Raw genomic sequence first — 60,948 nt, 5'->3', positions numbered from 1 at the left:
TCACCCCGCACACCAGTGTTATCTTAACAGTAAACCTATGTGAACCCAGCAGGAACAGAAAAACTGTTGGTCAGCAAGGAGGAGGAAAAGAAAGGTCTTGGGAAGAAAGGGGGTTGTAAATTTTAACTGGGTTAAGACTGGAAATAAGGGTGAACTGTCTTAGATTGGTTTGGCTGAAGTCAATAATTAGTCATCAATAAATGACATCACACATTTGTTAAAGGGCACATTGCTAATACCTGCCTGACCAAATTAGAGCTGACCAATATGGTCTAAGCACTCCTGGTTTAGCCCGTTTGAAAGTATCTTGGCTCAGATGATTCTAAATGTTTTGTTACTGTTTGGATGTAGTAAATTTCTTATTAGTTAGGCTTTTTAGGCATGTTTAGAGCAATTGTATAAACACCAGTTGGCCTTTAGATTTAATAAAGGAATTTCTGATTAATTTAGCATCATAGTAATACTCTGCACACGCAATAATTCCAACATAAGCCTTTGAAATTTAGGTTACGTTAAAGGTACAAGGATTGCAGGTTTATTGGCAGTGCCCCACTTTATGTCAACTGCACCTGTATTTCCCCAATGTTCCAGCAAGGATGACTGTGCTCAGGCTTCCAGCTCCCCAGCTTTTGCCTTTCTGGTTAGAATTCTCACTGGGATATTCCTAGGCTGCACAGTTCGCAATCTTCATTGTGTCTGCCGAGGGTGACCTGCTTGCTTTCTCTTCAGAGACTAATAACAGTAATTGTTACTGACACACAATTCTTTCTAAGCATGCCTACTTCATTCTTAAGGTAAAAAGCCTCCTAGAGGAAATGTATTAAAAGCAATAAAAGAACTTGCATGCATCATCCCACCTAGAGGTGGTTTTTTTGTTGTTGTTTTGTGCTAACAAGTTCATCGCAGCTTTAGCTCAGAATAACCACTCTTATGGGGCCTCAGTAGGCCAGGTCCTTCCATTCCTTCCCTAAGGATTGGGGTCTTCTGTGAACAAGGGGCCTATCTATTTGACGGATCAGGCAGGAGTCAGTTTAAACCCCAGACTTTTATTGTCTGGTGGTCTCTGGAGAATCCACTTTGAACTAGCATATCTCTGGAGAAGGAGTGGCTTCAGAGGCCAATAATGAAAGAAAATCCTTAGCACCACCTTTCCCTATTAGGTATATTAGTTGACAGATGTGAGGAATCATCCCAGATTGAAATGGCAGTAGAGGAGGTTTGGAAACAAATAAATAAAACAAACAGTAATAAAAGTCACCAGGACCAAATCATATTCATCCAGGAGTTCTGAAGGAACTCCTATATGAAACTGCAGAACTGCAGTATGTAACCTATTACTTAAATCAGCTTTTGTACCAGATGACTGGAGAATAGCTATTGTGATGCCAATTTTTTTTAAAAAGGCTCCAGAGGCAAGCCTGGCAATTACAGGCCAGTAAGCCTAACTTCAGTTCCAGGCAAATTTCAACTACAGTAGAACCTCAGAGTTACGAACAGACCAGTCAACCACCACCTCATTTGGAATCAGTAGTACACAATCAGGCAGCAGCAGCAGAGACAGGGAAAAAAGCAAATACAGTACAGTACTGTGTTAAACATAAATAACTAAAAAAGGAAAAAGCATTTTTCTTCTGAAACTTTACTATGCAAAGCTGTATTACATCAATGTTCAGTTGTAAACTTTTGAAAGAAGTCAACATTTGTTCTGAATTACAAAACATTTCAGTTACAATTTTCCATTCCCAAGATGTTCATAAGTCTGAGGGTCTACTGTATAGTAAAGAAAATTACAGATACATATATCAACATGATTTGTTGGGAAAGAGTCAACATGGCTTCTGTAAAGGGAAATCATGACTCACCGATCGATTAGTATTCTTTGAGGGGGATCAACAAACGTGGACAATGGTGATCCACTAAGATATAGTGTACTTGGATTTTCAGAAAGCCTTGGACAAGGCTCCCTCCCTAAAGGCTTTTAAATAAAGTAAGGTGTCATGGGACATGATAGTAGGTCCTCACATGGGTCAGTAACTGGTTAAAAAAAAACAAAACAGGAAACTAAGGGTAGCAAAAAAATGGTCAGTTTTCAGAAGGGAGAGAGGTAAATAGGAGTGTTCCCCCAGGGATTCGTTCTGGAACCAGTGCTCTTCAACATATTCATAAATTATCTGGAAAAAGTGGTAAACAGTGAGGTGGCAAAGTTTGCAGACGATACAAAATTACCTAAGATAGTTGAGTCCAAAACAGACTGTGAAGAATTAAAAAGTGATTTCACACAACTGGCTGAACTGGGCAACAAAATGGCAGATGAAATTCATTGTTGATAAATGAAAAGTGCATTCTGGAAAACAATCCTAACTATACAGACAAAATGATGGCATCTAAATAAATTCTTACTACTCAAGGAGGATATATTGGAGTCACTGTGGACTGTTCTCAGAAAACACTCAATGTGCAATGGCAGTCAAAAAAAAAAGCTATCCATGTTAGGAATCATTAGGAAAGGGATAGATGCTAGAACAGTAAATATAATACCACTATATATATCCATAGTATACCCACATTTTGAATATTGTGTGCAGTTCTAGTCATCCCATCTCAATAAAAGATATATTGGAAAAGTAGGACAAGAAAAATGATTAAGGGTATGGAACAGCTTCCATATGAGGAAAGATTTAAAAGATTAGGACTGTTCACCTTGGAAAAGACACAATTAAGGAAGAAATGAGAGAGAGCTATAAAATCATGAATAGGCTGCATTTTAGTCACGGGTATTTTTAGTAAACAAATTCACAGCCCACGAATTGTACTATATCCCTGACTAAATACTAGGAGTGCTGGGGGGAGGGTGTAGCTCATGGGGTGCTGTGAATGCTGCGGGGGGCAGCAACCCAGGGGTGCCACAGGTGCATGGGGGATGCTGGGGCAGCTGCTTGGAACGAGTGCCCAGGGGGTGCTATAGATGCATATGGGAAGGGTGCAACTCCTGGAGGGGCTGTCTGGGGGGTGCTGTGAGTGCTCTGGGGGGGAAGTCCGGAGAGCACCATGAGTGCAGCCTGGGTCCCCAGCTGGTGCTGGGGGGAGGGAGTTTAGCAGATTCCTGGGAAATGGTGACATGTCCCTCCCTCAGCTCCTAGCTCCGCTCCTGCCAGTGGAGGCAGCACGTGGAGCTAGGAGCTGAGGGAGGGACACGTTGCAGCTTCTGGGGAGCCCCATAAGGTAAGCACTGCTCCTCCTGTGCCCCAACCCCTAGCTCTGAGCTACCCACCCAAGCAGCAGCGGGTGCCAATGGCCTGGGGCCATCTTAGCTGCTCAGGCAGCACCAGCCCCAGTAGAAATCACAGAGGTCACAGCAAGTCATGGAATCCATGACTTCAGTGACAAACTCACAGCCTGACAAACTCATGAACCATGTGCAGGAAAAGTATTTACCCTTTCACATAAAAATTAGGGGGCCATCCAATGAAATAAATAAGCAGCCAGTTTAAAACAAAAACAAAAACAAAAAAAAAAAAAAAGGAAGTACTTCTTCACATCAAGCACAGTCAACCTGTGGAATTCATTGCCAGGGGATGTTGTGAAGGCTAAAAGCATAACAGGGTTCAAAAAATTATTAGATATGTTCCTGGAGAATAGGTCCATTAATGGCTATTAGCCAATATGGTTAGGGATGCAACCCCATCCTCTGAGTGTCCCTAAGCCTTTGCCCAATGCTGGGACCAGACAACAGGGAACAGACCACTTGATAATGGCCCTGTTCTATTCATTCCCTTGGAAGTATCTGGCATAGGCCACTATTAGAAGAGAGGAGATATTGAGCTAGATAAACAATAGGTCTTACCCAAAATGGCCATTCTTATGTTATTTTCACATGTACATAATTGCATTTTTAATACAAGTACCTCAAAGATATTAACTCATGCAACAAGGTCTAACAATTCAATAAAGTTTAATTCTAATAAGGTTTGTTCAGAGTATTGTCAATTTGTCATAGGCAGATGAAGGCTGTAACCTGTTTCCCTCCCACCCCCTATACCGTTCCTGCTACTTCTAGTCACTAGGCTTTGCCCAACTCAGCAAGCTAGCAGCACCTTTTGGCAACAGGCATATGCCCAGCCTATAGCCAAGTGCTCTAGCCCAAATAAACTTTACCCCTCCCATCCTCTAAGATTTAGAAAATTAATTCCTTTACTTTCCAAGATCAGCTGATAAGTTACCTCAATAACTGCTTTAAGTCTAAGAAGATTTTAAAGAAAGCAATGTTTATTTAGAAACCAGGTAAGTCTTGCACTCCTATTCGTCAGTGTCTTGGTAACAGCCTCCCTGGGTAGGATAATCTTGTAATTACAGCACTCCAGCAAGTCTCTGCAAGTGAGCATTTGTATCTGTTCCATTCCACTTTCCTAGAATACATTGCTACAAAGACACCCCTTGAACCTTGTTTGATAAAGACACACTTTTCTTACATACCACTTGATTCTAACAAAGCCTACCTGTATGCAGCTAGATACCTATGGTGGGGGACTGGGGGCAGGAGGTCCTGTCCTGATGATTAGGCAACAAATAATTTAATTTAACTAAAGTTACTACTTACTCTAGGAAGAAAATATTGTATGTTATCTAGTATACTTCAGAGAAATTAGTATTTAGCAAGAGTGGGTGGAAGATCAAGGCTTTAATAAATGGAACAATTTTTGGTGAGAGGTTAGAAATATAATAAATGAAACTGCTGATGTATAAAGATGGCACATTAAGCAATAAATTGGGCTTTGAATTATTTAGAGGAAAAATAGGGGTTTCCTGGTTAAGAAAGCCATAGAAGACAGGATACATCGGTGATATTTATACATCATACTAGGTACAAGTTTAAATAGGGTACGGTTACTGAGATCTCTTCAGGCTATTAACCCTGAAAAAGCAAAGCAATCATTTAAAAAATTAACTAGATGGTTCTGTTATGCTAGTTTATACAGCATTCATTTGTCAAATGCCATGCAAATCTAGACAGGGCCCTTGCACCAAAAAGATTTTATAATCCAAGACAAGACTTGGGACAGTCAACATTGGGAATATAGTCTGATAGAGCCCTGTGTTAGAATCAAAGCTAGAGCACCCTGGAACATGAGAACTTCATGCTTCTAGACCAGTCTTGAGCTAATTTAATAAATTAAGTCTTCAACTTTAAAAAGTTTAAATCTTTAAAATTAAGAAAATTGATTCAACTTTGTTTATTCCTTAAACCTAAGAACTAAAAAAAAAAAAAAAAAAAAAAAAAAAAAATCCAAAAAACCCCAAAAAAACCATACCAAGTTTGACATCTTCATTAAGCTATTTGACTTATGCACGCACAGAATGTCTGACTGTAACATATGGGAAGAGTATATTTCATATAGGCTTAACTCAATGTAACCAGTTGTTTGGATGTTAAAAAAAAATGGAAAACCTGAAGTCTCAAAAATTGGAACCAGTACATCAGTTGTGAGAGCTTTCACATACTGCCCTGAAGTATGTCCAGAACCAGGCTGAGAAACTACTCTCGCCCCAAAGAGACCAATCATGCAGACGAAACCGTCACAATCCTTGGCTTCTCTGAAAAGACTGCCGTAAGTAAAACACACTATGAAGTGAACTAAGACTACTGGCTCATTTCATTAGTGACACTGAATTAAGTCTCAGGTGGGGGATGAATTGAGACTAGTAACTATAAGTTACTTAAGATTCTATATACTATACAAATGTCCTAAGTTATTAACCCAGGTTTTCCATCCTCAAAATACATTCATATCCATTGCAAATGGTATTTTCAGTACAATGTACATTCCAATTAAAGACAAACCACGTTTTAGTGAGAATACAGCTACTTTAATAACTCAAATAGAAGCTCAGTGTGTTTCCTGTTTATTATACATGGTTGCACAATCTGTTTTCAAAGTCTCTTGGAATAGTTTCCAGATTACAACATGCAAGTGATTATGAAAATATTTGGCATATCTTTAAAAAATTCTGAACAGGCACTTACATGAGGGAGTTAAATTTGCACTCAGATATCCACATTTAAGAGAAATACCCCAGTATATAGTACATAGAGTCTTTGTCTGCTTTATCAAAGTGCCATAGTAGTAAAACATTTTACAGAAGTGTAATTCAATTATTTTCCTTACTCATAAAGTAAGGTAAACCAATGATGCCTGCATTGAAGTTAAGAAAGTGTCTTGTTTATAGTCCAAGTGAAATACAAGCGCAAGTAGCCTTCCACAAGCACGGTTCATTTTGTGTCCAATCCACATACGTCTCATGACAGACTACGTGATTAATAATGAACAAATGGAGGCTAACTTGTTTAAGTAATTTGTTCAAAGACTCTAAACTCACAAAAGAGAGGAGTAAGACAAAAATATTCTGTTTTCCTAGACAAATTTCTCAACAGTTTTCAAACTCAACCAGTTTAAAAAAAAATAAGGAGGTTGTCTCCCACCCAATTATAGGCCTAGATGGATGAGAACAAGTATGTTCTTCTGAGAGGCTGTCATTTTTCCTCCTCCCCCAGGATGGCAAGGGAGCAAGCTGTTAAGAGGGGAGTAGGTTTGTGAATCCAAGAGGTGATGGAGTAAATATTGTGCATGTAAAAGTTGATTTCAAGAACATAAACACTAGGTCTCAGTTTAATCATTAAGAGTTAGCTATGCTAAAACATTTCCATTTCCTCTCCCCCCCACCCCAATCATCTCAGTTAAAGTAAAAGAGCAATGAGTGGGAGACGTGCGAGTTCTACAGTTATTAGAAAAAAAGACTTAAGTAAAAACAAATATGGTTAAAGTAAATTGTAGAGAGCCACCACCCATCTAAAAGGATCATCTTAGGAACAAATTTGTTTGTGAACATTCTTGTGAAAAATACAAGATTCAAAGCCTCTGAGAACCACGGTATGGTCTTAGAAGACTCCAAACAGGTACAGCAAGTTTGTGGTATGTATATGCAAGTGTTAAACTATGCTTGAATGTCTAGAATGAGTCTTAAATATTCTTAAAACAAAAAGATCCACCATAAACCCTGATTTTTAGTGTAATTTAGACAAGTATTCTTATCTGTTGGTTTCAAAACCAGTGCAGATAAGCAGCACTGGAGGTATGCATGCAATAAATGATATGAAGGGGGAGAAATGCTTTAATCTACATATTATAGGTGATTAGCAAAAAAATAAATATACAAGCCCACATGCATGGAAATATATAACTAGATTTGTTTAAGTTTATGCATATCAAGTGCATAATATCAAATAAAAGTACAATGTGCAGTATAAAATAGTAGCTTAAGAAAGTTCCAGTGTTTGAGAAAGCACTTTATTTTAAATGTATATACACACTTGAATGTTACTTCACAAATGTTTTAGCAATATGGTAAATGCAACACTGTAAGACGAAGACAGACAGTTGTAATGTGAGTTTTTGCCTTCTCTTTTCCTACAGGCTGCTGCCATCTTTAACCTGCTGAAGTATCACAACAGTTTTTTCACCTCCTATACTAGTTCACATTTCAGGTTGCTCAGCAGATGCTTGTGGTTCTGGAGATTCAAACCGCTGGTGAAAATTTGTTCGTGGTTTCCTCAGTTTCTCAGGAGCTTTTCTCCAAAGAATTATTTCCTATTTAGGGGAAGCAAATGCTCATTTAGTATAGTGCTATGTCTGGTCAAATATTAACCCCATAACCTCAAAATTAATCATAAGTTGCTATTGATGCAAGGTTTCCAAAATACTTTGCATGACTATTTATTTCAGTTCTGTAATAAGCTATATTTCTATAAGTCAGGCACAGATAGATTTGAGAACATGAGCATTTCAGTTTATAAATATTAAAATTGTATATCCATGTGTTTTGTGTTCTCTCCTAGTCAGTCACTGCCTCTCTGGCTACTCCAATGCTCACTTCGCTCCCCTTCTGTGCTATCAAGCAAAAGAAAAATATTTCTTGCCCAAAATCTGAATCAGGCCACTCCCTTCTTCTAATCCTTCTGGCTTCCTCTTACTTTCTGCATTAAATTCAAGCTTCTTATTCATACCTTAAGGCCTTGTCTACCTGTCTTCAGTTTTGTTCCTATCTGTATTTCCTCTTATGGTCACAAAGTACCCACCCTGCCCTGTATATCCTTTACATGCCTTTACTTTTGTACTCTCTCATGCCAGGAATCAAATCAAATTCCTTCAGTTTCTTCACCCAGCATTAACCCACTCATAGAAACAAAATGATGTTGCACAGCAAGTAATTTTAAAAAAGTGATGTGGCACATCCAGTAAAAAAAAAAAATGCTCCAATAATTTCCTTTTTTAGACTCAAATTTCTATCAGTATTGTTTTGTCTGGCTATTTAGATTTTAAGTTCTGTGGGGCATCACTCACTCCTTTCTTGCAATTTATACCACACTAATACCTCATCTTTGCTAAAATATTGTTTGTCATCCCCTTCTTCCTCCTCACTTACAAATTAAGTTTTGTGTGCGTGCTATTCAGTACAGCAAATGAGAGAAAAGTCAGTCTTTCACATTTCTATTTGTAGAATAGAGTGTACTTGTTCTGTTTCCAAATATGGAAAAAAAACCCACTGTTCACAACAAAAGCCATCCTGCCACAAGATTCCAGCCTGTACAACACCATACCTGTTGTTTGAAGTACCGTCTGTCTTCTTCATCCACAAGCACTAGATTCAAAAAGTATCTCACTGAAAATTTTTTGTTCACATCCCTCATTGTAGGAGTTGGATCATAGCCTGCTAAGAAAAGTCTTATAGGAATTGATTCACCTTGAAGAGGAAAGAAAAGTTAGAGTTAGTTCTCTCAAATGAAACTATCGTTAAAACCCATTCCACAAAATGGATAAGACTGGGTGAAAAAGCGGTGGTCTTCTACCCAACCACCCTTCAGATTCTAATGGCACAGGCCCTCATCTGGGAAACCCAACACAGGTCCTGAAGTTTACAAGAGCCTTTAAGTCAATGGTGTGCCCAACGATGGCATAGGTGAGAGGCTATTTCACCTAACCAGGTTCCAGACCATTCAGGACTTTAAAGGACCAAGACCTTGAAGGCCCATTCTATAATTAAATAAGAAGCCAGTGTCAATTATGAACTGTCACCTAGTATAAAACTCTTTCTGGGACCTCTCATCACTAAATTACTAAAATAATCTAAATCTTGTTGTCAAACCTACTGTAGAAAATGCTAATACTAGCTCAAAGTCAATAAGAACACTATTTTCACTCAAAACCAGATCAGACAACTATTGATCAGTCACTATTCTTCAGCCATGCCAGGATCAGACTGATTTGGATCTGCAGGATCCAAAATCTAGTTTTGAGTTTTTGCAACAACCTTCAGATACCTCTGTCCCCAGAAAGGGTGATTTAATCTTGCTGTTCAGTCTTGTCTCAGGATCCTAAAATAGTTGCTCAAAGGAGTTCTGTCACCATTCAAGTGTGACTGGCAGCTTGCAAACCCATACCCCCTCCCCACCACAAACCAGAACCCTTTCTCCAACTGATTTTTCTTAAGGAGCTTTAAGCCCTGTGATCCTTCTTTTCCTCTACCTTTATTTACCACATCCCTCCCTAAACTCTCCTCTGGAAGCAAGTTTGAGAATCATTAGCAGCAAGCCTCTTCCTTCAGGACTTCTAATTGTTCCAGAATCTGCCCCAATGATTGGGCCAACCAAGTCTTGTAGCAAATATCTTGAAGGCACTCCAAAAGCTCAAAGGGGGAAAGGAAACTTTCTAGGGGCTTGACTACACAAGCAAGTTTGCACCAATTTAGTTAAATCCCTATGTGGACACACTAATACCCAGTTTTAAAACAGATATGTCAGCACAGCTTGCCCTTTAGGGACAACTAGTTTTCAACAGGAAAGTGTGTCCAAGTATGTTTTAACCTGACTTATTTTAGTTTGTCCAAAAAAGCTGCACCAACTTTTAAACTTATTTTAGTTAAACTACACAATTACCTAAACTGGTGTAACTTCATGTTTAGATCAGACCTAAAGAATATCTTTTCCACTCAGTGAGTTATTGTAATTTAGAGGCACCCAAATATTCATAACACAGTTGCTGTCCATGATCCCTTAGAACAGTGGTTCTCAACCTTTCCAGACCACTGTACCTCTGATTTGTCTTGCGTACCTTAAGTTTCACTTCAACTAAAAGACTACTTACAAAATCAGACATTAAAATACAAAATTGTCACAGCACAGTATTATTGAAAAATTGCTTACTTTCTCATTTTTACCATAATTATAAAAATCAATTGGAATATAAACATAGTACTTCCATTTCAGTGCATAGTATATAGAGCAATATAAGCAAGTCATTGTATGAAATTTGTTTGTACTGACTTCACTTCTGCTTATTATGTAGCCTGTTGTAAAACTAGACAAATATCTAGGTGAGCTGATGTACTCCCAGAAGACCTCTGTTTGTCCCTGGTTTAGAACCAGTGCCTTAGAGCAGCTGCATGTCCTGACAGTAGGCACCAGATGGCTTGTGCTCAGAAGCTTGCTAAAGAGTCTGCTTCCTAAGAAGCAAATATGGTGGAGATCAGAGATGGAAGTACTTAAAAACACTAGTAAAGGAGAGGAACACGTGGCAGCAAAAGGAGAGAAAAGGACTGTCCTCTCATTTTTTAGGAAGAATATTCTTCACTTCCTCCTATATAATGAGCTCTTAAATGTAGTAAAGATGGGCTTAAACTGGAATCCCAAATCAGATCACAGGTATTGGTGGAGGTGACTAGGGGAAGTTACCTCCACCAATTAGTAAAAAGGTTTCAACTTCAAACAAAATTTCATAATTAGAGCCCCCATCTCTAGGTTAAGTAATCACTACTGCCACTTGCAGCTTTGGGTGTTCTCTCTTACCATACCACTTTCACAACCCAAACAAAAGTTTAGTCAGGACAACCAATTCCTATCTATATAGAAGCAAACTCATCTTAAAACCCTGTTATTATTTTTACACTAGAAAGTTCTCCAAAGTTCAAGTGCAATTATTTACCTTTGACTGGCGCACCATCCATTATTTCATACTTAGCAATGGTTTCCGTCTCTGTTGTGGTACTGGGCCCTGGTTTTAAAAAAAGTGCAAGGTGTTGATGAGACACATTTTGGAACATTTACTTGATATGCTTTTTCAGTGAAACTACAGGACTCCAAACAATAGTCTTATGGCAATTCCTGCCCAAGAACAGTGTTTTCCACTTTAATTGACACAAATCCTTTGGTTTCCCTTTGTATGTCTTCTAAGAAAGATTGTGTATATTAAGAAAAAACTCAACTTACAATAGTGTTTATATTCATAAGTGAAAAAAAAAATACTAGGTAGAGCTACGTATGGTATGGATAAATGCTTTGGAAGCTTTACCTCCAATCATCCACCTACTCCTGATTCAAACCTCCTTTGAGTTAAAACTTAAATTGTACCAAATTGTATGCTGATTTTGTGAAATGGACATAGTACTATCAACAGTAATCTACTCATTTATTTGAAGGATCGAGCAGCTCTGTAACAAGTCCATGAGTCATGAGGTGTTTAGCAAAAATGTGGCGCTTAAAAGTGTAAAGATTGACTTGTAAAGGAAAATAAATTATTTGCACCCTATATGATGTATTAAAGCATCTTAAGAAACTTGTCTGCTTCTTTTCCATGTTACAAATTCATGTCTTGTCGACCCTGGAAAACTGTAAGGTGACTGAAGAGCTTGTAAAATTCTGGCATCACAAAAACTGTTTTTAGTTTGCTTTTAACAAACACCTATTTAATTCCAATGACTAATGGACACTCAAATACAGGATGTCTGTTAAAGATGCAGCATCACTATCTCTTTAGTTGAAGTATGAGCATTCAAACATCCCAGACCTCCAAATCATTATTCAGCAAAAACAGGAAAAGACCAAACCTAACACTAACATTTGTAAAGTTAGGTCTTTCTTTGTTTTTATATAAAGCTTTCTAGTTCTTTTAAGACGACAATGCTTTCCATTTCTTTTTTTTTCCTTTTTAAATACACACACACACACACACACACACACACACACCCCTACCTTTAATAAATGGGGAGGGCGGGAGAGAGATAATGTAGATGAAGGGTAACATTTTCAAAAATGCCTAAGTAATGTAAGCTTGTAAGTCCCGTTTTCAAGAGCTACTAATGAATCCTAATGAAAGTTCACGGGACTTAAGCATTTTTGAAATCTTTACTCTGTCTTCACAATTATCTGCTATTCAAAAGGACATAACCAGCCTCTTCAACTGTTTAAAAAAAAGTCCACTAATTTCAGATATTAGACTGAAGTGAATAACCAAACAATTCATGCTCATGCATATTTTTAGTTTGAGTATCAAACGTTCTGTAAATAGCCTGTAATTTTAAGTGATCTAGGATGAGCTCTCCAACCCAAAAGCAAGCTCTGAATCCTAAAGTATGAAGTAGATGTCTACTATAAGATCTAGCTACTTTTATACTAGATATAAATTTGATTCTGAACCCCAGATGAACAGAAACCCCATTAAAATGTCTGATGAACCAAAATACATCTTTGACTAACTTCTTACTATTAGCTTTGCATCAACTTTATGATAAAAACATGAGCTAGTAATTTGTGTATTCTCCTTTTTTGCTCATCTTACCAATTCCAGTGATCTCCTTTTTGATCAGCTGCAACTCCATGTGCTGAATTTTTATTCTTACTAAGAGGAAATAAATTTTTCCAACAATCACATCCTTTAAGTGATACCTTTAGAAGAACAAGCACAGCTTTCAGTTAAAGGCTTATCTAATACACATGATTTTAGCTAGAGTTTAAGAAAAAAAATATACAGGTGCATCATTTTTATTGCTGAAACTGAACCGAACAGTGCCCTTCTGCTAAGGTGGGTTTCCCAGCCACTCAAGTGAGGCTAGAACATCCCTACCACTACAGATTCCAACTGAGAATGCACTACAGTCATCCAAATAGCATGATTTCAGGAGCTAAATCAAAGTCACTAGCAAGTTTGCAGGAGACTGAACGTTAAAAGCACTGAAAATGGCACTTGGCAACTACTCTGAAAATTAAATCTTTGCCTTTATGATCAATCATTGTGTTTCCAAGCCTCTATGATCTTTAAAAAAGCTCATAATCAAAAATCATTACGATAAGTCATATATATTACATTAAAGGTTTCTCTCTTCTTGATCAGCTTGAGTACTTCTATTTGTGTACGTTTTGAGTCATACTTACTTTGACTTGTTATATTCAAATTCTATATGCAGGCAGTCTTCAATGCCTACTTCCATTTTAATAGAGTTGTTAACATCTGGGTATGTCGCAAGCTGATGAACAATAAGATCATATTCTTTTACCAAGTCTGACAGTCGTCTTACTATTGTCACTTTAAGAAAATACCTACAAAGTAAACAGTACAGTTAATGAGACTTGGTTATGCATATTATATTGTTTTTATGGATAAAGTTGCCACGGTGACACTAATTAAATAACTAAAAACCAAAATAAGACAACAAGAGGGTAATTTTATATTCAGTAATTAGACATTTCTTTTTAAAACCCCAACATTCTACAGAATTTTATCCACTGATTTACTTACTAGCAACTCAAGTCAAAACCTCAGCAACACGTCTCCAGTCTCATTTCCTTTAGTCATGTTGATACTAGAGCTGTCAAGCGATTAAAAAAATTAACTGCAATTAAATTGCACTGTTAATAATAGAATACCATTTTTAAAAATATTTTTAGTTTTCTACATTTTCAAATATATTGATTTCAATTACAACACACAGTGTGCAATGCTCACTTTATAATATAAATATTTGCACTGTAAAAAACAGTGCATTTCAACTCGCATTATAGTACTTATATTAAGTAATTTCTGTCATGAAAGTTGACCTTACAAATGTAGAATTATGTACAAGAAAATAACTGCATTCAAAAATAAAACAATGTAAAGTTTAGAGCCTACAAGTCCACTTGGTCCTACTTCAGCCACTCAGACAAACAAGTTTGGTTACATTTACAGGAGGAGATAATGCTGTCCACTTCTTGTTTACAGTGTCACCTCAAAGTGAGAACAGATGTTCACATGGCACTGTTGTATCTGGTGCTGCAAGATATTTATGTACCAGATGCACTAGAGATTCATATGTCCTTTCATGCTTCAACCACCATTCCAGAGGACATGCTGATGATGGATTCTGTTCAATAACAATCTTAAGCAGAGCAGACCAATGCATGTTCATTTTCTTCATCTGAGTCAGATGCCACCAGTAGGTTGATTTTCTTTTTTGGTGGTTCAAGTTCTGTAGTTTCTGCATCAAAATGTTGCTCTTTTAAGACTTCTGAAAGCATGCTTCACACCTCGTCCTTCTAAGAATCTGAAGTGCCTTCTAAAATCTGAAACCTTGGGTCGAGTGCCGTAACTATTTTTAGAAATCTCACATTGATACTATCTTTGCGTTTTGTTAAATCCGCAGTGACAGTGTTCTTAAATCAAACACCATGTGCTGGGTTACCATGAAATATATGGCAGAATGCGGGTAAAACAGAACAGGAGATATACAATTCCCCCCCCACCCCCCCAAGGAGTTCAGTCACAAATCTAATTAATGCACTATTTTTTTAAACGATCAGCAGCAGCATGGAAACATGTCCTCTGGAATGGTGGCTGAAGCATGAAGGGGAATACGAATGTTCAGCATATCTGGCACGTAAATACCTTGCAAAGCCAGCTACAAAAGTGTCATGTGAATGCCTGTTCTCACTTTGCGGTGACATTGTAATTAAGAAGCAGGCAGCAGTATCTCCCGTAAATGTAAACAAACTTGTCTCTCTTAGTGATTGGCTGAACAAGTAGGACTGAGTGGACTTGTAGGCACTAAAGTTTTACATTGTTTTGTTACATAACTTCACTCAAAAAGAGCTACATTTGTAAGTTACATTTTCACAATAGAGATTGCGCTACAGTACTTGTATGAAGTGAATTGAAAAATACTATTTTATTTTTATAGTGTAAATATTTGTAACAAAAACACTACAAAGTCAGTACTATACACTTTGTGTCCTGTGTTGTAACAGAATATATTTGAAAAATGTAGAAAAACATCCAAAATATTTAATAAAATTTCAATTGTTTGTTTATTAGTGCGAGAAATCATGATTCATTTTTTTAATCGCAGTTAATTTTATAGTTAATTGCATGAGTTAACTGCGATTAATCAACATCCCTAGTTGATACATATCAAGAATCAGAGTGCTGTAAACAAAAATCCTCCTTATGTTCTCAAATGCAAGGATTTCCTTCATGAACACCACCAAAATAGCAGACTTGTTCTTCAAAGTAGCATGTCAAATGTTATTTTCTTACCTTATGCGCTTTGTTAACAGGAAATAATCAAAACACCGTGCTTGAGAAAAAAAAGTGTCTTTTATTCAAAAAAAGTTAACTTTCAATTTTAAAAAGGGGACATACAGCCTCTTGACAGCCCCTACAACAGAGAACTGGGTTTATATGACAGAGCTGAAGATATTTTTGAATTCGCAAGACATCTTGGTATGACACACTTGGGAGATGAGCACGTATTGAGTGGTATAAACCTCCAGGTGATTCTGATGCTTCCAAAGGAGATAAAAGCCAGCTATCAGAATTATCCCCTTAAGTCCTCTGAAAAAGCATATCACTTCATGCGTTCTATTGGAATCAAAGTCAGAACTTGAGAAAGCGTCACCTTATAGAAGGGCTGAACTTCATTAACAGGTGAAATGAAAGAAATACCAACCCATTTTCTAGGTGGGAATCTCACTGTCCATCTAGAAAAAAGGACCATTGTGAGTGTGAGCACAGTAATAGCCTTCAATTCCATGTACAGAGTTTTGGAGAAAGATACACATTTTAGTTCTGTAACAGTGTTAATTTTATGTTTACAACTTAATGGGAAACAAACTTGACAGAATTACCATTTTGTTGAATGCACACTCAGCCTGTTTTACATATAACCTAACAGGATATTTGATTCTAGTATCAAATTTCATAGAATCTTCCCATTTAAATGCATATTTTCATACCTCAATCTGACATTGGCACCAATGTAGGATTCATATGGCTTCTCAACTTGCATAAACTCAAAGTCATAACTTCTGCTTTGTGTCAGTTCTCCTGGTAAGGCTAGTTCTTTCACTAGGTTTACAAATTCATGAGTATTGCTCTTGTCATTGAAGAGTTCTGAAATTGAGAAGCAAGAAGTCAGAGAGAGTTTATTAAAAAACACAAATGTTGAAGTGAACATCATTTGAAACTTTTTTCTAGTTCTACTCTGACTGCTGGGAGTGAGGAGTGCGAAGGGGGAAAGAGACAGTAATTAAATTCACCTCCAGATCACCGGAATTTAAAAATACATTCAGCAAAAAGGTCAGCAAACAACTAGGCCAGAAAGGTAAATGATAAGATAGAAAGAAGAAAGAGCCCCAATCATCACAGATAGTTAAAAACAAGAAAGAAATGTGTGTGTTGAACCAGTAACGACCCAAACTGGCCAAAACCTGATTTTCAGCTAAGTTGACAAGAGGCAATGGCATCACTTGTTTGTTAAAGGGTATAAGAAGACAAGCTCTTAGATGGTTTATTGCTAATACCTGCCTGAAGTTGGACCCAACCAATATGGGTCTAAGCACTCCTGAATTTACCCTGTATGTATTTTGATCAAATGTTTATACATGTTTTGTTACTGTTTGGATGTAGTAGAATACTTATTATTTAGAGCAATTGTACAAAGACCACTGGGCCTCTGGATTTAATAAAGAAATTTCTGGTTAGATGAGTGTCATAGTAACACCATACATAAATATTACAGAATTTTGGAATTAAAGTCTCCATGTCCACTTAGGCTAAAAGAAGACAATTAGCAACATTTGGAACAGGACTGGACCAAGTAATCTACAAGTTAAAAAAATTGCTAGAAGGTACGTCATCTTTACTACCAATCTAGGTAAGTTCAAATCAGTCATGTAGGTCCAAGTTCTGTCATGCTGTAAACAGGCACACACCAACTAATGGAGTTGCATGCATTCCAGGGCTCACCGTGACCCTTAGTGTTTAACCTTATTACTGTATCTTTGTGCCACCAAGTCTTCACATAATACATAGTAATAACTTTGCAAAACCTACCAGGAAAACCGTTTCTACATGCAAGTTGTTCTTTATGATTCAGAATTGTAAAGAAATATGGTCAGCTAGTAACTATCACAAGGAGTTAAGATATTTGACAATTTATTCAAATTTAATTAATTCTCCCTAGCAGAGAATTAAAAATAAACTCATTACTTTAAGTAGGCTCACATTTAAATATACCACAACTCAAGTAATAAAGCATCATGAAAACAGCTTGTTAGAAATACAGAAGAACAGTATTTAAGTGACAGACATTTGTAACATGCAAAAAAACCAGTTACTAAATAAGTGATCATAATTAAAAGAATATTGTGAAGTGTATTTTGTTCATTGGACAACTGTTTAATTTTAATTATACCACTTCATTATTTACTACTAAATTTACAGATGTATTTTCTGAGGCAGGGAGAATACTTTTTGTATAAGTCAGAGAGGCTTTATTGTAATCAGAAGATATAGAATTTCATAATAAATCTAAGGTGTATATATTTCAAGTATTTTTGGGAAAAACTACCGTCAGACCTTTGAACCTAACCAAATGATGCAGGTTCTTCACAATTTTATAGTTTCTAAATCTGAATGAAAAAAAATGAACTTCAGTTTAATGCAACGTTACTAGGCAATTTCATAGGATATCTGCACTTTATGTTCAGTAACAGTACACAACTACACTTTAGACGACGACTCGAAAGGCCACAGATGTATTTTTAGAAAGAGGTAATTATAGGCCATTACCACTCTTTTCTTTTCTTTTCCTATACCTCCTTTCCTTCTAAATCAAGGATTAAAGACTAAAAAAGTAATCCAGGCCTGCACAGCAGGCACATACTTGGCATTTTTGTTTGATACGCTAAAGACGACATGAGAAATAAGCAAGAGATGAATCTTTGGATGCTATTTTTCATGCGATGGGCCACTTGTTGTTTAAAAAAGTCTAAGTTTTCCTAGGTTTTCATTTTGAGTATGCAGATTAAGATTGTTAACACAGTTCTGCAGTGATTGTGTGTGGCAATAAGTTGTGTAAATGCCAAGCACGCTCTCTCGTTGGCCATAAAATGTTTCTCCAGGTAAACAGACTGGTGAAAGAGGAATACTGCTGCTTTTTCCAATTTCTGACCAGCACAAGTAGCACATTACTTCAGAGTTAAAATGACTCAGATATTGTCTTACTTCAGCACTTGTTAACCACTATCTTGCTGTAGTCACGAGGACTGAGCCAGAGTGCTGACAGTCATGAATGTAAAGTTCCATAAATCACATCTACCCACAACCCACTGGCAGCTTTAAAACTCACCAATTTGTCCTACAAATTCAATTCTAATTCCTTGGTGCTCTAACCTCTTTCCAGGTTGTTTAAAGGCTATGTTCACCTGAAAAAAAAAAAAAAGAAAAAAAAAAAGTAGTTGGAGGCTTTTATACTTTTTAACTGTAGCACAGCAGTTGTTCACTTTCATTTCCGGACAGAGATCTGTTACTTGGTTGTGCCCAGAAAGATCTCCCCTTCCCTCCCCTGTCTTTTTTCACTCCATGATTCCTAAGAGAGTTTAAGCATGTGTATTGCTTTTAAAGGTTATACGCAAGAGGATGCATTAAGGACAGATAAAGACTGTCCAAGGGAGTGTAAAATTGCCATCAAATTAGCAATACTTCACTACAGGATCAGAAATTTAGCTGAACTGCCAGAAAGTGTCTCTTATTTAGAGTAGTCATTTGACTAGACAACTTTTCCTTCCTCCTTGTACAACATTCCTGAGGACTAAAACCATTCCAGGAGAGAACAGCTGCGAGGAAAAGATCTTTACTGACTTATTTCTCAAAATGTAAAGCATTCATACAAGTGTTTAAACTATTGAAATTTCATTGGGACAGCTCAGTGGTTTGAGAATTGGCCTGCTAAACCCAGGGTTGTGAGTTCAATTCTTGAGGGGGCCATTTAGGGATCTGGGGGGAAAAAAAAAAAATACACTTCTACCCCGATACAACTCCGTCCTCGGGAGCCAAAAAAAAAATCTTACTGTGTTATATCAAACTTGCTTTGATCTACTGGAGCACCCCGCCCCTCCGGAGTGCTGCTTTACCGCATTATATCCAAATTCGTGTTATATCGGGTCACGAGGTGTAGTTGGGGGATTGGTCCTGCTTTGAGCAGGGAGTTGGACTAGATGATCTCCTGAGGTCCCTTCCAACCCTGATAGTCTATGATTCCATCACATTAAGTGACTATTTCACTAGTCATTAAAGCATCTAAGAAAGGAAAGATATATCAAAGTGAGCAGTCACTCAGAGTAGGTGTCACAAGTAGGTAGGCTTGGGAGATACCACTATTTATTCTCTGTTGTAATAACTGAGCTCAAAAATTTACTGTAATAGTAAGCTCAAATGTAAAAAGCATCTGAAAGTTCATAAGATGTTATATTAACCTATAAACAAATGTTGATGGGGGGGGGGGGAAGGTACAAGGAGGCGACAGACTGAATTAGTCTAAACAAAAAGGCCTCCTGACAATTCAAGGTATGTGTTGAAATCATGCTTGGTAGAAAGAAAAAAAAAAAAGGAGGTAGAACCAGAAATTAACAAACCAAAACTGGTATGTCAGATATTAGGACTATTAGTGGACAAAATAATGAGGGGATAACTATGCAACCAGCTTTCCCTCTCCCGCCACCTTTCTGGAGTTCTTAAAAGGAGACTTTGAAAAGAACATCTCATTTCAATGCATTTTAGCTTCTCAGGTCTTGTCTCTTCCCAACTCATGGACTCATTCTCCCCAATCCCAGGAAAGAAGGAGCTGATCAAAGGATTTTCTTCCCAAGAGGAAGGCAATCAGGCCTTGTAAATCATCATAACATCCAGTCCTTGGCCAATCAGCAAGGGTACCCAATTGCCAACAGCACAGTCACACAAGATCCTGTCTCCCATTCCTGTAGTGTTATTTTCTGCCCACTATTTCCTTCCTCCTATCATCTTTCTCTCTCAGCTCTTCATCAAAACCTGAAATCAACTGCGCTGCATCATCATAGCAAGATGAGTCAGCCACAACCCATCCCAGCTAAGGAAAAAAGGACCCAACCAGATGATGTCCCTTGATCAGAATGCAAACCATGGTCCATGCAACAGGTGTCATGTGTCCTTGCCTATCAAAGCATCCATTCGTAACTAGCCAGCCATCCAGGTGTTCCAAAAATCAACAAAAGTCGTATTCCCCCCACCTTTTCTAGCTTGTATCTCCTTCACCTTGTGCCTGTTAAAAACAGGAGAAGTGAATACCTTTCACAAATCATCACTGAATAAAATTATAACCTCCCTGTGCATCAAAAAAGGCTGATGAAATTGAGACTGATTTTTGCCACCAAAAAGGGGGACACACTTCAGCAGGTTAAGGTTTTTGTTTTTCTGCATAATTACTCAGCTGCAATATACATTTTTTTTATTTCTTATTTTTTCTTATATTTGATCAGTAAGCTTTCAACTTTAGAATGAATGCTTTTGGGTATTTGCCAGGAAGCCAAGTGAACCACGCCCTCTACAGAAACAACTCTAAACTTTGTATCACTGTTTTAATGTTGGACAATAAAAGTTAATACCTTTAACTCTTTTGACCCTGGAGATTAATACCATCTCTCTTTCTCTGCTCCCTCTCTCTCACAATCAAGAAGCTGCCAAGCAGGGCATCAAAACCCCATGGAGAAGAAGCCAAGCCCGAGGATCTCAGAACTCATGGGCAGGAATTCTTCTCTAACAAACATGCTACCAACTATAAAAAAATTTAATAGATTACACTAAACTTTAAAAAGTACTCTTCTAATTCAGTATTTAAATAATTTTTGAATACAAGCTATTTTATTAACAAACTTCTGTTTTAAGGAATGATATAAAGGCAAGCTTATGAGTTGTTTCATTAAAACTCTAAAACATGACAACTCATGACAGGGTTAGAGTGAAGATGTATTCGATTTTGTTTTCCTGAAGAGAGCTCAGCATTAAAAAGTTTGGAAAACAATGTACTACATTAAGTTGGTCCACCTGAGCGCTGAACTCTCTACTCTTTCCTGATTCCCTTGCAAAGCCTCAGGCAAGTCTGGCCTCCTGCCAGACCAGATGCCTCACTGCTGTCCCTACACTAAAAGGAGGAGAAGAAACTAGAGAGTTTGAGCAGCCCTCAAATCCTCTCACCACCTCTTCTGATTTAGAGCATAATGCCCTGAGCAGGGTTGGGGGGGCGGAAAGCATTAGAAGAACTGGTGAGAACAACTCTTTTGCTAACAAATTCATATTACACAGCTGCAATAGAATTTTGAACCGACAGACAAGCCTATGTATTGGTAGAAACAGATCAAAACAAGTTAGACACGAAGTTCTCTTGTGCCCCAGGTAGCACTGCCCCAGCAAATTCAAGGACAAAGCAAGCAAGACTAGACCAGCTGTGCTTGGTACCTAGATCTATACTTTTTGCTCATTTCTCTGGCTAAGGCAAAGGTATACATCAAAGCCCAAAGGGCAGTCCAAAGATGGGAGCACGACACCATGATCTGTGATACTACAACTTGGCAGATTTGTTGACCAAATGGCATATTAAACCATGACTGAGATTTTAATGCCTTTTTTTTTAAATGCACCTTAGAGACTCATAGCAGCCCTTTATACCTCCAAACTGAAATATCGTTTTGTGCTTTAAAAGAAACAGATCATACATTCTCCTGTTCACAAAAAGACTATGTTCCAAGTTCCCTATGTGCATGACAGCTATTAAAGTTTGTCTAAATGAACATTTAGTTTGCAACAAACTAGGGAGTAAGACTAGCGCACACTAGCATGTCTGTGTGGACACTACTGCTGCAAACTAGCAGCTCCCTAATGCACTTTAATCTACCGTTTTATTAAAGTACACTAAGGAACTGTTAATGTGTGGCAACAGGGTCCACATGGACGCTGTGTGGGCACATCAGCACAGGGTAGATTTACATCTCAGCTTGCTGCAAACTAAAGTGTTTATTTAGACAAGCCCTTAGACCAGTGGTCCCCAAACTTTTGAGGGTCATGCCTCCCATTCCTCCATCCGCACCACCCTGGAGTCAGGGGGGAGTAGTAGGGCTGCAGCGACAGATAGGGATAAAGGGGCTGAGGCTGGGGCTGCAGCCAGGCTACAGCAGGAGCCAGGAGGCTGGCCTCCAGCCAGGTGCAGAGCCACACTGAGGCTGGGGAAGGGGCCAGGCACAGGGCCAAAGTGGAGCTTGGGTCAGGGTGGGGCTCCCTTCCCACTCCATAGGGGCTGGCCCATCCCACCACACCCCCCTGAATGCTGCTCTGTGTCCTCCTCCCCCAGGGGGCATGCCCCACAGCTTGGGGACCTCTGCCTTAGACATAGATAAGGATTTATCATGGCACTTAAAGTTAGCCAACTAGATGACAGTTCCATAGCCAAAAAGAGACTTTTTACTTTGACCATCATTGTGTGGAATTAAGGATTACCAAGGGAGGTGGAAGAGATTCCTTCCCTTATGTCAACTGGCAGAGTTACTGAGATTCCCCTTAAATGCTTAACTTTAGAAAAAGCAGCAAAGAGTCCTGTGGCACCTTATAGACTAACAGACGTATTGGAGCATGAGCTTTTGTGGGTGAATACCCACTTCGTCGGATGCAGTTTTGTTAGTCTATAAGGTGCCACAGGACTCTTTGCTGCTTTTACAGATCCAGACTAACACAGCTACCCCGCTGATACTTTAGAAACATTCTACTCACAAGCTACTGCTCAGTTTAAGATGTGAATCCTGTTAAGTTAACTGTTTCCCCACAACTGAATCTAGACGCATCTCCTGTGGATGTTAATCTCTAAAGCACACTGTGCTGAGATTTATTTTATCCAAGTCTAGTAAACGTACGTCCCTCCTAGTGAGGAAAGGAGCTTGCAATGCTGGATGACAATTTAAGAGAATCCTGGACCAAAAAAACAAAAAGTTACTGAAATCCCAGCCTACTGTCAATTTTAATTATTTAAAGACGATTTATTGGTCTTCATGAGTAAAGCATAAGCTGAGCTGAAGATCCTCTGATGTACTACCAGATGCCACTTCAGGGCATGGGATATAACTTCAGGATGTATAGAACAAGCAGGTAATTGATGTCCAAAGACTACTGCTTTAAAAAAAAAAAAAAAAAAAAAAAAAAAAAAAAAACACACACACACCACGGTGCCTTCTTGGCCTTCCCCTCTATTGAGTTCCAAAGATTACCGCTTCCAACAAGAAAAACCATTCCGAAGTCACAGGGATGCCTTTGGTTGCACTGGCCTCTTTAGAGGAACAGGACAAGAGATGAAAGGAAGCAGCAATAGGCTAATGAACATATAAAACAGAGGTTCCTATTAATTGCCACAGTAACTAATATGAACAGCCCTACTAGGTCAGACCAAAGGTCCATCTAGCCCAGTACCCGGTCTTCCAACAGTGGCCAGTGCCAGGTGCCCCAGAGGGAATGTACAGAACAGGTAACCATCAAGAGATCCATCCCCTGTCGCTCATTCCCAGCTTCTGGCAAACAGAGGCTAGGGACACCATTCCTGCCCATCCTGGCTAATAACCACTGGAAGAACTAAAGTTTACATTAGTCACAAGTAGGTATAGAACAGAATTTTCTGACCTTTAAGAACAAATGCAGGCCAGAGAATTAAGCTGGTGTTCAAGTCAATTTACCTAATCAAGAAAAACTTGTCTCATGTTTGATATCTAGTTTCCATTTAAGTGCTACAAAAAAGTAAAACACACAGGTCTTACCTTTCCTGAAACAGATTCACCATCATAGAAGAGGAAGTGTTTTTCTATTTTGCCATCTTCAGTTTTAATTTCTGCTGTTTTTCGTGTTTCTGCATCATTAAGAATAATGTCAATCTCACAAATAGGACCAAAAAAGCCTCCAAGAAAACTCTGCAACAAAAAATAATTTTTCAGATTATCACAGGGGTAAAGATGACTGTATACTTTATGAAATGCATGTCTTTTTTTTTGTGTGGCAGCGATGCTAATTAAAGCCTGGGGGATGAAAGTATGTTCCCCATTACACAAATTCCCTGTGTACTGAAGGACAGATCTAAAAATTTGAGCTGTACATCTGCAAACTGAGAATATGCAAATCATTCCATTAGGATGTTTAAAAAGTTATACACAAGTAGTTTCATAATAGCCACATGGGACAGTACTCAGTTAGCAAGTAATTAAAAGATAAGATCAGTAACAAGCTGATGAATGAGCAATTCACAATAGGAATAAGTAGATAGTTCTAGTACCCAATTATGACCACCATTAAAATTACATATGCCATTTGCTTCTTCCATCTTCAAAAAACCCACAAAATTTCAGACACTCCTAATTATTAGTACTGCAGCTTTCCACTGAAATTTGATAGTTTTAAATCTAACTTGAGAAATCCAGATTCAAAAAATTAGGAAACTGGGACACACTATGTAGGACATTGTAACAAACTGTTTATTGGAGTAAGAGCAAATAGGCCACAAACTGAAAGACCTGGGAGAGGAGCTACAGGAAACACAGCAGAACTAGAAAAAGATGCTTTTTGGTCCAAGACTATGCACCAAACTCTGGCTTGAGAAGGAAGGAAAGGAACATTTTAAATTATCTGCGACTGCCCTGAACAGAAATTTCTGGATGCAAATCACACACACAAAACTAGATGTAGTCCCTCACTGTCTTCTACTGGGTAAATTTGGTATTCTTCAAAGACTACATGTTCTCATTCTATGTAAGGTCTTTAATTGTAGTGTAGTGAGATAAAACTTATAGAGTTGGGACAAAGTCAAAAGAAGAGAAGAGGTACTTTAGCTAAAATCTTAAATGAAGTGTAGAACTAATGATGCAAGAAAGCTGTTCCAAACAATAGGCACTGCTGAGAAGAAAACCCTCACCTCAGCAAGAGTGACACTATGTGGGGAACAGAAAACACACAGGACCGCAAGACAGGCTGAAGCAAGGATATAAAAAGCAATTTTGATCTTATAAAATGTTAAGATACACAAGGCTAAATAAAAGAAGTCTCTGTACTTTGTTTCTACTTAAGATTGTTACTCTGGCAAACTGCCCTAACACTCTTCACGAAGAGCTGTGCACAATTCCGTAAAAGAAAGCTAAAAGCTAGCCAATACTGAGTGGAAGTCTCAGGATACGTATACACTACAGCTTATATCGGTACAAATTGTGTCACTCAGGAGTGTGAATAAGTCACCCCCCTGAACTACAGAAGTGACACTGACCTAAACGCTGGTGTGGACGGTGCAATGTCAGTGGCATAGCTTCTCCCATTGACATAATTACTCCAGCCTCCATGAGTGGCAGCAGGTAAATTGATGGGAGAACTCTCCGACTGTTGGCTTAGAATGTCTGTAAGCTCTGTAGCTTAGACATAGCCTAGACTCCTAAATCTCAAAAAGCAGCCTAAGGAGGGGCTCACATCTAACAGGGAAGTCTTCCAAGTCTCTGCTGAGTAGAGATTTACATTCACAGGTGGAACACCAAAGAAGCTTGCTTTGTGACTACATTTGTTTTCTGATATTCAATTTCCACTTAAATTAGTTATTTAGGAAAAATTCCCAAATCATTAGTATACAAGAAATATGTTTAACACTTTATTGCCTTTTCCAGGAACATGTTCACATTAATCCTTAAACATGCAGTACTACTTTCAAAGTGTAATAAGCAATTACATCTATCAAATTGAAAGACTGTCTATTGAGTTTTATGCACATGTGCCGCTAAACCAAAAACAGATTACATTCACAGCACACAATCTAAAAGGATCCCATAGCACAAGAGTTCTTAAACTTCATTGCACCATGACCCCCTTCTGGCAATAAAAGTTACTATACGACCCCAGGACGGAGGATCAAAGCCTGAGCCCAACCGATCTCTGCCATCCCAGGGCAGGGGGGGAGCTGAAGCCCAAGGGCTTATACCCCAGGCAGGCGCTCTGTAATCTCAGCTCCACTGCCCAAAGTAGAAGCCCTCAGGCTTTCACTTCAGCCCCACGAAGTCTAAACCAGCCCTGGCGACCTCACTTTGAGGTCCCAGCCCACAATTTGAGAACTGCTGCAGTATAGCATTTCACAAATTATAGAAAGAGCCACTAAAACATCACGATAGAAACAGAGGTTGACAATAGAGTACTCACAAGACACTGCATATCAATACTTATTTTAAGATGTTCCCCATATGGGCTGGCCTATGCTTCAACCTGAAGGAGAATAAAGCCTTTAAATAAAAGCACCATCACCTCCCTCAATGTGTGTCAAAATAGTTTATATGTAAACATAGCAAACAAATAGACTGCTGTATCTTGCATATGAAGTTAAGACCGCTGACCTTACAAATTCTTGAAACTGTATTGCAGTCTCATGAGTTCGCTGAGTAACTTCTGAATTAGCCACTCTCATCTAGCATGGATAAACAAAACAAATTTGGAGTTTCAAGGCTAAGCTATTTTTAAAAACAAGCCATTCCAAAAATGAAAATCTTAATTTTTCAAACTGTGATTTCCTAATCATGTTGTCCAACTGATCCAAAAAAAAAAAAAAAATAAAATTCCTCCTATGGCAGTGGACTACTTTAAAAAAAAAAAAAAAGCTGCATCCAGTGTACTGGTTTCTTCATATCTAATCTCCTTGCTAACCACCTTGTAATGGCAAGACAGTCATAATCTTAACTGTCTTAGTGTGGACATACCCTTACAATATGAAATGGTCCTAAATCTTTCTGTACTATTGCTATGCACTTTCAACTACAGATGCAAGTGCATTTCAGTAACCCCTGTACAGAATCTGTAAGGCATTTTGGGATGCTGCATATTTATATGTCATCCTAAGTGTGATTAGCAAATACACAAATAATCTTAAATCAAAGAGTTTGCGCTTTTAAGGTGATATATAGTTTTCTGGATGACACAACATGTACTTAGTATACTATGCATGTCAGAACTGTTTAGACTACTTCAGTGCAGGCTATAAACTCCTTAAGCAAGGACCAAGCTGTCAAGTTTTGCTAGGCAAGAACACTAGCAGGACTCAAACACAGTACGAATAATAAAAAAATAATACTGGAGAACAAGAGACATTAAGGGCACAAAAGCAAACTTACCCCACTAAGCAGGAAAAAGATCTTCAATGATCTGAAACTCAAAGAGTCCTACAAACAGTATAATTTGGCCTAGTTTCTAAAGGATGAATATAAACAAAGTAACACAGATACGTAGGCACAAAATTAGAAAGGCCAAGTCACAAACAAGATTCAACTAGCTAGAGACAAAGGGTAATAAGAAAACATTCTACAAATACATTAGAAGCAAAAGAAAGACCAAGGAGAGGGTAGGTAGGCCCTTTATTCAATGACGGGAGGGAAATAGGAACAGGAAATGGCAGAAGTGCTAAATGACTTTTTCGTTTCAGTTTTTACTAAAGTTTAGTACTGATTGGACATCTAACATTGTGAATGCCAATAAAAATGAGATAGGATCAGAGGCTAAAATAAGGAAAGAACAAACTCAAAAAAGTTATTTAGTCAAGTTAGATGTCTTCAGGTTACCATGGCCTGATGAAATACATCCTAGAATACTCAAGGAGCTGACTGAGGAAATATCTGAGACATTAAGGATCACCTTTGAAAAGCCATAAAAGAAGGGAGAGATTCCAGATAACTGGAATAGGGCAAATATAGTGATAATCTATAAAAAAAACAAAATAAGGACAACCCAAGGAATTACAGACCAGTCATCTTAAATTACAGACCAGTCATCTTAATTTCACTACCCAAAAAGTGAATGAGCAAAAAATTAAGCGATTAGTTTGGGCAAACAACCTAGAAGATAATAAGGTGATAAGTAACAGTCAGCATTGATTTGTCAAGAACAAATCATGTCAAACCAACCTTATAGCTTTCTTTGACAAGGTAACAAGCCTTGTGTATAGGGGGAAGCAGCAGACGAGATATATCTTGACTTCAGTAAGGCTTTTGATACTGTTTCACATGACCTTCTCATAAACAAATTAGGGAAATACAACCATGATGGAGCTACTACAAGGCGAGTCCATACCTATTTGGAAAACCATTCCCAAAGAGTAATCATCAGTGGTTCACAGCCAAGCTGAAAGGGCACATCAAGGAGAATCCCACAGGGATCAGTTCTGGGTTCAGTATCTTCATCAATGATTTAGATAATGGCATAGGGAGAACATTTAAAAGTTTGTGGATGTTACCAAGCTGAGAGGGGTTGCAAGTGCATTGGAGGATAGGATTAAAGTTTAAAATGATCTAGACAAACTGGAGAAATGGTCTGAAGTAAATAGGATGAAATTCAATATGGACAAATGCAAAGTATACCATTCAGGAAGGAACAATCAGTTACACACACATACAAAATGGGAAATGACTGCCAAAGAAGGAGTACCGTGGAAAGGAATCTGGAGGTCAAAGTAGACCACAAGCTAAATATGAGTTCACAAGCTAAATAGGAGTTCGCAGTGTAACACTGTTGCAAAAAAAAAAGCAAGCATTATTCAGGGATGTATTAACAGGAGTGTTGTAAGCAAGACAAGTAGTAATTCTGCTCTACTCTGCACTAATTAGGCCTCAACTGGAGTAGTGTGTCTAGTTCTGGGCACCATATTTCAGAAAGATGGACAAATTTGAGAAAATCCAGAAAAGAACAACAAATATGATTAAAGGTCTAGAAAACATGACCTATGAGGGAAGAGTGGAAAAAAATGGGTTTAGTCGAGATGAGAAGACTGAGGGGGGGGGGGCATAACAGTTTTCAAATACACAGAAGGTTGTTACTAGGGCTGTCAAGCAATTAAAAAAATTAAATATTCTTGGATGTTTTCTACATTTTCAAATATACTGATTTCAATTACAAAGTGTATAATGCTCAGTTATTTTTTATTACAAGTATTTGCACATAGTAAAAAAACAGAAGAAATAGTATTTTTCAATTCACCTAATATGAGTACTTTAGTACAATCTCTTTATCATGAAAGTTGAACGTACAAAAAATACTTGCGTTCAAAAATAAAACGTAAAATTGTAGAGCCTGCAAGTCCACTGCATCCTACTTCTTGTTCAGCCAACCATTTAAACAAGTTTGTTTACATTTGCAGGAGATAATGCTACTTGCTTCTTGTTTACAATGTCACCTGAAAGTGAGAAAGTGGCACTGCTGTAGCCAGTGTCACAAGATATTTACATGCCAGATGTGCTAAAGATTCACATGTCCGTTCATGCTTCAACCACCATTCCAGAAGACATGCATCCATGTTGATGATGGGTTCTGCTCGATAACAATCCAAAGCGGTGAGATTGACATGTTTATTTTCATTTTCAGATGCCATCAGCAGAAGGCTGATTTTCTTTTTTAGTGGTTTGGGTCCTGTAGTTTCCTCATCGGAGCGTTGCTCTTTTAAGACTTCTGAAAGAAGCACCACACTTCATCCCTCTCAGATTTTGGAAGGCATTTCAGAGTCTTAAACCTTGGGTCAAGTGCTATAGCTATCTTTAGAAATCTCACTGGTACCTTCTTTGGGTTTTGTGAAATCTGCAGTGAAAATGTTCTTAAAATGAAGAACATGTGCTGGGTCACCATCAGAGACTGCAACAGGAAATATATGGCAGAACACAGGTAAAACAGAACAGAAGACATACAATTCTCCCCCAAGGCATTCAATCACAGATTTAATTAACACTTTTTTGTTTTTTTTTAAATGAGCATCATCAGCATGGAAGCATGTCCTCTAGAATGGTGGCTAATGGGGCATATGAATGTTTAGCATATCTGGCACGTAAATACCTTGCAATGCCAGCGACAAAAGTACCACGCAAATACCTGTTCTCACTTTCTGGTGATGTAAATAAGAAGCAGGCAGCATTATCTCCCTTAAATGTAAACAAACTAGTTTGTGTTAGCGATTGGCTGAACAAGGAGTAGGACTGAGTGGACTTGTGGGCTCTAAAGTTTTACACCTTTTTTTTTTGGGGGGGGGGGGGAGTACAGTCATGTAACAAACAAAAAAAAAAATCTACATTTGTAAGTTGCATTTTCAGGTCAAAAATCGTACTACGGTACTTGTAGGAGGTGAACTGAAAAATACTATTTCTTTTGTTTATCATTTTTACAGTGCAAACAGTTGTAAGCAAAAATATACTTTGATTTCAATTACAACACAAAATACAATACATGAAAATCATCAACAATATTTAATAAATTTAAATTCGTATTCTATTATTTAACAGTGTAATTAAAACTGCAATAATCAACAGACCTAGTTGTTACAAAAAATTGTTCTCTTTGACTTCTGAGACTAGGACAAGAAACAACAGGCTTAAATTGCAAGAAGGATAGTTTAGGCTGGACATTAGGAAAAACTTCCAAATTGTCAGAATGGTTAAGCACTAAAATAAATTGCCTAGAGAGGTTGTGGAATCATCATCCTTGGAAAATTTTAAGACCAGGTTAGACAAACACCTGTCAGGGATGGTCTAGGATGGACCTCAAAGTGGGTCACAACCCCATTTTAATGGGGCCAGCAGAGCTTGCTTAGACTTGCTGAGACTGAAGCCAAAGCTTGAGCCCCACTATGTGGGGCTAAAGCCTGAAGGCATCAGCCTTGGGCAGTGGGGCTGAAATTACAGAACCCCACCTGGAGACTGAAGCCCTCGGGCTTTAGCTTCCCCTCCCCCCAGAGGTAGCAGGTATCAGGCAGGCTCAGGCTTGGCCCCCCCCTCCCGTCCCCCAGGGTCATATAGTAATTTTTGTTGTCAAAAGGGGATTGTGGTGCAATGAAGTTTGAGAACCCCTCATCTAGATAATACTTACACCTGCCATGAGAGCAGGCGGATTGGAACAGATGATGACCTCGAGGTCCCTTCCAGTCTTATGATGTATTTATTTACTCTGAGAACTGACCCTGCCACGTGGCATTGAATCCAACTTTTTGTTGCTCCATTTCCAAATCAAACATGCCCAGGGTGTAAGCAAAGGAATCACCCCAGGCTCGGACAGTCGAGCTGTTCTCCCCAGCCTGCCTACCCACACCAGACACAGGCTCTGCAGCCCCAGCTATGCCGCTCTCCGGACGCGCCAGGCAGCCGACAGTGACTTGGCAGGACAGGGAGCAGTTACTGGCCCCGCGGGACGGCCGTGCAGGGGTGCTCCAGCCCAGCCAACTCTGCGGGGCCCACTGGGGCGAGGAGCGACCGTAACGTGCAGCGGGCGGAACGCCACGAGCCAACGCAGCGCCGGCCGGCCGGGAGGAGAGGCCGGGGCAGTTACTTTGCAGGATCAGAAGTCGAATGTCACCGCCTGAAGGGAGCCGGGCGGGCAGCCGCCCAAGGGCTGAGCGCGCAGGGCCCAGCGCCCTGTGGGGCAACCAACGGCGGGCGGGCGCCTCAGCGACACGCGGACAACGGAGGGCGCCCGCGAGCCAGCCCCCACCGGCCACAGGTGGGAATCCGCGTCCCTAGGCGCGTCCCCGACGGGAGCGAGCCGCCGCCACGGGCCCTACCGCACCAAAACCCTTCCCCAGCCCCCGGGCCTGCGCCGCACGCGGGCAGGCGAACGGGGCAGGCCGCGCCGACGCCTCAAAACGGGAGAGGCGCCACGCGCTCAGCCCAGGGACCCCCGAGATGCGAACTCACCCCGCTCGCTCATTCGCGCGCACTCACCATGGTCACTTCGCTTCCGACCGACCCTGACCAGCAACAGCTCCGGCCTGCGCCCCTGTCATGTGACCCTAGAGGCGGTCACGCCCCGCCCCCGCCACGTGACCGCCCCTCCCTAGTCCTTACGCAGAGGAGGTGGAGGCGGAGCGCGCGCTGGCTGCGGGAATCTCCGCAGGGACGGTAGAGGGCGCTGCTCTCGTGCTTCCTGCGTAGGGAGCTGTACCCTAGCAACCAGAGTGATCTGCGGGGCAGGGGTCGCCAACCTAGGACATCTACCTGCCCCCCAGCCCCCGGCCTGGTGCTAACACCCACCCTCTTTCATCTTGCTGCCCCAGCCACCTAGGCCCAATCACCCACTGCTTATGTCAGCCTAGGCCAGCAGTCCCTTCTCCATCTGCTGCATCACCTCATGGGCCTGAGCCCCTAGAACTCCCACCTAGTTACAACAACTGACAGTTTGGGGCCCCCACACTCATAGGGTCCTGGGGTTGGCCCCCACCCAGCCCGTCTCACCCTGCTCACTCACGTCCCTTTCTCTATTAATAGCAACTTTGGGTTTGGTTCAGGATCTTCTTGAAGCAAGGCCCCTTGGGTTTGGTTTTTACTTTGTTTAACATTTCCCAGGAATGTATTGGTATTTATTAGAAACACTGAAAGAGGGGTAAAAAGTGGTGCAAAAATCAGCTTCACAGTTTTCTGGGTTAATCTTTGGGGATGGGAGGACAGGAAAAAAAGCAACACAGAAAAGTAACAGAATTGAAAGTAAAAGCAGCTTAATGCTGTGGTTTAGTTCATTAACTATATTGACAGTATGTACACATATGTATGCTTTCCATGTTCCACTACATTGCCTTATTTTAACACACAGCCTCACGTTTACTCTAATTTATTATTAACACAATGTATTGGATTTTCTTAACATAATCACTATTTTCATGTACCTGAGTGGTCTAGAATTCAGGTGAAAATAAAATAACAATAGCTTTTGTAAAACCTGGGGAAATGTGGGTAAAAATCATTACAAATGAAAATGAAGGGCCTTACACTTAAGTCACCAGAATTTGAAGAGGAGGGGAGGGGGGTATCCAGAATGTACACTATAGTGGGCACTCCCAATCTTTCTAATTGTACAGACCATATCTGAATACAGAGAGAGATTGGCCTCTAGACACTTCCTTGTCCATTCATGGTTGCCTGCCTAACATCCCTCTGGCAACTATAGCCAAGGGCGGCTCTAGACATTTTGGCTCCAAGCACGGAGGGCACGCCCACCGGAGTTCCGCCAAAGCCGCGGGACCAGCGGAACTTCCGCAGGCACGCCATTGAAGGCACCCTGCCTGCCGCCCTAGCGACGACAAGCAGAGCACCCCTCTGGGCTTGCCACCCCTGGCATGCGCTTGGAGCGCTGGTGCCTGGAGCCTCCCCTGACTATAGCAGCTGATTACATAGGCAATTAATGATAGGAAAGTTTTCAATTTATTCACCACTTGTCTTTTAATGTGATTTAACACGTGGACATGAGGAGGCGCCAGCACCATGTGACCAGCCAGCTCTTCACAGACTACAGTTTGAGAACCTCTATTATAATAGTTTTTTTCTATTCCATATAAATCATTAACTTCCTAAGGCTACTCCCTGCTAGAGAAACTTGCTGTGTGTGTCAGTGCTGCAATAAAATTGGCATGATATAATTCTAGTATCACGCTGTTGTCCTGCTGAATTCAAGCAATGCAAAAAATTACAACAGGTATGTATAGTGCTTTTCATCCTTAAGGATCCTCAAACCACTAAACAAACATTGCACATGGAGATTGCTTTCTCCACCACTGAAATGCAACACCTCTAAGGTAAAATATGGTAGTTGTTTTAAAGGGCACAGCAACAATACACACCAGTTAAGGGTAGAAATATTTTAGGTAAATAAAATGGAATTAGCCAGATCGGAATTTTCCTGGGACATAGGTTAACACTTCTTATAGAATTGAGATGATATGCTAAATAAAAGCTTAACTCCTTTTAGTGCCACAGTATACATCCTCAAAAGCCACACTTTTGCATATGGTATCTGTTACACCACATTAAATGTTCACAAACCATAAGTATAGTGGACATTCAATGTCTTTGCAGGGGGGTACCATTTTTCAGTACAGGCAGAACAGACTTGTTATGAGGATGTGAAAAGGTATGTTAATGCAGGGGTCGGCAACCTTTCAGAAGTGGTGTGCCAAGTCTTCATTTATTTACTCTAATTTAAGGTTTTGCGTGCCAGTAACACATTTTAACATTTTTAGAAGGTCTCTTTCTATAAGTCTATAATATACAACTAAACTATTGTTATATGTAAAGTAAATAAGGTTTTTAAAATGTTTAAGAAGCTTCATTTAAAATAAAATTAAAATGCAGAGCTCCCTGGACCAGTGGCCAAGACCTAGGCAGTGTGAGTGTCACTGAAAATCAGCTCGCGTGCCACTTTTGGCACGGGTGCAATAGGTTGCCTACCCCTGTGTTAGTGTATAAGGGACAACTGCAATAGCAAGGGCTCTGGTAAAAAGGCTGGGCCTTACCTTGCTTAACCAAGCATGGCTTAAAATTCAGGTAGAATGACATGAGATCAAGTCATTGATTGAAATTCCATTAAACACTAGTGCAGGACTAGATGCTGTTCTTTTAGTATTAGTTTGCAATTAAATAGAGATTGTGAAAAATATTAATGTAAGATTGACCCCTGAGAATTGCTGTCAGCCTAAATGATGAAAGCTACAGCCTCATCCACATGCTAAACTAGAAAACCTGGTAGAGGAATAATGAGGTACACCAGTTGTGCCCATTGATTTAAATTGTTGGGCAAGTACAAATCTGTGGAGATTTTAAAGTAACTATAAACCCTTCTCTGCATATCAACCTGTATCTTGGGTTAAGGACTTTCGTGCAACTGGCAGAAAGCATTTTAGTAAAATATACATTTGCACATTTATATTTGAAGATCCTTATGCAAAATGAATCAAAACAATGTATTCAAAGGGGCTATTCTGTTGTAATTGTTTATCCTTTGGCATTCCATCTCCTTCTGCCATGTATCAGTGCAATGGAACAAATTCTTCAACATCTGTCAGGAAAAGAGAGCTATCTGGATGAATTCCTGGTTACTGAACATATGGCCCACAACATTTAAGGAAGTTGGATGAGCTTCTTTAGCAACTGGAAGACTAAGATCGCCACATGCAGAAAAATAAATGTGTATTCTTCCAGCTCTTTATAATTTGTTTATGTCATTGGATTTAGCCAATTGTGCTGTAGGCTGATGCAAAGGTAGATAATGTTGTTAAGGCACCAAATCCCACAAAAATGTCGTTCAGCTGCATTCATTTATTTGACAACTGAAGTGCTATGGGAGGTTTTTTTCTAGCCTAGTGACTATAGTTTATCTTTTAAAATCATTGGCCACACGCCAAATGAAGGAAGTTTGGAAAGCAAAGCATGATCATGTTTCTTAGCAAGTGCTATTGCAATGCAAATAAAAAATAAACACCCCTCCAATATTGTCTTCAGCAACAATTTTTATGCAAATGTGTGTGTATATGGTACAGAGGCAGTGAGCTCCAATGTGTTACCCTCTGGGGATGAAAGACCCATTCTATTTGCTTAGGAAGCATCTAAAATATGTGAACAGGATTATGTTAAGATTGATCAAAAACTAATCTGAGAGTTTCTCTAAGCAAAGAAATATCGTCACCATTACTATTTATACTGAAGTAGTGTCTAGAGATCCCCATAAGGATCATGGCCGATTTTGTACACTTATATAATAAAAAGAGCATAACATCTAAGGGTACGGCTACACTTGCAGATGTAGAGCACTGTGAGTTAAACCCGCCTTCGTAGAGCACAGTAGGGAGAGCACTGCAGTCTGTCCACACTGACAGCTTCAAGCACACTGGCATGGCCACATTTGCAGCACTTGCAGCAGCATTGGGAGCGTGCATTATGGGCAGCTATCCCAGCATGCAAGTGACTGCAACATGCTTTTCAAATGAGGGGGGAGTGGAGTGTGACAGGTAATGTGTTGTGTGTATGTGGGGGGAGACAGAGTGGGCTTTTGAGATGCTGAGTGTCAGCATGCTGTCTTGCAAGTTCAGACCCCCGTCTTCCCCCACCTCTCTCTCATTCACTAGGAGCTGATAAGCAGCCAGCTCCTCTGAAATGGAGCTTTGAAAGGGCATTTCCGCATTCCTGCAGCCAATTTCACAGCAATGACAAGAGTGGCCACTTGATTTAAGGGGATTATGGGATGTTTCCGGAAGCTGATCACAGCGCAGTAATGCAACACTTCGTTCACACTGGCACCGCGGTGCTCCAGCGGGAGCGCAGCAAACGTTATTCCACTCGCTGAGGTGGAGTACCAGCAGTGCTGTAGCTGCAGAGTCAGAGCACTCTACATGCCTTGCCAGTGTGGACAGGGAGTGATCTAAGATGCCCAGACTGCTTTATTGCACTGTAACTCACAAATGTAGCCAAGGCCTAAGTCAAGTTCAGGGTCTCATTCCTTATCTTCAAGGTGCTCAATGGCCTGGGCCCAGGATATCTAAAAGACCACACAGATTTCTGGGATGAGGACTGTGATCAATAACTCTGATCCTCAGGCACAATTGAAGTTTCTACCACAAGGGTAAGGCTTTTGTGTGTAGGAGACAGAGCTTTCTCAGCGGTCAATGCTACTTTTTGGAATGAGTTTCCACAGGAACAAAGGATCATCACAAACCTCACTCCTCTCATCCAAGTGCTAGGCATATTTCTATGTTCTTCCCTTCACTAATGTAAACACAGAGCAGCCTGTACATAAACATATATATTAAACAACAAATCCCTATCAGAACAATATACTGCACATGCAATTTTTCCCCTTGGAAGAGGATGAGAGAAGGAATGAACTATACATGACATATCGCCTAATGTGCTACAGAAAGATATTCAGATACCATGGTGATCAGGGTGGTATAAGAACCTATATAGAATAGCACTATGAGACTAGAGACAACATGTGGATACAAAAGAAAGGGGGAGCACCAGTATCAGTGAAATGATATAATACCTGAAAGTTATAAATTTAACATAAATTATAAACCTCTCTCCATGCTTCTAGGACTTAAAGAAGACATTTAGTTTACAGAAACAACGGTCTGCATCAGTGGGCACTGTTCTGTGAATATCTGTTTATTCTCAAAACTAAGCAAAAAACAATGCTGATATCTTTTCTTGACTGCCACTTAAACTTCAGATCACTAAAATATATTTGATGTGTTTCACTAGTTATAAATGAAAGAAGTTTATGATAGCTTACAAATGAAATCCTACACTATTCATATTGGAACGAGAAAATAAACTCTCTCATCCCAAGTATTGGAGTAAACATCACACACACACACACACACACACACACACACACACACACACACGGGTGCCAATGAATGGGGTATTTAGGGTATGTTCAGACAGACACAGAGACCCAGATAACTTCATGACCACTAGCTAAAAGCAATGACATTAAATTATTGACCTGTAGCTATGTTTGGTGTGCAAAAACTGATTGCTGGAAAGAATCAACAGCAAAAAATCCAGCAATTGTCTAGAATGCTTCAAGTGATTATCTATAGATTGTGATGGATCATTTTTAAATCAGAGATTTTCTCTTGAAATCAGGGGCAGCTCTAGGGATTTTGCCACCCCAAGCACGGCAGGCAGGCTGCCTCCTTCCGTTTGCCTGCGGAGGGTCCGCTGGTCCCGCGGCTTCGGCGGACCTCCCGCCGGCCCACTGAAGCTGCAGGACCAGCCTGCCTGCCACCCTCGCGGCGCCGACAGAGCGCCCCCCGCGGCTTGCTGCCCCAAGCATGCACTTGGCGTGCTGGGGCCTGGAGCCGCTCCTGCTTGAAATGGAAATAGCTTCAACAGACCAACAAAGATCATGTTGAAATCTACACCTTCTGCCTAATGATTGAAAATACTTATTTGTTGGATATGAAATTCTAAAAAAACTAGTGTAATAATCAGAATTAATTGTGGCCAAATTTTGTCAGCTCAGTTGAGGTGAAGTTCATGTGCACTGCCCCATATCATCCACCCATTAGTGACCTTGTTAAAAGTTGTATACAGACTTCTAAGCAAGTACTACTTCAGGATTTAAAACAGGAATGTTACATGCAGCAACACTCTTTGCTAAGGTTTGGGGGGCAAAGGAAGGTGATAATTGTTTTGCTCCAACAGTGTACACTTAAAGAAAGCTGTAACTGCATTACTGATGAGTCAAAAATTTACACTCACATCTGGACCTCATAAAACCAGGGATGGGTCAACAGATCTGGAAAAAACAAGCAGTTTTTGTGAGAACCCATCAGAAAAAAGCTGTCAAATAACATTTTTAAACAGCAATTTTGTACATCAGCAGTGAGTTGAACCTCAAGAAGAGAAGTGATTACCAGATAAAGCATCAAAAGCAGGTCCACTGTCCTACATTGTTTAATCTGAACCAAGGGACAATAGCACCAACTTAAAAGTCAGTTTGACTGGGAAGAGCTAGCAAGTCCTAAATCCTAATAAAATGCTTTGTTTGCAGTCAATCTATCCCTAGATAGTCTCAGGACATTCAGATCTCTCAGTCAATGCTTCCATCAAAAGCCTAAAGAAAAATGATAAAAATTACATCAACAGCGCCAGAGAAAAATCCAACAGTACTACTGAAACTTCAGAAGCATATGAAGAAACCTAATGCATGCTACTAACTGCAAAGGTCAAGTCATCTTTAATTGTTGAGAATCATTAAATTTTTATAAAAAGTACATCTGGAATTATGAACACTTTGTTATACAAAGAAGTTAATGTGCCATTTATTTAGATATAGTACTCAACTATTTTCTATTCCATGTTTTGGAACAAATACTTTAGATGAGGAATATGTTGGGTATTGTACAGTTTAGCTTGTTAAAATGTAGGCTGGTCATTTCAGCACTAGATGGCAATGTTACTTGGTATACACAGTTATCTTCTGCGTGTTTTGCTGTCGTTGGGCTCAATCCTGCAAGGTGTTGAGCACTCTGGCCACAATCTAGCAAAGCACTTAAACACATGCTGACCTCCAAGCATCTGAGTAGATCTACTGACTTGGGCTACTCACCCAGTTAAGTAGTTTGCTGGATTGGGTCTTTTGAATGAAGCAGTTACCTCAATAAACACAGCAGATATCACCTTTATATTACTGCTCATAGAACAATACTGGCATTGTATTTAAAAACAGAATATCATGTACTTCTAATGCCATTTCTGGGATAGAGAGGTTGTTTTAGATTTTTACATTTTATTTAAAAGGCAGGTGTCACATGGGAGACACCTAAAAAGACTGGTGACACTCGTTCTATAAACCTTCATCCAACCTGTTAAAATTGTATTAATAATTTAAGCAGTTGTCAGTGCTACCAAGTATGTTGTTCTTCCTTGTAGACGACAAGACTTTATCTCCTTCTTCTGGATAACTCTAGGACTCTACTGATTTTTCTGAGGATGGGCTGAAAACTTAGAATGTGAAAGGGATGGAGAAAGTGAGTGTGATGGGGAAGAGGGTTATTTCATATGAAATATAAAAAAAATTTTTTTTCTATCAGAGTAGCAAAATCAAACATAAAAACATTTGGCCTGGTTTCTGGGCAAACAGTTCCAGGTCCTGGTCAGCCGAGAGAATGTCTCTGGCACTTTCTATAACTAATACTGCTTCCTATAAAGTCTGTGGGAAAATTCACTCTGACTTCATTGCCAGTTGTGGGTAATCAGCAACTGGAGGAGCTAGAAATTATTATATTTCAAAAGATAGGTTAAAATCTGGCAAAACCTGTGGAAAGATCTTAACTCCTCAAAATTGGCGTATTCTCTGCAGCCATGGATTTATTTTGTCTCAGATTATAACCTTTTCATAGCTAGTGTATTTTAGATACTTTTTTCATGAAGGCTACTAGAAAACAAAATTGCTTATTGTTCATTTCCACCCATATTTCTGAGCACTCACTCCAGCATTTAAGAAAAAAAATCAGTATTTGGTTACATTAAAATTTTAATAGTATTACAATTGAGTAGATGCAAATATAAGGAAAAATATTCAGCCAGAAATTTAAAATATAACAAGTGCAGTTGTTCTTTAACCACTTTTAATAATAGTCACACAGAAAGAATGTAGGAGTCACGATTCTTGGACCTACATGACCATGTCATTTATACTAACAGGAACAGCCAAAATTATATTATATACTGTATTGATGCCCACTGGGTGTTATAGAAAGTCCAATTATTAAAGTAACATTATATTAGTTATTGTGTAAGATGGAATACATTTTATAATAGCAAACAATTAATTTCACAAAGAAGCTTACTGGTACTTTCTATAGAAAATTATCTAGGGGGAGCAAAGAAAAAGTTTGGGGAAGTTTACTTTTAGTTACATTACTTTGTATGTCTGTGACTCCTAGATTGCTGCTTGAATACACACACCTAATATTTTCCAGTCATTTTCTTTCCTATACTAATATTTGTCTCAAGCAAGATTATCGTGGATCTTTTAGATTCCATCTTCCCATGATTTCAGAGACATCTCAAGCTTAGATATAAAATGCACATATAAATTTAGGTAAGGTCACATTTAACAAAGATTTTTTTAGCAAAGAAAAGCAGTAAAGATTATAAGGCACTTTTGTTGGATTATAATTTTTATAAAACTGTTTGTCCTAAGACTAATCACTTAGTTATACAACATAGAAGAAGTGCTGTAAATAATCATCATGATAGAGATAAAGTCTTCTTTCTTACAGCACTAAATCTTCATTTGTTAGTTCTTGCTTCCACTCCTCTTTTTGCACCAAGCCAGAAGATGACAAGTTAGGATACTCAACATTGTAATCAATTCCTGACCCAGATTCTGATTCTGTTTCAGGTATGTCATCAGCCCCAGATCCAGATTCCTCACCATAAAGAGAGAAAATATCAGGTTGCTCCTGAAATCTCTTTATCCTGAAAATACGAGAAAAATCATAATACAATTTATTCATAAAGACAAATGCGATTGTCCCATTCTGCTTAACACTCATCAGCTGATACTGAACTGCACCTTTTCTCAATGAGAGACCAGGTGTGTGAAGTAATATCTTCCACTGGACCAACTTCAGTTGGTGAGAGAGACAGGTCTGGGAAATGTAATCAGAGTGTCATAGCTAAATACATGGTCAAACAGATAGAATGTGTGTGAACTACGTATGCTCAACTAAGAGAACATTCAAGGTGAAGTAGCCCCTTAATACCCCTAGTCATGGGATAAAAAGATGGTTTAGTGGGTAACAGATTGTTGCAATAAGCCATGAATCCAGTGTCTTTATTAAGCTCATGATTTTTAGTATCCAGCAAAGTTATGATTTTAAACTCCAAGTATTAAGCAGGTTATCTCAATACGAGGCAGTGGTAGAATCAGCAGCACCCAAGAGGGGTAGTGAGGCTTAAAGGCAGCCCAGGAGAAAAAAGGAGTGGCTCTCAGCTGGGAATAGGCAGGAGAGGCTTTGACCATGTCTAGACTTACTGGGGATCAATGCAGCGGGGGTTGGTTTAGCGAGTCTAATGAAAACCTGCAAAATCAACTGTAGAGCGGTCTCCGGTCGACTCCGGTACTCCATCAGAATGAGAAGAGTAAAGTAAGTCAATGGGAGAGCATCTCCTGTCAACACAGCATGGTGTAAACACTACAGTAAGTCGACCAAAGCTACATTATTTACGTAGCTGGAGCAGCATAACTTAGGTCGACTTACCCGGTAGTGTAGACAAGGCCTTTGTCTCGGAAGGCCAACACAGCCACTCCTCCCTGGAATCACAGACCTTTCTTTCCTGGTAAAGTGCCCTTTTGGGCCAAAAATCCTTATATCCATTGCTTAAGGAGTTTACATTCCTTGGGATTAGCAAGAGTCCTAACCCTTAATGGCAGGTGAATTTAGATCAATAGAGAGAAATACTTTACACAGCATGCAGTCAAATTGAGAACTGACTGCTAAGGAGGTCAAATACCATCAACAGATTTTTTTTAAAGGGAAATTTTATGACCAACAACATTTATGATCATACAAGCTAAAATAATGGCATTCAAGCCTCAGGTTTAAGAACATATGCTAATCATCAAAGATATCAGGAAACAGTATTTCCGTTCCAGATCACCATATATAATATTGCACAAGTGGCTAGGTGTATTGCTGAAAACGGGGGCTGGATTCTGCCCTCATTAGAAATACTGAGAATTTGTCACTGCATGAGATGGGATACCAAATTTAATGGGCATTGATCTGATTGACTCTGACAAATCCTATACAATATACCAGTTTGTCTCCTTAGACTTTAATGAAATATGATCAACATCCACATCAGTCTATTGTAAATGTCAAAATCTTAACCATGTTTGTACTATCACTTTTAAAAATTAATACTCTTTCAACATGCAAAGGAAATAAAATGTATAACATTAGATAGATAGATAGATAGATAGATAGATAGATAGATAGATAGATAGATAGATAGATAGATAGATAGATAGATAGATAGATAGCCAAAATTATAACAGTGTTTAAAAAAGAACTCGATATTCATGGAGGATAGGTCCATCAATGGCTATTAGCCATGATGGTCAGAGATGAAACCCCATGTTCTGAGTGTCCCTAGCCTCTGTTTGCCAGAAGCTCGAAGTGGATGAGACGGGCTGGATAACTCAATGGTTCCTTGTTCTGTTCATTCCCTCTGAAGCACCTGGCATTGGCCACTGTTGGAAGACAGACACTGGGATAGACGGACCATTGGTCTGACCAGTATGGTGGTTCTTATGTACATTAAAAGTCAAAGATGTAAGCGCCTGAGCTAAGAATACTGAAAACTTATTGATGCCAACCATAAATACTGAAGGGACAATTCATTTACTTACAGAAATGGATCAGCCTTGGGAGGGAGGATTCTGTTAGCTCCACTTTCAGAAATTTCAAACAACGGTCCTTTTTCTTCAATGCAGTTAGCAGACGAGATGTCAGGTCTGCATCTTACCCTCTGGAATCTTGCTTTCTGCACTGGAACACCTGATAAAATTATTCGTACATTATTAGTATGAATTACTGTAGTTAATATTATGGACTATTTTACTTTATGACCTCCTGATCAGGAAGCTGATAGTTATAATGATATGTATATATTTAGTGATTACCCAACCATAAACAATTCTGACAAGACATTTTTAAATTAACCAGTACTACCACACAGTAATATTCCTGTATCTCATATTATATTCATATGGGCACATCTTCCAAACACTGAAGAAATTCCATATGAAACAGCTAGATGAACTTCCATGTCTCTTATGACAACACAAAGGAGTAGATTTCAGAATTAAATGGACATGTATGAAAAGAACACATACAGCATGGAAAGGCTCATAAAAATGTGGAAAGCATGGGTCCTGTCTTGTGAGGTGCCAAGCACACTCTGGCTGCCAGGTGCCAGAGTAGGTGTAGAGACACAGAGCCTTCCTGTGGATTGTCCTAGCCTCCAGCAGATCCCCCAGACTCTGCCAAAGGTAACCTACCTCCTCAACAGAACAATACTGAGGTAATCTCCATTAAAGAATCCTCACAGAGATTTCCTCCCCAACCCTCCCTGTGTGATCTGCCCGTTAATAATAAGGCCCTATAGCGTAGACTGCAGTGCGTATTTACTGACTTCTTGGAAAGTAGCTGCTGCAGATGTTCACTAAACACTCTTCAGATGCTCTTTCACTTCCTCTCCTCCCACAATGTCTAACCTACATTTACATCTAAGGTTCCGCTGCAAAAGCTTTCTTAAAAAAATTTCAGAGGAGCAAAACAAAAATTAAATCAACAAATGAAACACTTGAAACCATCAAAAATACATTTAGGATTCAACTTTTCATCCTTCTTTTGATATCATTAACTAATTGCATCTGAAGCCTCATGTTATATTCTCCTTCTTTTGGTATTTTAGTCTAATTTCATTTTGTTCTTTGGAAATGTCTTTTCTCTGTAATTACAGTTCCTTTTAACATTGTCTGTTACCACACTGTACTGAATCACTCTTCCAATCTTCTGATGCACACATTTCATCTACAGGAGAAAGAATGTGTTCGGAGAGATACGAATAGCCATTATTCCACGTCTCTCTCATAGTACCTTTTCCTTTTCATTGTTATTTCTTCTGTTTGTATATTACTAAAAGTAAAGTCTGTTTTTAATAGATGTAAAAAGTAACATGTACCACACCCGAGTAATTTGTGTGCAAAAAATTCAGGTAATAGTCATCCAAAGAAAACAATATTTAGGATGAAAACACCAGTAGGTAGGTAATTAATGCATACCGCTGTGATAATATCTCTACAGGAAATTGTACATATGTGGCTTGAAAACTAAATGTCTCTTGTAAGAAATAAATACAGAATGTCTGTGTCATTGTGAATCAACATTTCCTTTTAACTGTTCTAGTGCACGGTGTTGTAATTTTTGCTGTATTGAATCAAACCCTTAACTTCCCCATACTTACACAAATTTCCTATTTCCCCATGAAACAAGTGAAGCTATAATATAGGAAATACGCATCTTCTCAAATATTTGCTTAACTGTTAAGACCTTGCATTCAACAATCAGATAGACATCCAAACAAACCCACTAAAGTCAATGCATTGCCAGGGTATAAATGAGGGCAAAATTGGGCACCATAGTTGCTTTTACAAAGTAACATTTTGTAATTTTATATATTGTCTGCAGGTGATTTATTAGCCTCACTGTTGATTGAAACAACTCCAATAAAGTCCTTACTTCCTGAAATTTAGATCCATTTTAGATTGCTGTATTTTAGACTCAGTTGATAGAAAAATCTGTAGATTACTATGATCATAGTGTGATGCTGATATATTCCAGCCACTACAAAAACAGTTAGCTAAGACATTTATATAGAACTTCCGTAACTTGCCATGTCCATCATTTAAATAATGTTTTTTATAAAATAAATACTAATACTAACTACATGTATCGTCTATATAAGGAGAATAGAAAAGATCCACTTGTCAAAAACAATTTTATCATTGGCATTCTACAAAAACTTATCTTGATGGAAAGTTTAACCAAAAAAAAAGATTTAATTTTATAAAAAGTAGGTTTTATTATTCCACTTCAAGGCTAATTACAAGTATTCTTTCAAATCAGTAATATACTTACTTGGCCTATGCTACACAGTTTAGAAAGAGGATTATAGAAATAACAACCATTCACAGTTTTACCTTGTGCTGTGTATCCCATAAAGAAGATTATACAAACAGCCAGGAAAATCCTCCCATTACATCTGACACGAGTCTGCATTTTGGCTTGCATTCCTCCACACTCCACCACTCTTCACCACAGCTTCACACTTAGGAAATAAAATGAGGCAATGAGTTCGACTTTTAGAAAAGGATTCCAAAACCTCAAACCCAACCCATAACCTGCGTCACAACTTCCTGACTGATTTAAGTGAGACATCTACAATAAAAGCCCAGAGTCTAATTATATGGCTCTTCCTCAGACAAAAATCACCACTGACTTCAAGAGAAGTTTTGCCTGAGCAAAGACAGTGGGATTGGGTTCTCAGTAAGCATAATAAAAATGTTATTTCAGCTATTAGAAATGAGGGTCCAGAAGTATGTGACACAATCCTGCCTGCCCACAGGCTTTCCCCTAAACGTACATTACCTGCAGACATGTCAGCTCTCAGAGGTCAAGTGTACATTTGCCACTCCTAGTTTAAAAAAAAAAAAAAGTAGCAGTTTGTTGATATCCCAAACTTTCAGGCAACTGTAGTGTTGCATTGGCAATACTAGTATATTTCCCCTTTCTAAAGCAAGCTTTGATAACCTTATTGTTTGTAGCAGGATCGGTGTGACATGTGAAGCTTACACGGTCTGTGAAACTCTCACTTTGGAAAAACTCTTACATTCAGAATAAATTCAGGATTTGTATTCCAACAGCTTTTTTATTTCTTGGAGAGTGGAAGTCTGGACCTACATAATAGCAGTGAGGAGATTTTTTTTCAGTATATTTATAATGTAAATCTTAGTAGAAATTCCACTTGAAAATTTCCAGCTGGTTCCCCAGATGCCAGCTAAGTTTTAGAACATATCACAATTCCCAAAGTAACTGCACCTCTGACCCACGCATGACCTCTTTGAGGGCACCCTGTTTAGGTCTCAGCCTCTAGCCATCAGCTTTCAGGGACGGGATCCCACAATGCACTCTCTCCAGACTGGGGACTTGGGCTGCAGATTCCTGCAATTCACTGTGTTTCTCTTAGCCTGTCTCACTATAGTTAAGCACCTGCAGTCCTGTTCTCTCAGTAACAATAACAGAGTTAACCATTGACCAGTCAGCTTTCATAAATCAAAGTACTATTTATTCAGAACACAAGCATTACAGAGAAAACATACAATAAAAACAATAAACAGTTTATTTGCAGATTTAATTTACCAGGCAGTCAGTCATCTTCCACATGGGGATGCTGATAAAATTAAAGTACTTCAGGCACTTCTCACATGGCCTGCCATTGTTGATCCCAGTTTCATGTCAGTTCCCAGATCAGGACAGTCTCTTCATATAGACTCATAGACTATATAGTTTACAGTTCTTTGTTTGCCATGCCTTTTGAACCAGGACAAATTGGTACAGTATATGCATTATCTTCCCTGGGTATGAAACTTCCACAGGCTTGTTACCTGCACTAAATATTTGCATTAATTACTCCCCAGTGATTTGAATTGGTGAATTTAGTTTAAAACCATTTTGCTCACCTATTGACCTAGGAATACAATCACTAGCCAGCCCATAAAGATACATATAACATATAAAGGTGACTCAATAATCTTTGAATATTACACTTGTCAATAGCACTTGTCACATCTCAATACAATAATCTTTGAATATTCTGTTTCCAGTGTATTGCATCTGTCACACAGAATTTGGTCTAGTAGTTCCTGCCTGCCAATCTCCCAGCAGAAGTCCCTACAAAACCAATTGAGACCATGTAAAGGATTCTAACTACTAGAATTTCTATTAGGCAGCCCCACTTGAATTCCATAAGCTAAAGAAAAAGAATTTCTTTTTGTGGCACTAGCACTCTAACAGGTGGGTAGGAAATGTGTGTGTTGATCAAACCTGGCCAAGACCTGCACTGATTGCACCCATAAAGGAAAAGCAAGAAAAGCAGCTAGGGAGAAAGAAAACAAATCGGAGAGAGAGAGAGGATAGGGCCCAGCCCTGGAAGTACTCACAGCAGGTGAGATCTTTGATCAAACAGCATTATGAGGGTGTCCTGTCTACTCAAGTATCAGAGGGGTAGCCGTGTTAGTCTGGATCTGTAAAAGCAGCAAAGAATCCTGTGGCACCTTATAGACTAACAGACGTTTTGGAGCATGAGCTTTCGTGGGTGAATACCCACTTCGTCAGATGCATGTAGTGGAAATGTCCAGGGGCAGGTATATATATATGCAGGCAAGCTAGAGATAATGAGGTAGTTCAATCAGGGAGGATGAGACTCTGTTCTAGCAGCTGAGGTGTGAAAACCAAGGGAGGAGAAACTGGTTTTGTAGTTGGCAAGCCATTCACAGTCTTTGTTTAATCCTGAGCTGATGGTGTCAAATTTGCAGATGAACTGAAGCTCAGCAGTTTCTCTTTGAAATCTGGTCCTGAAGTTTTTTTGCTGCATGATGGCCACCTTAAGGTCTGCTATAGTGTGGCCAGGGAGGTTGAAGTGTTCTCCTACAGGTTTTTGTATATTGCCATTCCTAATATCTGATTTGTGTCCGTTTATCCTTTTCTGTAGCGACTGTCCAGTTTGGCCGATGTACATAGCAGAGGGGCATTGCTGCCATATGATGGCGTATATTACATTGGTGGACGTGCAGATGAATGAACTGGTGATGGTATAGCTGATCTGGTTAGGTCCTGTGATGGTGTCGCTGGTGTAGATATGTGGGCAGAGTTGGCAGAGGTTTGTTGCATGGATTGGTTCCTGAGCTAGAGTTACTATGGTGCGGTGTGCAGTTACTGGTGAGACTATGTTTCAGGTTGGCAGATTGCCTGTGGGCAAGGACTGGCCTGCCACCCAAGGCCTGTGAAAGTGTGGGATCGTTGTCCAGGATTGAACTAACGTCATTATCTCTATCTTGCCTGCATATATATACCTGTCCCTGGACATTTCCACTACATGCATCTGACGAAGTGGGTATTCACCCACAAACGCTCATGCTCCAAAATGTCTGTTAGTCTATAAGGTGCCACAGGATTCTTTGCTGTCTACTCAAGTAACTGAGCTGTTTCTGACATCCAGAGTTAAACACGGCTCTTCCTGAGGCCTCTCCTCCCTGAGTCATGGTTAGGACTGGTGTGGACAGGGCCAAACAAACAGTTTTAACACTGGATTCAGAAAGCATGGTTAACTCATATTAAAACTAGGTTGATCAGGCTCTCTGTGCCAGGTGTTGAATACATTTTGGTCCTGTTCACACCACCACCCAAGTAGTGTTCCACCACGGTTGTGGGGATCTGAGGAGTACTGGAAAGGGATAGAATTCACTCCCCTAACTTGCAGGCAGGCCATGGTGCTTCAGTGTAGTACTATTTACAGCTTCTGTTCCACCCTAAAGGCTGGAGTAACTGTGGAGGCTGCACTGCACCCCTACATAAGTTTTGAGCCATTATATATACATATTGCCATCCTCCCGCAAGTCCCCCAACTACCTCTCACCAGCCTACATGGGCTAACACAGAGATCACTTCCACCTCACCCAACCACTCCACACATAGACCCACGCAGAGTACTTAGCTCAAGCTTCCCACACACCTGAGTGAATCTCACTTATAATTCCTTAACTTTTTACTGCTAATCTCTATTTTTTTTTTACTCTAAATAGTCTTCTGTCTTTACTTTTCCCAATGGATCCAAAACAAAACCCCAGATAAAATATATATATAAGATTTAGTCAAGATCCAAGTTTTGCAACTTGGGACCATCCTTTTAACATCCTCTGGTAATTTTGTGGCTAAATTCAAAAATTAACATATTTTACATTACATTCTGGATTCCTTACAAATGAGACCGTTTTAATAAAGTTTCCCTTTCTACAAACACTTTGATTCCCAAGGGAAGTAGCTTAAGCCGGCATAAACAAAGAATTGTTGGACACATTCTTTCATTATACCAATTTACAGGGGTGTGCACAATGGGAGGCAAGCTGGGGCCTGGGCCCCCCCAATAATTGGCAGGGGCAGAGAACTCTTCTGGCCCCAGTGCTATGGCATGGAAGAGAGCATCTCCATCCTCAGGACAGTGAAAGTGAGCTCATGTGGCCCTAGGTCCCTTGCAAGGAGAGAGAGCACCTCCAGCCCCTGGGCCACGGCAGGAGTTGACAGCTCCTCCAGCCCTGGGGCCACGGTGGGGACACAGGACATGTCCCTGCAAAAAGAGTGGTATTTAAATTCCTGTGCATGCCCGTCAGCATAGTTATAGTAGAAAAATCTATACTGAAAAACCTTCCTATGTGGATAAGGCCTGAGTTCTTTCCAAAGGGAGGAGTCTCTTTCCCGTATCTGAATGAGATTTAGAGCACAGCTACACTACAGAGTTTACAGCAGCCGCTGTAAGCTCTCTAATGCAGCTGCTCCAAGCCAGCGGAAGAGAGCTCTCCCATCGGCTTAACTACTCCAGCCCCTGTGAGCACCGCATTTATGTTGATATAACTTATGCCGCTCAGGGGAGTGATTTATTCACATAAGCTGTAGTGTTGACATAGCCTTAGTCTTCCTATGGTATTTCCTGCTGAAGACATGGCTCAGAATCCTGCTACAAGGACAATTCATTGGAGCTAGACACTTGACAGTATCTTTTAAAAAGAGGGCAAACCTTGAAAGGGTTTCAGTACAGTTTAGCTCTCAGCCTATTATACTACAGCACTACCAGAGATGCTGTTGAAGAATTCAGAACCTGGGTGAATCTCAGGGTGTCAGATATGTTCACTTTATGCACTCAAAACTGACTTCCTCAATGTCAGTCCTTATTTTATCAATTGCTTTTGACTTTTTAGCATTAAAGTTATATTCCCAAAGATCTTTCAGACCATAGTGCTTATTTTGACAGATTGCTGTTTCAAAGGGAACCGCTGTGAAAACACAAAAGAATTCTATGGGAGAGAAGTGCAGAAGTCCTATTAATAATCACAATTTTATTTCTTGTTTGAAGTTCAGTGTGATCTTCACCCGAATGCCAGAAGCCTATTTAAGTCCTACAGTAACAATAAACAACCTGCATGCCCTTGCATTTCCTGGAAGACAACAGAATTCAGGTGCCCCCTTACTCTTTGGAGATTTTGAATTAGGTTCAGAAGTCACAAGCCATAAAAGATGGTAGCTACCTAAAAAGAGAAAAAAATGAGTAAGAGAAGACACCTCAGTGATAATTAAGAACAAACAACTTAAACAACTGTGCTTTAGCATTAAGTATCAACAACATGGAAGGAACTGTAAAGAAAAACTCACAACTTTAACAGTGCATGTTTGCAGGAGTGGAAGCTAAATTCACAAGTTGAGGAGTCTTGCTAGAGTTCTGTTGCAATTCTCCCTGTCCATACTTCTAAATATCTTCTAAGTAGTTTGTCTGGATAAATACAGGCTGTACCCTCTTAGACTTGATCCCTGATAATAGATGCTAAAAGAGTTCATTGTACTCGAAAAAATATATTATTAATTCACTACATAAATAAATTATAGTTTTCCTAGAACATGGGAATCACTAAAAGGTGCTGATCACCACATACTGACTATGAAAGCAATGATTAGGACAGAAGCACTAAAATGATTAAGCACTTATATATAGTACCCACTTCCATTTTCATGGCATTAAGACCACCATAACAATAGTAGTTTCTGATGCAGAAAGAGTTGTTTCTCGCTACGAACGTATGTAACCCAAACTGGCATAACATATTTTGACCTAGTATTATTTCCTGCAATTGAATTACTTGATGAACTTTCTAATGAGGTAGTAAATTTAGGACACAATTCCACATTGTTAAAGCTTGTCTACATATGAAGTTGCACTAGTTTAATTAAACTGCTGAAACCCCTCGTGTGGACATACTTACAGAAGTTTAAAACTGGTTTATCCATTTAGCTTGCCCTGTACAGACAAACAGATACACATTTAAAATGTTTTAAATCTAATTATGAGCATCCACACATCAAGTTGCACCACTTTAGCTACCATGCTGAAGAATCAAGCCCAAGCTTTCTGTTCCTTTTAATTGTACCAGTTTCAGGTTGCAAAGATATTTGTCAGTTGCCACATCATTTTAATGACTCCATGAGTAAAAGAGAGCTTAACTAACTTACTTACCCCCTCCACCCCTACCCCTCCACAGCAAACCTCTGCATATAGGCAAAAACTGTGTGTGTCAGGTTTGAGATTCATGATTTATCACTGAATTACAAACTTCAGAACATGTTTTTCTGTAGTGGAAAAAAACAGACCCAAAGTTATTCCAGTACTACAGTATAATAACCCTCCTAGAGACTGCAAACGTAAGGCTGTGAGAGTATCCCAGTTAATATGGAATTCCTGTTGCATTCAAACCTCTTTCAATAATAAGGGGAAATTATTCTCAGAGTTAAACTCATTTTATTTATTTCTTACTCCAGATTCTTTCCTACCTATTATACAAAGATGTCAGCCACAAAATGCTTAGAGAAATAATGTCACTACAGTTCCATTTGTTTTAGATGGCATCCTACTCCTCCATCAGTGAACCTCTGAAAATGTATAAAGGCTGTTGATGTGAATCACACCTCAAGAAGCTGACCACATTTGGCCGTTATTCTTACCACTGTATGTGCTACTTCCTATTTTTAGCATGAACTTTTTTTTTTTAAGTTGTGATCATCATCAGTAGGAAACAAAGAAAATATACACTGAAATTTTATCAACTTTAATCTCCTTTAGGTCATAGAAATTGTTCCTACAGTAACATCAACTTTCCACTGATCATGGGCAAATATTGTAGGGTCTGAAACTCTACAGAAAGCTTGCACATTGTTACATACTATATCTCACATTAGCTCAGTGCCTTTCCCACCTTTGCGCTGAAAACTCCTCAAACTCCAAGCACCACCAAGATTCAGAAGAGTTGTTGTCTAAAACCACATAGTTGTAGAACTGATAAATGAAATTGTTTTTAATTGTTCACTTTATTAATGTAACTTCTGTTCACCATTCACTGCACTTGCCTACACTGTAACTTCTGTTCCATATTGTAATTCAAACCCCATTTTAAAACACTCACTCCATTTTGTAAAAGCTTCCTCCAACCTTCATTTTTGCAAACCCTGCTGTAATCTTATTAGTTTAGTTTAGATGTGTGAATGAGGCATGTATGAATGACGGAATCAACCTCCAGCCCCAGCCTGTCCTGATGAGATAAAGTTCAAATACCAACGGCTGAAGACCTAGACAACAGCCCTAAACAAAGTAAGAAGCATCCACCCTAAAAAGAAAAGGACAACAGAACAACAGAAGGAAGATCAAAGCCAGGTTCAAGGCTGAAAGTCACGCCTGCAATTGATGGGTGATCAATCTAAATCCAGAGGCAGTGTGACACAGCAAGACCTATAGACTTTGAATCCAAACTAAAAGCCTATAAAAAAGAAGGGTGAGATGAGAGACTCTGGGTAGCATTCTGCTGCCAACATGGAAGGACATCAGTGCCTGCCCAACAGAGATCCAGCTTGTCCTTGTGCCCGGCTTTCCTGGCCAGTTAGCTGCCACAAGCTGCGAACCCAAGCTACAAAATCAAGCTATGAACTTAAGCTATCTTCAGGACTGGTAACTATGCAGCAGCTGCAGAACATCTGATGGATGTGTGTGTGTGTGTGAATGTGTGTGTGTATAGGTATTAGGTATAATGTGTGTGTATAAGAATTAAGATATTAGTTGTTAGTCATGAATCAAATTGTTATCATAATAAATGTGGCATCTTTGTCTTGTCCCCTTTAATAAGATCCTGCTGGTTTTTACTGGTATAATATAATTGGTATAACATAGTTACCCACAAAATGAATTCACTGCTCCGCCTCTTCTCATTCTCTTTAGACTTGTTTTGGTTTTCTGAGTAAGCCATGGGGAGAAGGGAATACGAACTAAAATCATTTAGTGGTGGGGTGGAACCCCTGAAAAAATAATTCTAGAGAGGGATCAGCTAGGTGGAGATTAATAAGGATCCAGTCACCCATTCATTCCAGCAGCACAAAGTAGCTGTAAAGCTAGTAGTTCTGGCAACCTGGGAACATTTGAATGTTTTGCTTTTTTTCCCTATGTCAGCTGAGAACGAGAGGAACTGAGCATATGTATTTAACAACTATTAACATAAAAGGGAATCACTTGCATTACATTTCTCACACCATGGGCCAATTCGCCACTGTCTTGCACCTCCTGTAGTAATTTATGCCTGCATAAAGTAGGCCAGACTCTCTGGTGAGCTGTGGCATCCCTGCATCATGACAATCTACAACTGTGTTTTCTGCCCATTGTAGCTAGAGTACCCCTCACCTAGCTCTAACTCAGCACATGAGGAATCGCCTTTCACAGAGCTGCAGCACAGTATGGGGACTGAAAAGCTGAATTTTATGCCACTCTTGCACCATCCCTCTCCAACTTGTGCTCGGTGGAGTTGCACTGCACCCCAGGAGCTAGCCTAGTAAATGCCAAGAGTAAAAAACTACCATTCTGATATGGTGGCAATTTACAATCACTTTGCCCAGGTGTAAATGATGAGACAGGGTATAAGGCAAATGCCAAGTGATGGAATAATAGCCCCTAACAGCCTTGTCTCTATTAGAGAAATTTGGCATGCTAGTCACCATGTGGTCCCCTAAACATAGCTGTAACACACCTCACAGCCACACACAAAATGCTCCCAACAGGCATGCTAATCAATGTTTGGATTAGACCCCCTCTGAGCATGGCTCACCACTATGATCTCCTCCACCTACATCAGTGGTGGCAGATTGCGGGCACAATAGCTAATGGTACAACTAGACCTCCAGGACCATCCCACCTCCACCAATCATTTCTTATTAGGTCATCTGTCCAGTCTACTTTCTGCACTCCACAAGCATGCGTCCAGTTGGCTGGAGGATGGATTCCTGTGCAAACAGTGCTTATTACATACAGTGAAGCTGAATTTCATATTATTTTCACAGCAATCAACTTCTTCTTCGACCTGTTCAACTTATTCCGACTCTGTCACTGGCTTATCTCACAGGAGACCTTCATATGAAAGTGCTGCCAACTGGTCTGAAGCCAATGTGCAAGTATTGGTAGCCATCAGGGGAGAAGAGGGGATCAAGGGCCAAATGAACTCTGTCATTCATGACAGAGATTCTATGACCCAGTGGTTGAGTGACTGGTCAAGATGAGGTGTAACTCAAAGCAGAACACAGTGCCCTGAAAAGATAATGGGAATGAAGGTCCTATATAATAAGACAAGCAATAGTAGGTCTAGGTCTTGGTAAAAAATATGCCCCTTTTACAGTGAGTTGGACTGAATGCTGACTGCAGGGATACTTCTGAACAGCACCACAGGACTGTACAGTGCAGTGGTTAGGGCCAACTCTGTGAACCATGCAGACCATCAGAATGAGGAAGTAGACCAGGAATTGCTGGAGATATTGCCAGGATTTCAGGATCTGTTTAGGGAGACCAAAAATCCAGGGATGAGAGCAAAGATGGTTGAAGAGAAGGAAGCATCAGTTGACAAGGGGCGGAGTACAGCAGATATACAGGTTTTTATTGTCAAATGTATCAAAAAAGCCTGATTTTGCAAGCAAAGGGCTGGGCAGTTTTCGAGGTTCCTACAAAGATTTTTGTTAAATGAAATGATATAAGATACCAATGACAGAGTTCTCACTAACCTTGAGATCTCTCTCATTTCAAACTTTCAGATAAAAGAAGTCTTATGTCAGATACGAAAAAACGAAAACCTATGTGATTAAAATATTAAAACTGCTAATCAGCAAAAAGAAAGCCTGTTTCCTGTTTATGATATGAGCCATCACACAAAACCTACATGTAGCACATTTCAAACTCAACACTATCTAATGAGGAAAGGTCCCATACTACTGTGGGGGCATTTATTCCATCCTCTAAGCAAGGTATGGAAGCCCCATTGCTTGTAATTTTTAAAACTACAGTGGCCAAAATATTGGAAAATGTGTTATAGGAAACAAAATGTGTTGTAGGAAACACTCTTGCATTTTCAGGGAGATAGAAACTGGGAGATGTAAAAGACCTATTAGAATGGAGGGTCTTGATCTATGTTATAATAATGACAGGAGTTGTACAACAGGTGGAACCCACTAGTTAAAAGAAACTAAATGATTTTATTATAATAAAATATCATTGCTTACTTAGAGCAAAGACTTAAAGTCAACTTCAGATGCACCAGTGACATCAGCAATGCATGACACAGGAGTTTGACAATGCTATGATTGCCCTGATATCATTTGTGAGAGAAAAATACTTGGGGGGCAGGGGGAAGAGGAGAAGGGAGCTTTTCCTAATTACTAAATAATAAAACTCATTATCCACAAAATACAAGGTTTCAAAATCACTGAAGAAAATTAAACAAGCACAGCTCGTTTTGAAAAAACACAGAGGACCTTGCTGTGGGTGGTTAGGTTACACATGATAGTCATTTATTTAAGTTATCTTAAGAACAGAGAGTGGAATTTCTAAAAGTGCTCTGCGTTGGTCTAACGATCCCCATTGAACTCAGTGGTAAAACTCCCACCAACTTCAGTGACCAGAGTTAAGAATGAGTGCTTTTGAAAGTCCCACTCAAAGTGTTTACACTTATTATAGTTCTGTTATTACTCTTAGAACAGAAATAACATTTTCATAGTCTTTGTTATTTAACACATTACCTGAGCACAGGGACAGAAGAAATCTTAAAAGCTGAGTGGAGTGTTGTTGCCATGTTGCTCCCAGGATATTAGAGAGACAAGATAGGTGAAGTAATATCATTTATTGGACCAACTTCTGCTAGCGAAAAGGACAAGTTTTCGAGCTACACAGAGCTCTTCCTCAGGTCCTAGGACTAATTCAGCTAGAACAACGCTGCATACGGGTATTTCGGGTGTTCTTTTCATATGTGGCTTTTTATATGTTAGAAACATCAAATCCTGCAACCTAAAAGATCTGAGGGAGGAAAAAATGTGGATCAAGAGTCGGTTATTTGAGAAAACAATCCTTTCAGGGCACTTTTAATGAGATAAACTCCAGAGAGGGCATTTCAAACCTTTTATCAAAGCTTTTAAAAAACCATCCTTTATTAATGTGTTGGATATTCTTTTGCAAAAGTATGTTTTTCCCACTAATTCATCATACTTCCCCATTACTGCATCTTACTGCTGCTGGACCCAAGAACTAACATTATTTTCAAATCGCATGTAAAGCAGATTAAGAGCTTTGCATTTTTCTGTCGCATTAGTTTAGACTGGGGGGGGGTTGCTTTTCTTGTATATTTCTGACCCTTCAAGCAGACACATGAGGCTCATTTTTGCACGTCATCCAGAAATAACTATTAAGCAGTGAATAAACATTTTGAATACCAAAATGATTAACTATGAAACACCAACCTGGTCCTAATACTCAGGTCTATTTATCTCCCAATTAATTAAGACACCATATAAATAATTTAGTATTATTCACTCTGATCAGATTGTAAAAATGCCTAATATGAATCTAGAGAGACAAGGTGGGTGAGGTAATATGGTTTATTGGAACAATTTTTGTTGTTGAGAGAGAGAAGCTTTTGAGCTTGCACAGAGCTCTTCTTCAGATCTGGGAAACATACTCAGCCCTGGTCTATACTACAAACTTTTTTCAGTAAAACTGCATCACTCAGGGGTATGGAAAATCCACACCCCTGAGCAATGCAGTTATACTGACCTCAGAGGCGGTGCTGGCTCATTGGAGGTCCTAAGCAGGAATATTTTGGGAGGGGTCCCACATACAACACATTCTAAAAAAGTGAATAAGGTGGCCCCTTGAGCTGCTTGAGGCCCTAATTGTTTAGTCTGCTTATGCCTAGAGCCAGCTCTGACTGACCTATTTCCAGATCTAGACAGCACTATGTCAATGGGAGACTTTCTCCTGTTGACATAGCTACCACCTCTCAGGGAAGTGGAATACCTACACTGATGGCTCTCTTGTCGGAGTATGTAGTGTCTTCACTACAGCCACGTCTACCCTAGCACTTATGTCAGCAAATCTTTTGTCACTCAGGGGTGTGAAAAAAAACTCCCCCCTGAGTGACCTAAGCTTTTCTGGCATAAACACTTGTGTGCACAGTGCTATATCAACAGGAGACACTTGATGATTACCTGTTCATTCCTTCTGGAGCACCTGGCATTGGCCACTGTCAGAAGGCAGGTGTCAAGGTATTATTCCTACTTTGAACTTTAGCGTCCAAAAAGTAGGGACCTGCATGTACCCTTCTAAGCTTAATTCCTAGCTTAGATCTGATAGCGCTGCCACCAGCCAGAAATTCCAGTGTCTGGTACACTCACTGTCCCCCAAAACCTTCCCTGGGGAGCCCAAGACCCAAACCCCTTGGGTCTTAAAACAAAGAGAAATAAACCATCCCCCTTCTTTTCCCCCTCCCAGACTTTCCCTGAGAGATCACTGTGATCCAAACTCCTTGAATCTTAAAACAGAGAGGAATTAACTTTTCCCCCACCACCTTTCCCCCCACCACTCCCTGGTGAATTCAGACCCAATCCCCTTGGGTCTTAAACAAGGAAAAAAATCAATCAGGTTTTTAAAAAAAGAAAGCTTTTAATTAAAGAAAGAAAAAGTAAAACTTATCTCTGTAAAATCAAGATGGAAAATGTTTACAGGGTCTTCAGCTTATATAAACTAGAGGGACTCTCTCCCCCCTAGCCTAAGATACAAGTTACAGCAAACAGAGGTAAAATATCCATCCAGCAAAATACACATTCACAAATTAAGAAAACAAACATAAAACTAATCCACCTTTTCTAGCTAGTACTTACTATTATGAACATGAGAGACTGTTTTAGAAAGAATGGAGACAGATCTGGTTGCATGTCTGGTCCCTCTTAGCCCCAAGAGCAAACAAAAAACAAAACAAACAGCACAAACAAAGATTTCCCTCCACCAAGATTTGAAAGTATCTTGTCCACCGATTGGTCCTTTGATCAGGTGTCAGCCAGGTTCACTGAGCTTGTTAACCCTTTACAGGTAAAAGAGACATTAACCCTTAACTATCTGTTTATGACAGCAGGATACTGGGCTAGATGGACCTTAGGTCTGTCCCAGTAGGGCTATTCTTATGTTCTTCTGACTTTAAAGTTGACAAGTCTGTGTGTTTATTTTTGGGTGCAAATTACATTGGCAAATCATGGCCCTTCTTCCGATATATATTGAGATGTTTAAACACTTTCAGAAAATAGCTTCTGAAGTTATTCTGCGTATGTCACTGGTTGCACCAAACCCAACCCCCCTGTGGAGTTAAATTGTATTCCTGTTGACTTTGGTATATCCCTTTTGCACACAACAGAACTAGTGTTTTTATTCTCTTTTCTCTTCCATCCCTACCTGTCTAAACACGCAAATAGCTTGAAAATTCTTTTACAAGTGTGCACTATGACTATGCTGTTAGGATTTAGTTCCAAGGGGAGAATATTTGCCTACAAGTTGTTAGGTGCCTGCTTGCTGGTGGCCTGAAGGTCTTGTGCTATAAAACTGGCAGACAGGGGCAGTTCTAGGCACCAGCATGCAAAGTGCGTGCTTGGGGCGGCAAGCCATGAGGAGCGCTCTGCAGGTGGCCGCGAGGGCCGCAGGCAGGCTGCCTTCGGCGTCATGCCTGCGGAGGATCCGCTTGTCCCACGGCTTTGGCGGACCTCCTGCAGGTGTGCCGCCGAATTCGCGGGACTGGTGGCCTCCCACAGACAAGCCGCCGAAGGCAGCCTGCCTGCCGTGCTTGTGGTAGCAAAATACCCAGAGCCATCCCTGCTGGCAGACATGCATGACTTTGCTCCAGGTGTCATGCAACAATAGTAACAAAGTGGGAACCAGGATATTGAAGGGAGTAGGGACTGGAGAGGGGGAGCAGAGAGAGAGAGCCTAAGTTATTAGGAGTCTGGGAAAACCTGGGGTAGCCTCCACCTTTCTGGCCCTGACTCCATTAGCATTGTCAGTTCTGCCCATTTCCAGTTCTTAGCCTCCATTCTCTCTCCTTCTGTCCCCAGTCAGTGTCCTCTGTCCTTCTTCACCACCTATTAAATTCTGTTTGCCCCCACCCTTTGCTCCCTACACCTCCCTACGAACAGTAACTGCTGCCACCAGTGCTACCTCTTCCCTGCAAAGTCCATGCTGGCTTGGCATCAACAGGAGGAACAGAGACAAGAGTAATCAGAGGCCACCTGAACCCGGGTGTCACAATAGCCCCCACTCCGACCACAAGCACGAATAGATAGCAGATGCTTAACTGCAGCTGAGCCAGATGTGTGACACAGCTCCTAGGGTCCAGGAAGCGATATGTTTGAATGCCACACATGTTGCATGACATTTAGCAACCCCAATAAATGTACATGACCAGGAATATAGAGAAAGTACCCTTTATCCATACACCCAGGAGCTCTAGACGTTTATGATAAAAGAGAATCTTCTCATTAGTAACTGTTAAGAAATAAGATAAACACTATTACGTCAGTACAGATATGTTATCAGAAGTCAGTATTTCCCTTTCATGAAGTGATGGCAGTTGGTCCTTTGCAATTGCAGTAAGTGACCTGGTTTCTGCTTCTCGTTCTATTTGATTATCAGCAAAATTTTGCTTTCATCTAGGAAAATGTTCATACTAACACTTCTGAACTGATAGCTTGTTGAAGATGTAATCTGCGTTTGTAGTTTAAATAACATGGCTATTAAATTGTTAATGTATGTCCTGCTGTTAGTTTCATTGTAAGTTAATTATAATGTTGAGATTTTACACACACACACACACGCACACACATTTTTGAAAGTGAAATCTGGGAAACTCTCAGTAATGTTACCAGATTTTACACAGAACTGTAGTAATTACAAGTTATTTTATAGATACACACCAAACTTCAGGTCAAAATTTTGATAATTGCAAAAGAGCTGTTGAAGATTCTTTATAACATTGTATTTTGCCTACAGTGGAAAAAGTACAACTGAGTTTGTGGGTAAAACATATCTGAAGATACTTTATCTAAACTTTTTAGAAAATATTACTAATGTTGTCATTCTACAGCCTAAACTCTGATATTATCGATGTTGGGATAATGGCAGCTCCTTTTGTATTGGTGCCTTATAAAACAGCAGTTGGACTCATCTTGTAACAGTGATTTAACCATCCTCTAGATTTGCCAGACCAAAGAATTATCTGTAATATTTACACACCTGCATAATAATCCAAAAGCACTGTAATAGAAGAAAGCTGCTGACGTAACATAACACTAGATCTTCAAATAATGATACATTCATTGCCTGTGCCAGATTCATACAATAGTAGTAAATGCTCCATTTCCTGTGAGCATGCTTCACTGAAATCCTGCATGATTTGGATTTATATTTAATAACAGCCTACATACATTTCCTCTACAAAAAATAATCTTGCTATAATATTTGGTTTTATTTTGTTGTTCTGAACTACAGCTGTAAATTGCAAGTGGTAATAATTGTTTCAATTAATGTATCAATTAATGGGAATGCGGGGGGAGGGGAGGTTGTTTGTTTACTTGTTTGTTTAAAGAAAGGGTAAAACTTTACATGTAAATGAAAAACATCTAAACACAGTTGCCCCTAAGTGAACCTGAAAGTTAGTATTTAATATACTACTACTACTAACGGAGTCTATTAGTACG

General features: G+C 39.6%; 2 protein-coding genes and 1 long non-coding RNA gene across 4 annotated transcripts; all 3 read right to left on the bottom strand.

The window, feature by feature from the left end:
• Positions 1–5,885: 5,885 nt before the first annotated feature.
• Positions 5,886–32,001, bottom strand: VPS26A (VPS26 retromer complex component A). 2 transcript variants are annotated; one of them, XM_050959658.1, is made up of 9 exons: positions 31,907–32,001; positions 23,966–24,115; positions 18,490–18,565; positions 16,094–16,250; positions 13,259–13,423; positions 12,666–12,772; positions 11,034–11,102; positions 8,654–8,796; positions 5,886–7,643 (listed from the first exon to the last, which is right to left on the bottom strand). In XM_050959658.1, exons 1-9 carry the CDS (start codon positions 31,907–31,909, stop codon positions 7,530–7,532), a joined length of 984 nt encoding a protein of 327 aa, XP_050815615.1. In that variant the 5' UTR covers positions 31,910–32,001; the 3' UTR covers positions 5,886–7,529. The 2 variants fall into 2 exon arrangements, with proteins under 2 accessions (XP_050815615.1, XP_050815616.1); XM_050959659.1 differs by lacking the exons at positions 18,490–18,565; positions 31,907–32,001 and having other exon boundaries at positions 23,966–24,057.
• Positions 32,002–39,977: 7,976 nt separating this feature from the next.
• Positions 39,978–45,395, bottom strand: SRGN (serglycin). The gene is made up of 3 exons (XM_050959761.1): positions 45,240–45,395; positions 42,885–43,032; positions 39,978–40,945 (listed from the first exon to the last, which is right to left on the bottom strand). Exons 1-3 carry the CDS (start codon positions 45,328–45,330, stop codon positions 40,741–40,743), a joined length of 444 nt encoding a protein of 147 aa, XP_050815718.1. The 5' UTR covers positions 45,331–45,395; the 3' UTR covers positions 39,978–40,740.
• Positions 45,396–48,878: 3,483 nt separating this feature from the next.
• Positions 48,879–52,528, bottom strand: LOC127054106 (uncharacterized). Its single transcript, XR_007775183.1, has 2 exons — positions 52,320–52,528; positions 48,879–50,396 (listed from the first exon to the last, which is right to left on the bottom strand). It is a non-coding gene; the product is annotated as an uncharacterized LOC127054106 (long non-coding RNA).
• Positions 52,529–60,948: the final 8,420 nt, after the last annotated feature.

Source organism: Gopherus flavomarginatus, chromosome 6, assembly GCF_025201925.1.
Source record: "Gopherus flavomarginatus isolate rGopFla2 chromosome 6, rGopFla2.mat.asm, whole genome shotgun sequence".
Taxonomy (NCBI): Eukaryota; Metazoa; Chordata; order Testudines; family Testudinidae; genus Gopherus; species Gopherus flavomarginatus.
This window is presented reverse-complemented; position numbering and strand designations above follow the sequence as displayed.

What these genes read in the sequence shown, in the direction of transcription:
- VPS26A (XM_050959658.1), bottom strand. An exon ending in GTGAATCTGTTTCAGGAAAG is followed by an intron (nt 18,566 to 23,965) that starts GTAAGACCTGTG and finishes TTTTTTTTTCAG; the next exon opens with GTGAACATAGCCTTTAAACA. An exon ending in GGATGGTGCGCCAGTCAAAG is followed by an intron (nt 8,797 to 11,033) that starts GTAAATAATTGC and finishes TTCCTCTTCAAG; the next exon opens with GTGAATCAATTCCTATAAGA.
- SRGN (XM_050959761.1), bottom strand. Translation starts at nt 45,330, where the DNA reads ATGCAAGCCAAAATGCAGACTCGTGTCAGATGTAATGGGAGGATTTTC. An exon ending in TATGGGATACACAGCACAAG is followed by an intron (nt 43,033 to 45,239) that starts GTAAAACTGTGA and finishes TAATTTTATCAG; the next exon opens with GTGTTCCAGTGCAGAAAGCA. An exon ending in CCCAAGGCTGATCCATTTCT is followed by an intron (nt 40,946 to 42,884) that starts GTAAGTAAATGA and finishes TCGTATTTTCAG; the next exon opens with GATAAAGAGATTTCAGGAGC.